The following is a 72,089-nucleotide window of genomic DNA, read 5'->3' on the forward strand; positions in this document are numbered from 1 at the left end:
TATTTACAAGATCCTTTAGCCTGTCAGCTACACAGCATGAGAAATATTTGCAAGCTGGAGTTATTCTTGCAAAGACACTCAGGACTGCTGAGAAGGCACCGTCTGGGTTTTGTTGAGTGTGTGTTATTCTGGGTGATGCTGGATTGGGTTTGCGTAAGATCATTGGCAAGAAGGAGGGAGAAAATGCAGGCAGAAAATAATCCATCAGTTCTATGATGGTTTTGAACTGAACCCAGAGTCAGACAATCAGAGATGGGAATGCCTTTCAAATATTTATGGTTATTGGTTTTTGCTAGTGTTATTGGTCCTAGACCACTCAGAAGTAAACCTAACAAATTTTCAGGGCAGCTCCCTGGGCCAGCCTCCTAGAGAGCCGTGCCAGGGGCTTCCCGAGCCTCTAGGATGGAGGATGAAGCCTGGGGAAAATGGACTGCATAGTTTTCCATCTGAACACCCTTCCCACACTCTTCATTCAATAATTCATAGACTGGGGTTGACAAGTAAAGTTGTCTGAAGAATGCAGTCAGATAGTCACAGAGGATCTGTCAAGGTAATGACTCCCTTAGTGTTTTTGGAGAAAGAATCTTTCCAACCTGACATTTAAAAACACTGCAGGTTTCAGCCTGTCTACCACCCCTACCCCTTGCTGTTGAAGAGGCCAGGATCCAAATGCTATGCCATATGCTAACATCCCACAGATACCAAAGAGAATTGAGATGCACCTGACATGGCTGGAGACCCTTCTCTTCAGATAGTCCTGGATGTCATAGGCATGAGAAAAGAAAAGAGCTCATTTTCTGTTAAATCAAGCATCCTCATCGATCCAGCTTGACTTACACCACTCAGCATGTTAGGAGTGATCGAACTTTCTACAGTAGTCAAAAGGTATTTAACTACCCAAAGAAAACTCACTGCTTGGTGTTGTCCTACCATTTAAAATCTTTCCATTTTATTTTGTCTTTAAATTAAAAAATTTTTTTTGTCTGCGCCATGGGGCATGTGGTATCTCAGTCCCCTGACCAGGGATCAAACCCATGCCCCCTGCATTGGCAGCATGGGGTATTAACCACTGGACCACCAGGGAAGTTCTAGTCTTTCCATTTTAAACATATCTTGAACCTGGCTATATTTGGATGCTGCCTTATAGTTAGAATATATATTTTAAAAATATACCTTTTCCCAAGCAAGAGTATTGGTTATCTTTGGAAAAGTAAATAAGTACATAATTCGTATAAAATGTGAAGCTATAAATGAAATGTGTTTCTTGGTTTTCATTCACCCTTAGTCTAGCTCACCATTAAGATAGAGTATTTTCTTTCTCTGTGCTCACTTCATCTCAAAAGGAAAATTCTGAAATTCAGCATCATAAAGATAGGTATCTCAGAGTCTCCAACATGGTCTTCTCCCTTTGCTTAATTTGTAGAGTTATAGCACCATCCTTGCTGAGATTTCCCTAACCCATTTTTCCATCTTGACCACCAAAGTCTTTATTCCCCAGTAGTAGATCCTGTAGATCCTGTAATCTTGTAACTTTCCCTGAATGTTTTTGACATACACTTTTTATATGACTTTGTTCAAGTTTCCATGAAATCATGAGTGGATTACTTAGCTGTGTTTTTTTAAATTTTTATTGAAATATAGTTGATTTACAATGTTGTGTTGGTTTCAGGTATATAGCAATATGATATGATATAGTTATATATATATATACACACATATATACATATATATACATATAACTAAATATTATTCAGTCATATATATATATACATATGTGTGTGTGTGTATTCTTTTTTACAGTCTCTTCCTTTACAAGTTATTACAAGATACTAATATGGCTCCCTGTGCTGTATAGTAGGTCCTTGTTGGTTTCTATTTTATGCACTGTTGCTGTTCAGTCACTAAGTCTTGTGTGACTCTTTGCAACCCCAAGAACTGCAACATGCCAGGTTCCCCTGTCCTTCACCATCTCCCTGAGTTTGCTCAAATTCATGTTCATTGAGTCAGTGATGCTATCTAACCATCTCATCCTCTGCCACACCCTTCTTCTTTTGCCTTCAATCTTTCCCAGAATCAGGGCCTTTTCCAATGAGTCAGCTCTTTGCACCAGGTGGCCAAAGTTTTGGAACTTCAGCTTTAGCATCAGTCCTTCCAATGAATATTCAGGGTTGATTTGCTTTAGGATTGACTGGTTTGGTCTCCCTGCAGTCCAAGGGCCTCTCAAGAGTTTTCTCTAGCAACACAACTTCAAAGTATCAATTCTTCATATAGTAGTGCATATATTTTAATCCCAAACTCCTAATTTATCCCTTTATCCCTCTCTCTTTGGTATCCATAAGTTTGTTTTCTATATCCGAGTTTATTTCTGTTTTGCAAAAAAGTTATTTGGACCACAATTTTTAGATCCCACATATGAATGATACTGTATTATATTTGTTTTGCTCTGTCTGACTTACTTAGTATGGTCATCTCGAGATCCATCCATGTTGCTGCAAATGGCAGTATTTCACTTTTCGTGGCTGAGTATATTGCCTATATTACTATATACCATATCTTCTTTATGCATTCCTCTGTTGATGGTCACTTAGGTTGCTTCGATATCTGTTGTGAATTGTGCTGCTATGAACAGGGGTGCGTGCATCTTTTCACATTATGGTTTTCTCCGGATATATGCCCAGGAGTGGGATTGCGAGATCATATGGTAGCTCTATTTTTAGTTTTTTAAGGAACATCCATACTACTCTCCATAGTGGCTGCACCATACAGGAGGGTTCCCACCAACCATACAGGAGGGTTCCCACCAACCATACAGGAGGGTTCCCTTTTCTCCACATCGTCTCCAGCATTTATTTTTTGTAGATTTTTTGATGATAGCCATTCTGACCAGTGTAAGGTGATACCTCATTGTGGTTTTGATTTGCGTTTCTCTCATAATTAGCAATACTGAGCACCTTTTCATGCACCTCTTGGTCATCTATGTCTTCTTTGGAGAAATATCTCTTTAGATCTTTTAACCCATTTTTAAATTTTTTAAAAATATATTGAGCTGTTTGTATGTTTTGGAGATCAATCCCTTGTCAGTCACTTGTAAATATCTTTTCCTATTCTCTGGATGTCTTTTTGTTTATAGTCGGCTGTTTTAAATGTATTTATGTTCACAGCTTTTACCTTTGATAGTCTATTTTTACTAGGTGCACAGCTTTTGTATTAATACATAGTGCTTGGCTATTGGACACTTGCCATTGTTTAGATCAAATGGAAATACCTATTTTCAGTCATCAAGTCATTTTAACTTACTGTTTCACTGTCTAGCTACATGTGTTAGCTTTCATATTGGCTGTCAGGATGTCCCCTTCAGCAAAGTCAACACCTGTGTTTTTTTCATGTGCCGCTTCTGCTGAAACCACACTCAGGTTTTCTCTTGTGCTTCAGAAAACCCAAGAACTATTATTGTTCTTTCATTTTTCTGTCTCTCATTCCCCTTTCTTCTCTTTCCAACCAGCTTACTCAGTGCATATTTACTGGTGGCACTTTACAAAGAAATAATTAAGAACAAGCTTGCAGTGGGTGACTGATGAAAGGTAACAAGAAACTTGTACACTGAAACATGTTTAGAGTACCTCTTGTCACAGAAAGTATGTGATCCTGCACTTGGATCCCCCCACGGCATGTGCCACTCTATGTGAATATCAATTTCCTAATTTGCAATTTCTCTTTTGTAGTTTCTCTTAAGACTTTGCATTCAAAACAATGTTCTCAATTCAAAGCTGTGCTATTACTACAGTGAATGACATAGTTTGAGGACACAGCACCATTTCCTTAATCATGTTTAGTGGGTGGGTGATTAAAGGAAGATTGTATTTTAGAGTAGAAGTTGAAGATCAGTATTTTATATAATATCCCAGGGTCAGTGAACAGAGAGAGGACCAGCTGAAACCTTGATGGGAGTAACTTTGAGTTGAGGGGTACATGTGTATTTGGAGATGGGGTTAAAATTCAACCAATACTCAGAGAGGTTATCCAGTCACATATGTAAAAAAAAAAACCAAAAAACCCTATACTTTTGAAGAGCATACATGAAAAACCCAGGAGGGAATACCCACCTCAAGGGGCTCAGAGGCGGCTTGGGAGGGAAACTTGTGCTGGGCTTATAGGGAGACTTGGTCAGAGGTTGGTGGTAGTTTCCACGAAGGGAGCAATCCCTACAAAGCAAACGTCAGTGACAAGTGGAGGGTTTTGGGGAATTGCATGATGCAGGTTGTCAGGAATGGCGATTTTAAGGAGGAAAGTTATTTGATCAGACTAGAGTTTCAGAAAAATCAACTTGGCAGGAAAGTAGACAGAATTAGTGAATCTCCAACTATGTACTTGAAGAACATAGTGTAATCAAAGCTGCTCAAATCAAGCAACAGCGGTTTAATTAGTAGGAAAATTGGTAATTTTCTTAACTATAAGATTTTTCTCCCATATTTTCTCTTCATTCAGAAAATGTCAATTTTTCTTGCTGACAAAACCACAGGTAATAAAAACAAATAAGACAAGTATTATTTTGGCAAAAATGAATAGTTATATTAAGTGAAGCATTTATACTTAGTTTTAGCTAAGATTTTGCAAACATACTGTCAGTGTTTTTTTTTTTTTAATTGAGGTATAATTGACATACAATATTATATTAGATTCAGGTGTACAACATAGTGGTTCAATATTTGTATCTATTGCAAAATGATCTGTGGGTGTATTTTCATATTTTATGATTTAAAATACTATACTTTTTATTATAAAAAATTCCCTAGTTTATGTGCTAAAATAAATCTGTTTCACTATATACATGAAACAAATAGCACCCAATTTTGTGTTAATTTCTGCTGTATAGCATAGTGAGTTTTATAAATAGACATATTCTTTTTTTATATATTCTTTTACAGTATGGTCTATCACAAGATATTGACTATAGCTCTAGATCTAGTAGACTATAGATCTAGTAGATGTTGGAGAAATCAAGCATGGAAAGAATACATTGAAGAATTTTACAAAACATATCTTAATGAATTAGATAACTATGATGATGTGGTCACTCACCCAGAGCCAGACATTCTGGAGTGTGAAGTCAAGTGGGCCTTAGGAAGCAAAGCTGTTAATAAAGCTAATGGATGTGATGGAATTCCGGTAGAACTATTCAAAACCCTAAAAGATGATGCTATCAAAGTGTGGCATGCAATATGTCAGCAAGTCTGGAAGACCCAACAGTGGCCACAGGACTGGAAAAGGTCAGTCCTCATCCCACTTCCCAAGAAGGATAGTACTAATGAATGTGCTAACCGTTGGACAATTGCACTCATCTCCCACACTAGTAAGGTTATGCTTAAAATCTTGCATTGTAGGCTTCATCATTACATGAGCTAAGAACTCCCAAATGTCCAAGCTATGTTTAGAAAAGACAGATGAACCAGAGATCAAATTGCCAACATTTGCTGGATCATAGAGAAAGCAAGGGAATTCCAGAAAAACATCTACCTCTGTTTCATCGACTATGCTAAAGCCTTTGACTGTGTGGATCATAGCAAACTGCGGAAAGCTCTTAAAGATATGGGAATACCAGACCATCTTACCTGTCTTTTGATAAACCTGCATGCAGGCCAAGAAGCAAAAGTTAGAACCGTGTATGGAGCAACTGATTGGCTCAGGATTGAGAAAGGAGTATGACAGGGCTGTCTGCTGTCAATCTGTTTATATGACCTATGCACTGAGCACATCGTGAGAAATGCCTGGCAGGACGAGTTAAAAGCTGGAATCAAGATAGGCAGGATAAACATCAAAAACCTTAGGTATGTAGGTGATACCACGCTAATGGCAGAAAGCAAAGAGGAACTAAAGAGCCTCTTGATGAGGGTGAAGGAGAAGAGTGAAAGAGCCGGCTTAAACTAAATATTAAGAAAACTAAGACCATGGTGTCTGGTCCCATTACTTCATGGCAGATAAAAGGGGAAATAGTGGAAGTAGTGACAGATTTCCTCTTCTTGGGTTCTAAAATCACTGCAGATGGTGACTGAAGCCATGAAATCAGAAGATGATTGCTTCTTGACAGGAAAGCCATGACAAACCTAGACAGTGCGTTGAAAACCCAAGACATTACTCTGCCAACAAAGGTCCATACAGTCAGGGCTATGGTCTTCCCAGTGGTCATGTACTGTTGTGAGAGCTGGACCATAAAGAAGGAAGAGCGCCAAAGAATTGATGCCTTCAAACTGTGGTGCTGGAGAAGACTCCTGAGTGTCCCTTGGACAGCAAGGAGATCAAACAAGTCAATCTTAAGGGAAGTCAACTCTGAATACTCATTGGAAGGTCTGATGCTGAAGTTGAAGCCCCAGTATTTTGGTGATCTGATGTGAAAAGCTGACTCATTGTAAAAGTCCATGATGAAAGATTGAGGGTAGAAGGAGAAAAGGGTATCAGAGGATGACATGGCTTGATGGCATCTCTGATGCAATGGACATGAACTTAAGCTAACTTTGGGAGATGGTGAGGGACAGGGATGCCTGGCATGCTGCAGTCCATGGCATCACAGAGTCGGACATGACTGGGCGACTGAACAGCAACAACATTCCTTTTTATATTCTTTTCCATTATGGTTTATCACAGGATATTGGATACAGTTCTCTGTGCGAGATAGTAGAACCTTGCTGTTTATCCATTGCGTATATAATAGTTTGCATCCGCTCATCCCAGATTCCCAGTCCACCCTCTCTTTCCTCTTGGCAACTACAAGTCTGTTTTCAATGTCTCTGAGTCTGTTTCTTTTTCTTAGATAGGATCTTCCATGTCATATTTTAGATTTCACATGCAAGTGATATCATATGATATTTGTCTTTCAACAAAATAAATTAACAAAAACAAGAAAGCAGCATACAGATACCCTCCATCCACCTAAGCTGTGACCTCCCTGGCCTTACATCATTTCCCTCACCTTGTTCTCAGTTCCAGTTCCAGGAGGCGGTGACTTCAAGTCCCAGGAGGTAGTGACCTCACCTCATAGATGTCTCAGCAGGAGGAGCACAGGGAACAGCTGGGCTCTTATGAGCCTGAGGGGTGGATGCTGAGGGGGCCAGGCAGGTTCTGTGGGTGCATCTAGTTCCCTGTTGTCAATGAACCCCTCTTGATAATTCTGTTTGGGTCTGTCCCTCCTGCCTTCACTCCTGCTTCCCAAGGAACTACCCGAACACAAATTTTGTCTCAGATGCCACCCCTGAGGGTAAACTTTCTCCCTTAAGGATCATTTCTCTCCTCCTCCTTGGGTATGAGAGCCATTTGAGGACGGAAACAGTCCCAGAAGGACACAGGGACTCTTGGGGAGGCTGTTGCCATGATCAGGACAGATGTGATGAGGATACTGGTCTTCCCTAATATAGCACCAGCTGGGAGGGAGCACATGTGCTGGTTATAGCAAGAACAATGATGTCATCTCAGTATAGCACTTTTTCACATTCAAATGTTGTGAATATTTTAGATTTTTGTTGTTTTAGAAATCTCTCTTTTTCTTCATTTATGATTCCATTTTTAAACTCTAAAACAGGTCAAAGTAAGTTCTGGTGTGGGTTAATGGTGAACAAGGACCTTCACATTCTGGTTAATGGTGACCTTTAGGGAGCAATGGGTGGTTTAATGATTGGGAGGAGGCATAATTCTAGTCTCATTTTAACACCTTCATACTTATGCAAAGTAGGGAAAGCAGGGATTATTTTCATATTAGATATGAGGAAACTTTTTTTAACCATACTGAAATATACAATTCAGTGGTATTAAGTACATTCACATTGTTGTACAACTCTCACCACCATCCATCTCCTGAATTTTTCATCTTCCTAAATTGAAACCCTGACCCTATTAAACACTAACTTCCCACTCTCCCTCCTCACCTGCTTCTCCACCCCCAGCCCTTGGCATCTACCAATATACTTTCTGACTTGGTAAATTTGACTATTCTAGGTACCACATATCAGTGGAACCAAACAGTATTTGTCTGTGCTGTGCTGTACTTAGTCACTTAGTTGTGACCCCATGGACTGTAGTCTCCCAGGCTCCTCTGTCCATGGGGATTCTCCAGGCAAGAATACTGGAATGGGTTGCTATACCCTCCTCCAGGAGATCTTCCCAACCTAGGGACAGAACCCAGGTCTCCTGCATTACAGGTGGATTCTTTACCATCTGAGCCACTAGGGAAGCCCAAGAATACTGGAATGGATAGACTGTCCCTTCTCCAGGAGATCTTCCCAAACGAAGAACTGAATCGGGGTTTCCTACATCATAGGTGGATTCTTTGCCAATTGAGATACCAGGGAAGCCCAGTATTTGCCTGTACCTAGTATTTGTTTTTACATACTATATATTGGAATACATTTTTAAGGACAACTTAATATATGTCCTACAAACAGCTGTGCTATACAGAGGGTTCTCGTTAGTTACTTGTTTCATATATAGTAGTATGAATATGTCAATTCCAATTTCCCAATTTATACCCCCACTTTGGTGTCTATTTTGTTGCTTAGTCCTAAGTCCTGTACGACTCTTTTGTGATACCACAGACTGTAGCCTGCCAGGATACTCTGGCTATGGGATTTTCCAAGCAAGAATACTGGAGTGGGTTGCCATTTCCTTCTCCAGGGGGTTGGGTCCACCCAACCCAGCAATGAAACCTATGTCTCCTGCGCAAGAGGAATACATTTGTTCTGTACATCTGTGTCTTTATTTCTGCTCTGCAAATAAGCTTATCTGTACAATTTGTGCCATTTGCAGAGACATGGATGGACCTGGAGACTGTCATACAGAGTAAAGGAAGTCAGAGAAAAATAAATATCATATATAATGTAAAAACTTGAAATCTATAATAGGCTTCCCAGGTGACACTAGTGGTAGAGAACCTGCCTGTCAGTGCAGGAGATTTAGAGATACACGTTTCATCCCTGGGTCAAGAAGATCTCCTGGAAGAGGGCACAGCAACCCACTCCAGTATTCTTCCCTGGAGAATCCCATGGACAGAGGAGCCTGGCAGGCTGCGGTTTATAGGGTTGCAAACAGTCAGACACGACTGAAGCAAGTTAGCATGAACATACGCCTAGGTGAATTTTTTTTTTCTTTTTTAAGGTCAAAGCAGGCAGGGGACAGACTTGACAAAGATTTTTCTGTAGACCCTAATAAAGAAATATATTTCTTTACTATAACCCACCAAAAATAAGCTACTTCCCAATTGGTTTGCTGAACTATGTGTGTCACAAACTTTGAAAGCGGTCAATAAATAATACCAGCTTCCCTACTGAAGTTCTAAATCACACATGAAATAGGTTAGAAAACTGGCAGATGCAAACCAAAATATCTCCACTATTTCTGATGAATCTGAAATTCCTCAATGTAGGCTTATTCATTTAACTCGAGAGCTAGAAAGACCTATTCACTTAATAGCTGGATGCCAGCTGGCCCCTCTGGAAAGGAAAGAGGAAGGGTCTCAGCATCACATGCCAAGATTCCCTTTCAAAGCTCAGTAATATGATTAAGGCAAAGCTTCTAGAGAGACACCAGGGGAAGGACACAAGAAACAGGGATTGGGAAACCCCCTAAATGATGTGATTGCTTAGGAGTTGATTCGCTAGCAAAGTACAGAGTGACCACAATATTTCAGGTACACAGGGAAATGTGATGAGCAAGGCAGGGTGCTCCCTGCCTTCTGCTGCTGGCTAGATTCTGAAAAAGTAAAGTATGTAAAAATCAATTATTTCCTCGTTTTTGATAAATCATAGTATAAGATGGTAAAATGTGAATTATTAATAGGAATGAATTGTAAACTTCAGGCACTGAGTTGCATGAAGATGTATATGTAACTGCTTTTTATTGCATTATGCTGTTAGAAGAGATAATCTAATATCAGACTCTAATATCAGTTAATCTAATATCTGTGTGATTTTTTTTTGTCTCAGAGAAATATGTATCTCCCAATTCAGACTTCTGCATCCCTACAATTCCTATTTCTAAGAGGAACAGATGCCTCTCTTACCTTAACCTGGTCTCATTCTCTTCCAGCAGTAGAAGACTTGTTCACCAATTTTTCCTTTTTGACAAAGAGACACATTTAAGCTTTCCCAAGAATATATACATAAATTATTGATCCAACATGTTTATCTATCCAAACTCTCTCATTTCCTTTGGGAAAACTTCTAAAAAACAGACTAGTTTAAAATCATACATTCCTACTTGACTTTTTTCACTACTCAATAGAACACAAATTATGTCCTAATCTAGGCTCAGCCTCTTTTCCTTGATGTTTCTTAGCTTTGTTGCACTGCCCTAAGCAACAGTTGGCTTCCCAGATGTTCATTGTTGGGTCATGCCTTTGTACATGCAGTCCTTCTCCATGAAAAACCCCAAACAACTTTTTCTCTACCTTGTAGAGAAGTAGTAGCAGTCCTCTTCTTGTAAAAGAGCCAGCCTAAGCTTCATATGCTGGTTTACTCTCCTTTCTTAGGTGAATAACTGACTTATATGAATGCCCTTTTAGAACTCTATGATTTCTATAGTTTTACATGTGTTAAATCTGCCTTGTTGAATGCTCCATGCAAACTTGAGAAAAATGTGTATTCTGCTGTCCTTGGATGAAGTAGTCTGTAAATGTCCATTATATCCAGTTGATTGATGGTACTGTTGAGTTCCATTACGTCCTCGCTGATTTTCTTTCTGCTGAATCAGTCCATTGCTGAGAAAGGGGTATTGAAAAGTTTCCAACTATTTAGTGGATTCATTGATTTCAACTTAACCTGTAATTCTAACAGGTTTTGTTGCATATATTTTGATGCTCTACTCTGAGGCATGTACATGTTAAGGTTTTTAATTTCATCTTGGAAAATTGACCCTTCATTATTATTTAATGCTATTCTTTATCCCTGACAACTTTCCTTGCTTTAAAGTCTCTTCTGTTTTTTTTTCCATAATATTAGAGTGTTCTGTTTTCCTCTATCCACTTTCAGTCTCTCTGTCTTTCTATGAAAATGAGCTTCTTGTAGCAACTCAGAGTTCGACTTACTTTTTTGACCTACCAAAATCTCTGTTTTTTAATTGATGCATTTAGATCATTGGCATTCAAAGTGATTATTGAAATAGTTGGATTAACATTTACCAAATTTATTACTGCTTTCTATTTGTTGTCCTTGTTATTTTCATCTATTTTTGTCTTACCTCTTTTTTCCCCACTTCTTGAGCATTTTATATGACTTCGTTTTCTCTTTCTTAGCTTACTCACCTATAGTTCTCTTTTAGCGGTTGCCTTAGAGTGCAATACACTTTGGTAACTAATCCAAGTCCACTTTTAAACAATACTGTACCAAGTGTTGCTATGAATAACAATATGCTAAGTGTGAGGACCTTATAATAACAAAATAATGCTGACTCTTCCCTCCCATCCCTTGCAACATTGCTGTCATCAGTCATCCATAAGTATACATAATTGAATATCTTGTTGCTAGTACTACTTTGAACAAATTATTGTTAGAAAAATTAAGAAAAATATGGTATATTGATGCATATAAATGGGATTTAGAAAAATGGTACTGATGAATCTATTTGTAGGGCAGGGATAGAAGTCCCAATGTAGAGAATGGACTTGTAGACACAAGGGGAGAAGGGGAGGATGGGATGAGTTGAGAGAGTAGTGTCGACTTAAATACATTACCATGTGTAAAATCACTAGTCAGACGCTGCTCTATAACACAGAGAGCTCAGTTTGGTGCTCTGCGATGACCCACAATGATGGAATGTGGGGATGTGAGGAAGGCCTAAGAAGGAGAGGATATATGTGTATGTATAGCTGATTCCCTGGTGGCTCACAGGTTAAAGCGTCTACCTGGAATGCGGGAGACCTGGGTTCGATCTCTGGGTTGGGAAGATTCCCCTGGAGAAGGACATGGCAACCCACTCCAGTACTCTTGCCTGGAGAATGCCAAGGAGGGAGGAGTCTGGTAGGCTGCAGTCCATGGGGTCACAAAGAGTCAGACACAACTGAGCAACTTCACTTTCACATAGTTGATTCACATTGTTGTACAGCAGAAACTAACGCAACATTGTAAAGCAGTTATACTCCAATTAAATAAAATACCATAAAACTTTAAGAAAAAAATTTTTTTCTTTCCCTTTCACTTGTTTCTTCTCAGATACTTTTCCTTTCTTCTTGCAGTGGTGAGTTTCTGACCTATTATTATTTTACTTCTCTCTGAAAAATTTCCTTTAACATTCTTTGCAAGGCAGATCTACTGGCAACAAATTGTCTCAATTTTTGTTTGTCAATTTTTATTTCTCCCTTCACTTTAAGTGAAGAAGATTACATGTTGATTACATTGGATGCAGAATTCTGAGTTTCTGGATGTTTCTCTGTGTTTTAAATATTTCACTCCACTCCCTCCTTGCTTGCACAGCTCCTAAGGAAAAGTTGGATGCAATTATTATCTTTGTTCCTCTATATGTAAAGTGTCACCCCACCCCTTCCCCTTGCCCCTGGTTTCTTTCAAGATTTTCTTTAGTTTTAATTCTCTGTAGTTTGAAAAATAAAAGTGGCATGTCCAGGTGTAGTTGTTTTTTGATATTTGTCTTGCTCAATAGTCTCTGAGCTTCCTGAATCTGTGGTCTGGTTGGTTGACTTTATTTGGGGGAAATTCTGTCATTATTTTTCAAACTGTTCTTTGATTCCTTTCTCCCATTTGGAGGATCCTTTATGCCTATGATAGACTTCTTGTAGTCATCCCATAGTTCTTGACAGTGTTTTTGATCTCCAACATTTCTTATTGCTTCCTTCTTTAGTGTTCCCATCTCTCTCCTGACATCGTTTATATTTTCTTGCACAATAATTTATCCATTAGAATCTTTAGATTTTTAATCACTGTTATTTTAAATACCTGGTCTGATAATTCCAAAATCCTTAGCATAGCTGAGTCTGGTTCTGATACTTACTCTGACTCTCCACATTATATACCCTTTTCATATGCCTTGTAATTTTTTCTTGATAGCAAGATGTAATGTACTCAGTAAACGAAACTTCTATAAATAGGCCTTTAGTATTGTTGGGGGTGAGGTGTGGAGAGAGTATATAGATTCAAAGTTAAAGCTCTTATTTCTTTCAAAAATGGATTAGAAAAAAAATAGAAAATTTGATGTATAGAAAGAAATATGGTTTAAGAGATAAAGACAATTGTAAAACAAAGAAGAAAAAGTCTTAGCATCCACTAAAATGATGAAATTCCTATAGAATGTTATGATTGGCATGTGGGAAAAAGAAGAAAACTAAACACATTGTTTCTAAAATAACTTAATCAATTTGATAAGCAAAACATTCTTCCTGCAATATAGTTAAGAATTATCTTCTAAAAATATTTTAAATATTTTTTTGAGAGGTGCTTTGCTATAGGGAAATAAACATATTTTTAAAAATTTATTTGTATTATAGTATAATTGCTTTTAAAAGCAAAAATAAACAAATGGGACCTAATTAAAATTAAAAGCTTCTGCACAGCAAAGGAAACTATAAGCAAGGTGAAAAGACAGTCTTCAGAATGTGAGAAAATAATAGCAAATGAAGCAACTGATAAAGGATTAAAGTATAATTGCTTTACAACATTGTATTGATTTTTGCTGTGCAATAAAGTGAATCAACCATATGTATACATACATCCCTCCCTCTTGGATGTCCATCCCACCCTTCTAGATCATCACAGAGCACCGGGCTGAGCTCTCTGTGCTTTACAGCAGATTCCTGCTAGCTATCTATTTTACACCCTGGCGTGCTGTGATTCATGGGGTCGCGGAGAGTCGGACACGACTGAGCGACTGAACTGAACTGAACTGAATGTATCTATGTCAATCCCATTCTCCCAATTCATCCCACCCTTCACTTTCCCTTCTGTGTCCACATGTTCATTCTCCACATCTGCGTCTCTATTCCTGCCCTAGGAATAGGTTCCTCTGTACCATTTTTAATGAAATTGAGTTATTTGTAGAGATGTAGATGGACCTAGCGGAGAAGGCAATGGCACCCCACTCCAGTACTCCTGCCTGGAAAATCCAACGGGCGGAGGAGCCTGGTAGGCTGCAGTCCACGGGGCTGCGAAGAGTCGGAAATGACTGAGCGACTTCACTTTCACTTTTCACTTTCATGCATTGGAGAAGGAAATGGCAACCCACTCCAGTGTTCTTGCCTGGAGAATCCCAGGGACTGGGGAGCCTGGTGGCTGCCGTCTATGGGGTCGCAAAGAGTCGGACACGACTGAAGCGACTTAGCAGCAGCAGCAGCAGCAGATGGACCTAGAGTCTGTCGTATAGAGTAAGTAAGAAAGAGAAACACAAATATATAAGAGTATGGATTTTTGATGAGACCTTTATTCTTATCTCAGACCCATAACTTGCTAATTGTATCACTTCAGGAAAACTATTTTTTTTCTCCCTAGACACTTCAAATGTTTAAGTTTAAGGAAAATAGTTCCTACCTTGCAAACTGATCTCTAGATGTATTAATATGTGTTAATTGATAATCAGTAAATTACTGTCACTATTTGAACATTGTATACTATATGTACTCATGATAGCACTAGTACACACTCACGCACGCACACACACACTTCTGATTCCAAGTTGGTCTTCTTCCTGAGGTCCAAGACCACAGTACCAATGATTCCAGTCATCAGGAAATGAGCATGCCTAGAAGCAAATTCCTGTTTCCCTTTGCAGTTTGAAGCATCAAGGTCATAGCAATGTATCCAACATTTTTATCAGCGAATTAGATCTGAGCATATGTGTTTAAGGCTAAACTCTAGAGTGAAATAGAGGACGAATATTGTGTGAACAATTATTAATGGAAATGTATGTTGAGCTGGACCCGGAGGTGTAGAATTCTAGCCTTGGATGAGTCAGAAGTGTTGACACATGAATGCGACATGTGCCTTGGCAAGTTAGCCCAAGCATAAGCAGGGGCAAGCCATAAGCTGAAGCCTGACTGTTACTGACCTACATTGCTATTTAAGCAAATTACTGTTTGCAGTGCTCTTTATTTAAGAACATTTTAATATGAGCTATTGTTTTGGACGTTAGTATAAAAGGAACATCTGGTTACCCTCTGAAAACCACTCTTGTCTGTGTCATTGCTGGCTAGGGCTTCAGTGCAGTGTGGACTGGGCGGTAATATTAGCATTTTTGTCCTACTTGTGATTCAAAAGGAAGTACTTCTAATATCACTGCATTTAGGAAATATTTATTGCAGTGATTTTTTAAATCTGTTTACAACCTTTATCAGGTCAACCATTATCTTTGTAGAAACTACTTATTTATCGAAAATTCACTTACCTACACTGGAAAAATTGTAGTAGATAAAGCAATTTATTTTTCAATAATATACGTTTCTTCAATAACAGAAAGTGGAACGAATATTTTGTGTTACTAAAACACTTATGTAATCATTGCCTAAGAGACGAAAATGAGATGAATTCATAATTCATCTGCAACACATAAACTAGCAAGAAAAATGGCTTTGGTTTAAAAAGGCTGAAAAATTTTGATGAAAAAAGGCATAAGCCCCTGAAATAAAATATTTTGCAATTCTAACTAGAGTCCTATCACAGCAAATCCTTTAGTTGCCGTTTTCATATTTGCATATATATTTCAGACTTACAAATATATTCAGAATAATCCCTCAAAGAATCCTACTTCCTCCAGTCTGAATAAGGCTTTCATATTTATGACCCCAAATTACTTAAATATTAGTTAACTCTAACATTAAATATATTAACAAAATAGGGTTATTACTGAGAAAAATCACTAAGTTCAGTTAAATCAAGTTTATATTGTCAATTCCTGTGTGAAATTTATACTCCCTCTTAGAAAAGCTTCTTATTGTACAAATATAATTTAGTATTTAAACTATTAAAGTTATTTAAATAACTAAAGTTGTTTAAAGTATGTGAAATCTACATTGATATTTAATATTATCACAAGAAAATTAAAACTAATGTATTCAGCAATGAGGAAATGCTACCTGAGGAAGTAAGTAGTTAAGACCTTTGATTTTACAGGTTTGGTTCTTGGCTCTGACACTTCTTTGCTCTGTCATTTTGGATACATTAACTGACCTCTTTGTAAACTTGAGCTAGACATGGAGATCTGGGGACTCCAGTCCCATCAGTGATGGCTGAAGTCATGGAAATGGATGAGATCTCTGCTGGAGTGAAAACTGGTGTTTGCCTATTTCTAAATATCATTTACTTGACTCACTGGAAAAGACTCTGATGCTGGGAAGGGTTGGGGGCGGGAGGAGAAGGGAACGACAGAGAATGAGATGGCTGGATGGTATCACCGACTCTGTGGACATGAGTTTGAGTGAACTCCGGGAGTTGGTGATAGACAGGGAAGCCTGACGTGCTGTGATTCATGGGGTCGTGGAGAGTCGGACATGACTGAGCGACTGAACTGAACTGAACTGAACTGAAATATCATTTGTGAGGACTTACAATGTCTGTATATTCCTTTAAGTTTGCTTCCCTATTTTGATGACTCACTCTTAGAGAATTGTTCAGAGTCAACTTGAAGTTGTTCTAAATCAAGTCTCAGAGTTTTCCACCACCCTGAATTTCTGGTGTGCATATGTTCTAGCTTAATTGTAAGGCAGTGGACTATTATTTAGTGATCTGGAAACTCTTCAGTTGTTTGTTCAACATTTGTCAGGCTTAAAATTAAAACTCATGTTTCAGGCTCAAAAAAATGGACCTCTTTGTGCTTCAGTTTTCTTTTCTGTGACATGGAGATATTAATAAAGCCCTACTCAAGGAGAAGTATTATGAGAATTTTAATGTTTTAATATAGTAAGAAGTCTTAGAAACATGCCAGACATTTGGTATCATTATGTACATTTTTTGACTCTCATAATTATCATCACCATTGCCATTTTGTGTTGAAATAGGTGATAGTTATGGTTTTCTAGTATCTCAGCTATAGTTTCTATTAAAGTTTTAATGAAACATCATATATGGTTGCTATAGAAACTACAATTTGAATTTGTTGCCTTCAGTAAGGAAAATTTCAGGCTGTATTCTTAATTATTATATTTAAAAATGAAACAAGGGAACCACATGGAATGAGAGTTTTCCTAAGATTACAGTGGTGTCTAGTGTCTTCAGAAGCCATGACTCTGTAAGCTACCTAAGGTGAGCACACTTACACTTGTGTTCATATACACTTCATGACTAGCAACACTATTATTTATCCTCTGCTAGTCTTCTAGTGGGGGAAATGCTCAAGTTCTCATTGCCATAACAACGGGTTAGTCTTCCTAAAACAAGATATACTCTGAGTCAAAGTAAAATTGTTTCCATGGTAACTGCTACATATCTAAGTGCAGCAGCCTGGTTTTTAATCAGTAAAATTGTCCTTTGTCAAAAAGCAAGCACATATTGTTGCTAAAAGAATTATGAATATTTTGAAAGTATGGTTAATGAATAAAGTAAACTAGATTGTCTCAAAGATAAAAACAAAATTGATTAAGCCTTTTTAACAGTTACAGTTTTTTGTTCATGAAATAAAAATCTCCACTGTATACACATGCCAAAACAGCATATCTATATATTGAATATAAAACGCTTCTATTTCTTCTATTCTGACTGCATTTAAATAAGGTAAAATCCTCATCACTGAAAATGAAACTGTCCATGATCCAAACCTGTTTCATCCTTTACTCCTCTTTCATAAGCAGCATGTCTAGCCATGTTAAATGTGCCTTAAGTATCATATTGATTTCTTTCTTCCCTTTTTGTTTCAGAGAATCTCTTGGTCAGCTAGGGGAAATATTACTTTCCCACCAAATAAAGAAGATTCACTGGTGATTCCCTTCATTTCCATGTACTTACTTACTCTTCTTTTTCTCTCTCCCACCTCCCTCTCTTCCTCCCCACTCCTTCTCTTTCTTCTTCTTCTTCACTTGCTTTCTGATGGTTTTTAATGTAGGAGTGGAAAGGGTGAAACTGTGGGTTACCTTCTGGGAACTGAGATTGGGGATGGTTACCATAGTTACATCGTCTGTCAGGTAGATAACAATGGAAGACAGTTTCATTTAAATGATATTCATTGTGGTGATGACCAGATACTTTGTATTTAGATAGACTGGGTCCAAATCCTACTCTGTGAATTTTTTCGCAGTGTGATGTTGGGCTTATATTTCCTCATTCATAAAATGGAGTTAAATTGCTTGCATTATGGGTTGTTGTGAGCATTAGATGAGACAATGCATGTGGAAGGCTTAGCTCATGCACTTTGCCTAGTACTAGAATGCACCTGATCAACTGCTAATAGCAGCTATATTTATTATCATTATCATCAATATGACTTAATACTAACAGAGTGTATGACAAAGTTACTGTCATTACCATATATACAGCTTCTCAACAATACATTTTGTTTCACTTTTTAGTGTTATTTTGAAAAATATAGATTAAGATTTATATAACATATATGATAACATAATAAAAGAACTTTTCAGCAGTTTGAGGTCAAAATTAAAATACTTCATGTAATTTAAGGTTATTTTAATGACTCATTGTTTTGTTCATTTTAAGACAAATTGAGTTCATGTTTTGATTTTCTCTCACAGTACCAAAGGCACCTAGCAGAACAGGCTTCATTGGACAGAAGTCTCAGATTTTCTAGGACACTCTTGAATTTAAATATCCTGTTTCATTGTTCCCATAGGTATAGCTGTGCCTGTCAGGAACTGTGCCCTGATTTGGGGGTAAAATATATTGTCAGTATAACTGTGAGATTTGAATTGTCCCTGACATTGGCAGGTAACTGCAGTCAAGATTCCAGGTCTCCAGAGCAGACGGCATCTCAGCAGGGCCACTGCACTGCCACAAAACAGGTTGGCAAAGTCCCACTCAGTCACCTACCTGACAAGAAGCTGCAGAGGACATCTGGTGGCTCTCTTCACCTTTTTGCTAGTTTTTATGAAAAGGGCAAAAAGGGCAGTCATCAACGACCTAAGTAATTGAAAGCCAATCTCAGTTATCGAATTCAATATTTTTTATTGAAGTGTCAATCCTAAAAGAAATCAACCCTGAATATTTATTGGAGGACTGATGCTGAAGCTGAAGCTCCAATAATTTGGCCACCTGATGCAAAGAACTGACCGATTGGAAAAGACCCTGATGCTGGGAAAGATTGAGGGCAGAAGGAGAAGGGGATGGCAGAGGGTGAGATGGTTTGATGGTATCACTGACTCAATAGACATGAGTTGAACAAACTCTGTGAGATGGTGAAGGACAGGGAAGCATGGTGTGCTGCAGTCCATGGGGTCGCAAAGAGTCTGACAAAACTGAATAACTGAACAACAACAAAGTATAGTCGATTTACAATGTTGCGTTAGTTTCAGATGTATGGCAAAATGATTCAAACACACACACACACACACACACACTCATATATATATGTGTGTATGTGTTTGCATTATAGGCTATAACAATGTATTGAATATAATTCCCTGTGCTATACAGAATGTCCTTGCTGGTGACCTATTTTATACATAATAGTGTGTGATTAACAGATACCCAAATTGTATATGGTTCAATTGTAACACCTTAGGTCTGGCATTGCAAATTATTTGAGTGATTACAGTATAAAATAGCATAAAGGAGGTCTTCTTTCTGTGATCAGCTGCCTGTCCTGAGAGAAGAATGAAAAATCAGAACAATCACTCCCTTGGGATCACCCATTTGAAATCCATATCTCTCATTCGACTGCCCACTTAAGAGATATGCCAAGTAGGGTTGAGACCACACTCCTCATTTTTATGGAATCCCAAGCCTTTAATTTTCAAGTAATCTTTCATTCCTTATCTTTTTTTCCAACTGTTATGATTTTGAAACATTATTTGAAATTTATCTTTACATCAAGGTTTTCATGAGGTTTGTTGGAAGATGAGGTGAAGATCGGATAAGATCAAAGGTGACTGATATTTTATTAGCATAGAAAAGGAAGGATTCAAACAGAGAGAGACTTTGTGAAATGGAAGGAAAAACAGAGTTCTTGCACAGGCATGCTTAGAGAGCAGGGTAGATTACAGGAGGACATGTGAAATAAATCTTCAGTCAGTAAAACCAGTTATCTGGTGTGTTAGTTTTCCAGAGCTGAAGTAACAAATTACCACAAATAGCAAGGCTTAAAACAATAGAAATCTATTGTCTCACTGTGCTGCACTAAAATCCTGAAATCCAAGTGTTAACAGGGCCATAGTCTCTCTGAAGCTCTTTGGGACGACTTGTCCTGACCTCCTCTCAGCTATGATGTTGATGGAGAGGCTGGGCATTCCTCAGCTCCAATCTCTACCTCTGTCATCATATGGACCTCACCGGCGTATCTGTGTATGTGCTTCTTTTTTTTCAGTTAGGGTACCAGTATGTTGGATTGCTGCTGCTGCTGCTAAGTCACTTCAGTCGTGTCCGACTCTGTGCGACCCCGTGAATGGCAGCCCACCAGGCTCCGCCATCCCTGGGATTCTCCAGGCAAGAACAGTGGAGTGGGTTGCCATTTCTCCCTCCAATGCATGAAAGTGAAAAGTGAAAGTGAAGTCGCTCAGTCATGTCCGACTCTTAGCGACCCCACGGACTGCAGCCCACCAGGCTCCTCTGTCCATGGGATTTTCCAGGCAAGAGTACTGGAGTGGGGTGCCATTGCCTTCTCCGAGTATGTTGGATTAGGGCCACCCTAATCCAGTCTGACTTCATGAGATTTTATCTTAATTAGTTACATCATCAAACAGCCCTATTTCCAAATGAGGCTGCATTCTGAGATTCTGGGAGGGTGATGAATTAGGATGAGTTGTGGGGAACTATCCACCTCAGTACATCTGACTTTCTTTTCCCTATCCACACATCTTAACACCTATGGTAAAATTTTGGAAAGAGCTGGGCATATTTGCAGAGAACAAGTCTAAGACCAGGGCTCAGAACTGAATCAGAGAGTGATGAGGAGAGAGAAGGATGCCATGAACAAATATAACCAGAGTGTGATCGTGCAACTGTGGACTGGCTGGAAGACTTGGAAGATGAACAGAAATGAAAGCAGTTTATTTCCTCTAACAAGCTTCATCCTATTTCACAAGACACAATGAATGGAAGCAACTCAGGCTTGAAGTAGAGACGTAATTTAGGATTCTGGTTGGCAGGTTGCTTGTCTAAGAGTTTTCATGGATCAATAAGGGTAAGATTTACCTCATTTAATTATGATGAATATAAAATAGATGAGATTCATGCAAGGCATCTACCAGACAACCCTCATAGTAGTTCTTTCCCTCTTCATTTTATAGGAGTTCATTGACACACTGGGGGAGGGGGGTCCAATATTAGTCTCTGCCTCTTGTTAAGTAAATGATTGAATAAAAGGGAAAGACTTAGTTGCTCAGTTGTTATCTGACTCTCTGCCATCCCATGGACCGAACCATCTGAGCCACCAGGGAAGCCCCTTGCATGTATTCAATTCATACTAGAAACAAGACCTGCCTCTTCTAGCCACATAGGAAGATTGGGAGAGAAAAATCCCTTATCTTATAATCTTTGATTCTCTTTTTCTTCATGGAAATAGATCATTTAGAAAAGAAAAATGTCTAAACTACTCTTTTAAGATTAATTGGGTCTCAAATGGCCTGATCAAACTAGAATCGAAAGGATCATGTCAACCAAATAGTAGTTCCTTGCCTTACAAGGATCTAAATAGTTCCTCTGCCGGATTAAGCAGCATGTTCTTTACCTCTGCTTGTGTATGAGCAGGTGTTTATGGTGAGGGTCTGCCCTAAACCTTAGAATTTAGCTAATTAAAGTGCAGCTTCTTCATCTATACTTTGTATCCTATTCCTCACACTGAATTGCAGAAGCCAAGCCTGGAACAGTTCTGCTATTATCAAGCTGCTGAGTGGGAAGCACAAACAGTACATGTAAGTGAATTTGGTAAACAGTGTTTAAAATTAGTATGTGACAACTACCATTTTTTTCTTTTTCATGGCTTCCTTTGGGCATTAATTAAATACAACATTTTCCAGCATTTTCTCTTGCAGAATCATTTCCTCCTCTGTTTTAAAATATTCAGACTGTGAATGCAACAGACAGCAATATTAAATTCTAATGACTATTTCTGAAATAGCAGGGAGTTGGGTCAAACACAGTTTGTAATAGACACCAGCAAAATTGAAATATTTTTCCATTAACACGCAGATGAATCAAGTTTGAGAATGATTTTATTTGTGGGAAAGTTTCTTTTTCCCAAAGGGGAGTTAAAATTGGAGTATTTGTTACTACCCCTGAGATTTCCTTCCCCCCACCCCTCTCTCTTGTCTCTCTCCTTCTAGCTCTCTCCTCTCTCCCTTCCTCCCTTCCCTCTTTCTTTCCCTCCTTCCTTCCTTTTCTTTCTCTTGCCTTTCCCTTTCTTTCTTTTTTATCTTCTCTTCTTTTCTCTGATCTCTTTCTCCCTTTCCTTCCTCCCTTCTTTTCTCTTTCTCTGTCTTGAATGTAGATAGTTCAATTCTGTAGCTATATTGATGATTTGTGCCTTATTCTTCTATCATGTATGGAATGAATAGCAATAACTAAAATAGTCTAATGCATATTAGACTTGGAAAGAAAAATTTGCATCTTTTTTGTTACTATAAACAACATTTTGTTTTATAAATAGACATTGCCACAATAGAAACATTGAAATATTTCTATATGTTGCTTTTAAATCTGTGCTTAAATATTGTTTAATTAATGTTTACTTCACAAATAACATATTTTTATGCAAGCAAATTTTATAGCCATCAGTCCTTGACCTAAAATTCCTTTTTTTCCCCCAAACTAACTTTTTCAAGTTTTTAATGCTTAAAAGCACACACACACAATTGATTTTGTCGTATCCAAAATATCTCTGAAACACCTTTGAATATAGAAATAATTACTAAATCATCAGTTTTATCTATTCACTAACTTATTCTTTTAGAAAACATTGTCTGACTGTCTGCTGCATGTGAAGCACTCTAACATAATACTTCATGATATAGAGGCTGCAAAGATATTTTCTTGTTTCCATGGATTTTAAATCTGCTAGGATGTAATGAGCTATCATATACTGTCTATAATTCAGGTGTGAAAGTATCCAAGATTAGAAGATGTGAACACATAAGAAGCTAAAAAAGTGCAAACGTTATTGCTAGAATATGGATATTTGGCACAAATTTTAGGAAAGACAGAATTTTTGAAAATAATCTATGAGACAAATTATAGATTGGTAGCAACAAAAGGGGATTTCCTGTTGGTTCAGAGGTAAAGAATTTGCCCGCAATGCAGGAGATCTGGTTCAATCCCTGGGTTGGGAAGATCCCCTGGAGAAGGAAATGGCAACCCACTCCAGTATTCTTGTCTGGAGAATGCCATGGCAGGCTATAGTCCATAGAATCAGAGAGTCAGACCCGAATGAAGCGACTAAGCAGCAACAGCAATAAAAAATGGCCATGAACCTATATGGTCTCAACATAAAGAAAAATTAGTAGATTGAGTTTCAATTAGTGGCTGGTTGAGTGTATTTTGATGAATGGTTGCTGTACCTCTGCATTGTTCTGGGGAATGGAACAAGTTCTGGGTTACTAAAGTATGTTCTTTTACACTGATTATGAATATATCTTTTGAAAAGCATTGTAGTGGGACTGACATTGAAATAGTGTTTATTCTGTCATAGTGGTTTAGACTGACACTCTAAAGAGATTTATCCATAGAATAATAACTCTCAAGAATCCATTTAACTAAGAAAATGAACCCTCTTTTCTGGTGTCATTCCTGTTGTAGGAAATCAGTTCTGGTAAGAAGAGTTGTCTTGTATAGCGAATGTTCTGAAAACCAGAAGGATGCTTTGACTGTCTTACGATCCATTAGTTCAGTTCAGTTCAATTCAGTCGCTCAGTTGTGTCTGACTCTTTGCGACCCCATGAATCACAGCACGCCAGGCTTCCCTGTCCATCACCAACTCCCGGAGTTCACTCACACTCACCCCCAAGTTGGTGATGCCATCCAGCCATCTCATCTCTGTCGTCTCCTTCTCCTCCCGCCCCCAATCCTTCCCAGCATCAGACTCTTTTCTAGTGAGTCAACTCGTTGCATGAGGTGGCCAAAGTATTGGAGTTTCAGCTTTATACCAGAGTACAATTCTAACAACTCTACATGGACCAAAATGAAATGACACCCCTCCTGAGTCAACACAGGCACACCAATTCTTAGAGTCACCAACAAATAAGGACTAGTAATTTTTTATTTTTTAATAATTTTAAGTGAAAAAAGATTAGTTACATTTCTAACTATTTTCTGTTACCATCCTCACAGAACTATTTCTTGAACCATATTTAGCCACCCAAGAGGAAACAATCACTTATGCCCATGTTTCATATGTTGACCATAATAAAACTGAAAGAATGAAATAATACCATTTGCAGCAATATGGATGCCTAGAGGTTATCATACTAAGTGAAATAAGCTAGACTGAGAAAGATAAATACCATGTGATATCACTTATATGTGAAATCTGAAAAATGATACAAATGAATGTATTTATAAAACAGAAATAGAGTCCCAGATATAGATAACAAATTTATGTTTACCAGGAGGAGGGGAAAAGGGATAAATTGGGAGATTGGGATTGATTTATACACACCACTAAGTATAAAACTGATAACTAATAATGGCCTATTGTGTAGCACAGGGAACTTAACTCAATGCTCTGTGGTGACCTGTATGGGAAAATAATCTGAAAAAGAGTAGATATATGTATTAATATGTGTATAACTGATTCTCTTTGATATATAGCAGAAACTAATATGACATTTTAAATCAACTATGCTCCAATAAAAATTAACTAAAACTCAAAAGACGCCAAAAATAAAATAACAATCCCTAGAGTGAGAATAAATTCTTAGTTTAGGCGTAGCTCAACCATGTTACCTTTAGTTACCATGCATAGGTAATGATGTAAGGTGATAATAGAGTCAATTTAAGTTTTAAGAATGGTTTACTATTTGTAGATATTTTCTTATTGAATTCTCTTAGCAATAAGATGTAGATAAGGCAGGGGGTTTTGTACTTAATTACCTATAAAGACAGGAAAACAAAATCTTCTATGAGCTGCCCAATCATCCAGCCAGTAACAGAATTGGATTTGAAGAAAGACCTTACCTCTCCAAGGACTAAACTTTCTTCATGACGTCACACTGCTAGGTATTATTTTCCTTTAACTCATAGCATATGGCAATTATATTTTTAAAATATTTTTTAATGTCCTGAGTCAATATGAGAATTAGGCCAATACAGATTAATAAAAAGTATTTTAGAGCTATGATTATCTCATTGGAAAAGTCACAATCTCCTTTTGTTTACAAGATAGTGATATTTCTGAAAGAGAAGGAAAAAATTTCCATAACTATTTCCTGATTGTCAGGCTATAGCTGGATACATGCAGTTCTTGCTGGATGCTCTGATCCTCTTTGAAGAAAGGGATTTTACATTATATACATTTTATATTCTTCACAGTACTTAAACAAGGGAATTCTTAAGTACACAATATAGTAATATACTTGTTAAATGAAGCTAAATGAAATGGGACCCATTTATTTATATGTTATGTGTGCTGAATAATCAGCATGGCTTCAATTTCCCTTATTTTCTCTGTCTCTTATTATTAGGCATAATTTTCACAACTTTGGATTCTTTTGAAGAAATAGTGATATTTCTGTTATTGATGAAAATCATATGGTTGTTTTATTTTTCATATTCTCAGCTTTCATTTCCAATAGTTAGGCCAGACTTAACATTTGCTTCTTCTGTACAACATACAGTTAAACAAACTATTCAATTTTACAATTATGTTCCAAAAATGCAGTTTGGGAAATTAACTAGTATTCGGTGTCTTGTCCAAGGTTATCCTGCAGGTAAAATAAGATTTTAAAAGCATTTGAGTTTCTACTATATTTCCAAAGTCCTTGAACCACATAACATTTCTCTGTTTAATTCTTTAACTGGTTGAAGACCTATACTTTCTGAATGAAAGATCCTGCTGTGTTGTGATGCTTGGCATTTGTAATTAATGCACATATTGTTGCCAGCATATATTCAGATAAAGGTTAGTTTAATTGGACCAAGGCAAATGATTACACCTTGATTTTGCTAAAGGCTGAGTATACATTGGATGCTTAAAAGTTAGTGTAAAAAGAATCACTAGTATTTGAGTTTCTAATTTTCTACATGCTTAGTTATAAGATTTTGAACTAAGGGACTAAGAAAAATATTTCATTGCAAACATTTCTTCTTCTTAATGAAGATAAGAAGGCAGATTGTATTCTTAATGAGGGCCAGTTAGGCTGATATGTTTGGATGACATTTACTAAACTAGATCATTTAGACAAATCTTTTTGCTTATGATCTGCTTAAACATTAGAAGGAATCTTTAGCTGTTACAGAACTCAATATGATAAACAGCATTCTGTTAAATATAAATACATTTGCTTGGATAGCACTAGGATTTATTTTACTTCAATTGAAAAGATATTTATAATTATTTGCTCTTTTGGTACAAGAGAAAAATGATTTTGGGGGATTCATTTTAAGCATAATACTATTATTGAATGTGTTCTTTACTAAAAGAAAATGTATATATGTAGTTTCATCTAACACATGAAAAATTTAATGTTTGACTGGTACATTTTCTTCCAAATATCAGTAAATATTTCTCAGGTATGCTGTGCTGTGCTTAGTCACTCAGTCATGTCTGACTGTTTGTGACCCCATGGGCAGCAGCCTGCCAAGGCGCCCTCTGTCCTTCGGGATTCTCCAAGCAAGAATAATGGGGTGGGTTGCCATGTCCTCCTCCAGGGGATCTTCCCAACTCAGGGATTGAACTCAGTTCTCCTGTGTTGCAGGCAGGTTCTTTACTGACTGAGCAACCAAGGAAGCCAAGAATACCAGAGTGGGTTGCCTATTCCTTCTTCAGGGGATCTTCCTCATCCAGGAATCGAATTGGGGTCTCTGGCATTGCAGGCAGATTCTTTATCAGCTGAGCTACCAGGGATATATCCAGGCGATAATCTCAGATATATTCAGGAAATAGTTAATCTGCATCATCCCACTTTCAGTGAATAATCAAGTAAAATATATTTTTAAACATAATGTCATGGGGGAAAAAAAGGAATGACTTATACTTGTAAATCATAACCTTATGACTCTTCCTGGAGGCATTCCTAGGGTATCTGGGTGGACCACACTGCTTTTTGTTTTAGATTCAGGGCACAGTCTTGGAGGAAGAAACTGAGTAAAAGCCAAGGAGTTAAGTCAGACCTACAGTGCAAAAGTGGAAATATATCATTGTTAAAAACCATGGTGACATCTCCTAGGATGAACAGCATAATAATCAAAATTATGAATCAAGATTCATTTACATTTTTATATTATATATATTTACCTATACAAGCTAAAGACCCACATTAGCATCAGAGAATAAAACAAATTCTTATATTAAATATAAGATCTATTACTGTGGAGGCCACTAGCTCCAGTTTGGTTTTAATTAAATATATACTTGCAATGGGCTTAACAACTCTTGGTGAATTTCCTGACCAATCCAATCAATACATTAAGCAAACACATAAGGAAAAAGCCAAATTTGTTCCTAGCATTACATGAAGAAGGATACAGGTGACTAAATTTCTCACACTTTAGTTGGTTACTTGCTTATAATCAGATGCCCTTTTCATGTCCTAAATTTTATTGTCAACCAGTAATAGACAAGCACATCTATAGCCTCTGACTCTGCACAGGACATCTTGGAGTGCATGGAAAAGGACTTTCTTTGTGTGTGTATATATAATCACTCATAAAAGAGGGACTCTGTTAGGAAATTATGGAATTTTCATTTCAAAGGAATCCTAAAATTCATCCACTTATTCACCATGTATTTACTGAGAACCTGCTACATGCAAGACATTGTGGTGGGCCCTGGGTCTATGGCAGTAGAAGAAACACATATAGTTTTTGCTTTTCAAGAGTTTTCCTTTTATTTAAAAGGATGAACAGTGAAGAAGTTTAGGAAACTCAGAATAACATGCTATGAGAGTATGTAGCAACTAGAAATAGACCTTATTCTTGGGAAATCAGGAAATAATTCTGCAAATTAACACTTGGAAGATGAGTAGGAAAATTACTATGGGTAATAAGGGCAAAGATTTCTGAGTAGAGAGAAAATCAAGGTGGAGAGTTTGGTGTGTATTACAAAAATTAAATGAGGTAAAGAGCTAAGATGTTTACAGAATTAAAAAAATATATAGTAAGAGAAAATGCTGTAACTGAAGTTTTTTATATATCAGGAATATGCAAATATAGATATACTTGTTGACTACAATGGCTATGCATTATTAATTTATTTGACAACTTGAAATATGAGACTGCTGCTGCTGCTGCTGCTAAGTCACTTCAGTCGTGTCCGACTCTGTGTGACCCCATAGATGGAAGCCCACCAGGCTCCCCCGTCCCTGGGATTCTCCAGGCAAGAACACTGGAGTGGGTTGCCATTTCCTTCTCCAATGTGTGAAAGTGAAAAGTGAAAGTGAAGTCGCTCAGTCGTGCTTAGCGACCCCACGGACTGCAGCCTACCGGGCTCCTCCATCCATGGGATTTTCTAGGCAATACTAGTAGCAACTTAATGTGTCAGATCTCAGATCTTCATGGTTTACATCCCTAGGCCCTACAACTGAAAGAAATCCTTTGAAAGTGAAAGTGTTAGCCACTCAGTCATGTCTGATTCTTTGCGACTCTGTAGAGTGTAGCCTTTGTACATGGAATTCTCCATGGCAAGAATACTGGAGTGGGTTGCCATTCTCTTCTCCAGGGGATCTTCGTGACCTAGGGATCTAACCTTGGTCTCCTGCATTGTGGGCAGATTCTAAACCATCTGAGCAACCAGGGATGCCCCTACTAAAAAGCATTTACTTTGATCATATTCTCTAACATCCTTCAAGTTATTTCCATTCAGTCAAAATTTCTGTTGAAGGTTTTGAAAGTGTAACTGAAAACTTCACCAAGCACCTAAATAAATATATAGTGATACAGTGAACGGGAGAGAAATAAGTCAAAGTCACTTCCACCCATTCAGTCACCTACTAGAAGATGAATTATAGGTACAAAATCAGAAGAAATATATGTTGCACCATTGGGTGATAAAAAAGGAATATGAAAGCAACAGAAAAACTGCTCTTAGGGCGCTTTTATAACGGCTCCTTTTCTTTTCCAATTTTTTCCCTTCATCCCATCAATCCTGCAGGGCAACTACATTATAGTCACAAATAAATATGTGCCCAAAGCCAGGCTAAGTAGAATTGCAGTTTAGATCAAAGAGTAACACATTGTGTAAGTTCTGGAAAGGCATTATGCCCCCTATTATGTCAATGGCAAACCTTTTTTTTTTTTTAATAATTATGTTAAATTTCATCATTGTGCTCACCGTTTGCCCAGCATGCTAAGGCAGAGTGCTGAGTGGAACCCTTTCTCTGTGGACCAGGGGAGGTCTGAATGTAAATGAAGCAAAAGAAGATGCCTTGGGAAGGAAGGGACCATGGGGATTAGAGCTGGGCATAAATCATAGCTCCGCGGTAAAGCAACACAGGGTTTTACTTTGGCACTTTTATCTCTGGGAGCCCCTGCGCTGGTGGACCTCAAACAATGGTGAAGAGATAGTTTTTAGAACTATTTTGTATGTATTCTGTGTGTGTGTGTTTCTTGCGAGATAATCCTCAGAGAATCTTTAAGTAGAACCTGTAAATTCTTTTTACTTTTAGTTGTCATTTTAAAAATAAAAGGAAATCAGTTGTGAATGGATAGAGAACAGTAGGAAGCAAAATCTTTTTTTACTCAAGTCGGGTGACAGATTTGGGAAAAGCTGCTAAATGTGAGACAAAGGAATTGTATTATTTATAAGTGCTTTGGAAATGAGCATTGGGCTGGCAATCACTGAGGAAAGTATTATAGTTATCTTTCCACGGTCTGTAACTGTAAAACTTGATAACATTTATGAAGCACCTCCTTTTAAGCAGTAGAAACTGGCAGCATAAGGATATGATTCTAGAGAGAAGGAAAATATTAGAAGTGCTTGCTCCATAGTCACCCCTGCTTTTTGCCTGGAGGAATTTTCAAAGCTTGACACAGGGAAGTGGAGCCCAAACAGAGAAACAGAGAAACTCTGATGTCAGAGTTGCTGAGGTGTCTGGATTTATGGGCAAGGTACCAAAGATGAGCTAACTCTGCAAAATAAAGCCCAGGAGTCTGCAAAGTGTTTCCTTGAGTTTTTGACTCAAGGACTACTATGCTGTGTATATGGAGAGTGAGACTCTATGAGGCCTGGAAGGAAGAAAACAAAAACTAAAACACCCACGAAAGCTCTTCAGAGGGTCCTGAGCTGAACAGAGAGTTCTCATGTCAAACAGTGCTGGAAAATGCTGGCCAGAATGGAGACGTCTTGGGGAAGATTTCAAATATTTCAATGAGAGTTTTTATGAGAACTTATCTTATAAGTAGGGCTACTTCAGTCTTAGAGTGTTTGTCCTTACAAAGCTTAAAACAAAACCTGTTTGTTTTAAAATTATCCGTAAGGTAATTTTGACAAAAAGTTATAAGTAGTATGAGTATTTTTCTCACTAGTTAAGTCACTTTATAGTTAGTTAATTAATGTAGATAGTCCCTTCCTGTATGATTTTACAAAAAAACAAACATCTTATTTTCTGTAGATAAAAGGCAATTATATCACACCAAAGACAGCCATTTTAGTAAAATGAAAATCAATTACATGTTGGTTGAGCTCTTCCATAGAATAATCTTTCAATCCTGATGAAATATGTACAATTTTTGAAGATTTCATATAAATTATGAAAAAGTCATGAGTAAGTTCATTAAATGCTTGAATAAAACTGAACTTTCTCTAAGGGGAGAAAATAGACTCTCAACAAAAGTAGCAGCCACAAGTCCATCATACAAAGAAAAATAGCAGACTTACAAAGAAATAAAAGATATGTGATCTATAAATAAAAGTATAGTTGATAGAAATAAACACAAAGATGGCAAAGATGTTGAAATACCTATTATAAAAATTTCACTAGAGGAGAAGATGTGCATAATGGACAAAGAAACAGAGATATCTTTAGAGATATAAACACAATAACAAAGAACCAAATGCGAATTCTAAAACTACAAAACATTGTATGAATTTAAAAGTTACTACATAGGCTTAACAGAAGTTTGGATTTGAAGAAAAGAGCAAGTAACTTGAAGACTGAATAATAGAAACTATTTAAACCGTAACACTGACTAAGAAAAAAGAAAAGCTTCAGTAACTCGTGAACAATGTCAAGTCATCCACCATAAAATAACTGGAATCCCAAAGGGAGATGAAAGAGAAGTTGGGAAACAAAAATTGTGAAGATATGATTTCCAAAATGTTTTCAAACTTAGTGGAAAATATGCTTAATATCCAATGAATAGGATTTTATTTTTTTAAAAAAAGAACATATCTACATCATAGTCAAATTGTTGGAAATCAAAAGCAAAAAAATTGCTTCAAAAATAGAATATCTTTGGAGAAGACAATGGCAAGCCACTCCAGTACTCTTGCCTAGAAAATCCCATGGATGCAGGAGCCTGGTAGGCTGCAGTCCCGTGGGGTCGCTATGGGCCGGACATGACTGAGCGACTTCACTTTCACTTTTCACTTTCACACATTGGAGAAGGAAATGGCAACCCATTCCAGTGTTCTTGCCTGGAGAATCCCAGGGACGGGGGAGCGTGGTGGGCTTCCGTCTATGGGGTCACACAGAGTCGGACACGACTGAAGTGACTTAGCAGCAACAATATATATAATCAAGGAAGTGAAAGATCTGTACACTGACAACAATAAAATGTTGATGAAACAGATTGAAGAGATGGAAATGGAATACAAATACAAAGAAATGGAAAGATATCTCATGTTTAAAAATTGGAAGAATTTATATTATTAAAATGTTTGTACTCCTGAAAGTGATCTATAGATTCAATGCAATCCCTGTCAAGATACCAATGACAATTTTCAAAGAAGTAAACAACCCCAAAATGCACATAAAACCACAAAAGACCCTGAAAAATTAATCTTGAGCAAAAGGCAAAAACCTGGAGGCATCATGTACAGATTTCAAATTATATTGCAAAGCAATAGTACTCAAGACAGTGTGGTACAGACATAAAAACAGACGCATAAAAATAGGTCAATAGAACAGAATAGAGAGCCCGGAAATGTACCCATATATATACATGGTCAATTAATTTACAAAGAGATGGTTAGACAGCATCACCAGTTCAATGGACATGAATTTGAGCAAACTTCAGGAGATAGTAGAGGACAGGAAAGATGGTCCGTGGAGTTGCAAACAGTTGGATGCAACTGAGCAACTGAACAGCAACAGCAATTTACAAGGAAGGAATCAAGAATATATAGTGGGGAAAAGACACACTCTTCAATAAAGGGCTATAGGAAAACTGGACAGCTACATTCAAATGGGTAAAACTGCACTACCATCTTACACCACACACACAACTAAACTCACAATGGATTAAAGACTTGAATATAAAACATGAAACTATAAAACTCCTAGAAGAAAAATCTTTCCATAGGAAAAATCTCCTTTACTTGGCAATTTTCTTTTCTTGATTGATAGCATAAGCAAAAGTAACAAAATCAAACATAGACAAATGGGACTACATCAAATTAAAAAGTCTCTGTAAAGGAAACCATCCACAAAATGCAAAGGCAACTTACAGAATGGGAGTCAACTTGCAAATTATATATCTGATTAGGGATTACTATCCAAAATATATAAACAATTCATACAGCTCGATAGCAAGGCACATAAGAACTTAATTTTAAAAATGGATAATGGACCTAAATAGACATTTTTCCAAATAAGACATACAAATTACTAACAGGTACATGAATGGGTGTTCAGAATCACTAATCATCAGGGAAATGTAAATCAAAACCACAATGAATTATCACTTCATATTTGTAATAATAGCTTTCATCCTAGAATCAAATGATGACAAGGATATGGGAAAAAAGGGAACTCTTACACTGTTGGAAATAATTGGTAAATTGGTGCAGCCACTATGGAAAACAATATGGAGTTTCCTCAAAAAGTCAAAAATGGAATTACTGTGTGGTCCAGCAATCTCACATCTGGGTACTTAGCCAAAGAAGTCAGATCTAGGTCTCAAAGGGTTAACTATATGCCAATGTTTATTGCAGCATTATTTATAATATCCAATAAATGAGAACAACCTAAGTAGTTATCATGAATGAAGAAAATGTGATATATGTATCAAATGGAAAACTATTTGGTCATAAAAAAGGTAATTTTGTCATTTACTATACATAGAACCTGGAGGGCATTGTGCTAAGTGAAATAAGCTAGAAAATAAAGGATGACTACTTCATGGTTTTAGTTGTATGTGGAATGTAAAAGAGTTGAACTTGTAGTAAGAAGAGGAAAATGGTGTTAAAAGGGGCTGAATCATAGGGAAAATGGGGAGATGTTGTCCAGAAAGTGCAAGCTTTCTGTTATAAGAGAAATTGTTCTGTTGACCCAATGTACAGATGATGGCTGGATTCAGCAATAATTTATTGTACACTTGAAATCTGATGAGAGTAGATCACATGCATTCTCACCAGACACACAAAGATAACTATGTGAGGTGATGAATATGTTAATTAAGTTGATTGTGATAATCATCTCACATTTTATACATGTACCAAAATATCACAATATATATGTTAAATATATACAAGTTTTCTTTGTCAATTATACTATAATAAAACTGGAAAAAATTACATATAAAGGAACTCAGATCAAAAATAAGATGGAAAATATACATATCATGTACCCTAATAATAAAACAACTGGAGTAACTACTTAGTATCAAATAAAATAAAATTCAAGAAAATAACTATTATCAGATACAAAGAGTGACATTTTACAGTGGTAAGGGCATGGCAACTCACCTCAGTATTTACTTGCCTGCAGAATCCCATGGACAGAGGAGCCTGGTACATTATAGTCCATAGGGTCACAGAGTCAAACAGGCCTGAATAGACTGAACATGCACAAGTTCAGTGAAACAGGAGAAAAATATACGATATTTTATTTGATTAACCTCAGTCATTTCTTAGATAACTGTGTATCAGTTTTAGTAGTTGCCATGACCTTCTTCTAGGATATTTATGATTATGGCAGCCATGTCTTCATAATAGCCATTTCCTGTTCTTCTTTGCTTCAGAACTCTGATTGTGGTTGCACGTAATATGGCTCATCCCAGAGATCAGATTATGGTTAGTTTATATCAATCAGAGCAATCTAGTTCCATTTTTCTTATGGTAGAAATAGATATGAGCCTGTGTTTAAGGTGATTAATGAAATCATCTCAGAGTCCATGTGCAATTCATAGTTTATTTTTATGAAGTAATCACAGGAAACAAAAGAGTTATAATTTGTAAGTAAGTAAGTTAAGTTAGCTATTTCAGCTAGTAATTTAAATGCTATAAAAGAGATGTGTGTGTGTGCGCATTATAGTAACGCTGAGGAGAGGTATCTGATTTAGTCTTTCTGAGACAGATGGAGAATGATTTAAAGCATTTTTTACAGTGACATTTTACCTCTATTTTGTAGAAAATTGTTTAGCAGAAAATGGCGAAAGTTCGCATCACTACACTACTGCCCCATAGCAGCGTGTCTGTGATGAAGATATTCTATATTTGTACATGTTAACAGCAAAACACCAGAAGAGGAAAAAAAGCATGAACAGGGACATGTAAGTTTAAGCTTTATTGCTGTAAGAGTATGCAATAAGACTCTTTGGGAAAAGAGGGTTATTCTTCAGGTTATACAGACTCATAAAGCAAGAGAGTCTGAAATTTCAAACTCTAAAGGCAGTGGGCTCATCAAAGTCTCTAAAGAAGGAAAAGCTAAAGACCAGTTTACATTTCAAAAACCATTATGACAGCAAAAATGAGAGGGATTGAAGGGGAAAAGCAGAGGCAATCACCACTTAGAAGATTGATCCATGAGATCCATGAGGAAGGTGGGGACCAAAGCAGAGGCAGAGAGAGAGATAGACAGACACACACTCACATACAGAAAGAGCAATAGCATATATTCAATTTCTACGTGGGAGGCAAAATTGATCAGAGTAGGGAATATATTGAATGTGAATATATGCAGGACAGTACTCAGGGTGACACAACATTGTCATGAGGAGTTTTCAGGGTGACACCAGTCTGGTTCAGAGGAGGAATGTGTTTAATTTTACATAATTAAGGTTGAGGTGGATCTGAACTTGGAAAGAGAGATAACCTCTTGTAACACTGATGAGTACATCCCAATCTTCTTGGTGGTTCTGAGAAGTGATGGAGTACCCCGCACTCAATCCCAATTTTCTCTCCCCACTATTCCAACCTGTTATCTCAGCTATCACATGACTTAATAGGCTGAAGATTCTCAATTACATGCCTCCATCCTGGTAACTCCACTGATCTTCAAACTCACATGGTTGCTGCCTACTTGACATTCTAACTGGATGTATAATATGCACTTTCTATTTAACATGGAAAAGATAAAATTGTTGATGACTACCACTCACCGTATTCTTCCAGGCAACAGCATTTCCCCAGGTCTTTAGACTTAAAACCTGGGAGTCATCCTTGATTCCTTCAATTTCTTAACCTCCTGTATCCAAGCTATTAGCAAGACATTTCAGCTCTGTTCAAAAGTAGATCGAGTGTCTGTTCATTTTTCTGTATCTTTACCATTATGTCCCAAGTCCAGGAAACATCAGTTATTTTATTTTTTCAACTTATTAAGTATAGTTGATTTATGATGCTGTTTTAATTTCTACTGTATACGACAGTGATTCAATTATACATATACACATTCTTTTTCATATTCTTTTCCATTATGGCTTATCACAGGATACTGAATATAGTTCCCTGTGCCTTACAATAGGACCTTATTGTTTATCCATTCTATATATAATAGTTTGCATCCTGCTATTTCTGAATTCCCAGTCAGTCCTTCCCTACCCCATCCCCTTCCTCCTTGGCAACTAGCAGTCTCTTTTCTATGTCTGTGAGTTTGTTTCTGTTTTGTAGATAAGTTCATTCTTTCTGTGTTTGAGTAATATTCCATTGTATGAAAGTGTAGCTTGCTGTCATGTCTGACTTTTTGTCACCCCATGAGCTGTAGCTTGCCAGGCTCCTCTGTCCATGGAATCCTCCAGGCAAGATTACTGGAGTGGGTTGCCATTCCCTCCTCCAGGGGATTGAACCTGGGTTGCAATCTCCTGCATTGCAGGAAGATTTTCTACTGTCTGAACCACTAGGAAAGCCCTTCCATTGTGTATTTATTTATTATTCAGCTGCTCAGTCATGTCTAACTCTTTGTGATCCCATGGACTTCAGCACACCAGGCTTCCCTGTCCTTCATTATCTCCTGAAATTTGCTCATACTTATGTCCATTGAGTCAGTGATGCCACCCAACCATTTCATCCTCTGTCACCTCCCTCCCCTCCCTCCCTCAGTCTCTCCCAGCACCAGGGTCTTTTCCTGTGAGTTGGCACTTCGCATCAAATGGCCAAAGTACTGGAGCTTCAGCTTCAGCATCAGACCTTCTGTTAGGTAGGCAGTTAGGCATGAGCAACAAGGGTGGTCTGGCTGAAAAGAATACAAGCTGATCTCTAAACTGAATCACAGACACATCCAGGAGAGCTCACAGATACGTTACAAAAATAACTACAAAGAATTTTTCAACTCCTGCCTCTGTGTGCTAGGCACTCAGAGGATACAAAGTAACCACAAGGGCTTCTCCAAGAAACATTAGGGAGTTAGGAGTCCATTGAGGGCTCATGAATATTCTATATCTAGTTATAACAGATTGAATTATGGGGAGACACACGGGATAGTATAAACAACACAGCCTGTTATATAACTTGCAATTGTCAATTGGCCTTGAGCATATGCCCATTTGCATTCCCTTTCATTGACTGGGGGTGGGTACAAGCCCTACTTTGCACAGGGCATAATCAAAAGAAGACAAGAAGTATAAAAAAGGGGGAGCCAAGAGGTATCGACAGGAAGGATAAGGAAGACTCTGTGGGAATTAGTCAGTTATGGGGTCGCACAGAGTCGGACACGACTGAAGCGACTTAGCAGCAGCAGCAGCAGCAGCAGCAGCATGTCTTGAGAATGTCTGTCTAATAAAAGATCTGTCTGCAAGAGCTGAACTGAGCTGTAACTTGCCTATTGTTCTACAACCTTTAGTCCATCACTCCAAATTTTTGTTGTGATGAAACAAAAACCTAGGACGAGAAGTAAACTCATGTGAAACTTCCAATGAATATTCAGGATTGATTTCCTTTAAGATTGACTTGTTTGGTCTCCTTGCTGTTCAAGGGACTCTCAAGAGTCTTCCCCAGCACCACAGTTCAAAAGCATTAATTCTTTGGTGCTCAGCCTTCTTTATGGTCCACCTCTCACATCCATACATGGCTACTGATAAAACCATAGCTTTGACTACATGGACCTTTGTTAGCAAAGTGATGTCTACTTTTTAATATGCTGTCTATGTTCATCATAGCTTTTCTACCAAGGAGTAAATGGTTTTTAATTTCAAGGCTGCAGTCACCGTCCGCAGTGATTTTGGAGTTGAAGAAAATAAAGCATGTCACCGTTTCCATTTTTTCCCCATCTATTTGCCAGGAAGTGATAGAACTGGATACCATGATCTTAGGCTTTTGAATGTTGAGTTTTAAGCCAGCTTTTTCACTCTTCTCTTTCACCTTCATCAAGAGGCTCTTTAGTTCCTCTTTATTCATTTATCTGTTGTTGTACATTTAGCTTTCATGTCTAGGCTCTTGTAAACAGCTCTGCAATGAACACATGGGTGCATGAATCCTTTTGAACCATGTGTTTTTCCAGATATATGCCCAGAAGTAGAATTACTGGATCATATGGTAGTTCAATTTTTATTTTTTTAAGGACCCTCCATACTGTTCTCCATAGTGGCTATATAAATTTTCTTCTTACAGTGTAAGAAGGTTCCCTTTTTTCCACACCCTCTCCAGGATCTATTGTTTGTTTTGATGATGGGGATTCTGATTGGTGTGAGGTGATACCTGACTATAATTTTTATTTGCAGCTCCCTAATAATTAGCAAGAAACATCAGTTCTTAATCATATCCTCCTTCATATCCATCATGTCCTCCTTCCTGAACTTCTGGTTTTTCTTCTTGCCTGTATACATTTTATTCTTCAGCAAGCAGGTTAGTCAAAACAAATCTAAGAACGAACATTTACCTGGACTCGAGTTTCAACTTCCTCCACTTCCCATTACACACTCAGAATGAGCTCCCTCTCTACATCGACATTGGTACAGAGGGAGCTATCCCTTTCTGGTACCTGAAAGATTCATATGTATTATCTTTCTGAGAGCCCAATTTGTTGGTATTTGGAAAACCATTATGGTAATTAGATTTTTAATGAATTTGGGATTAAAACAAATGAGGTCCAAAGTATTCAGTGTTATTTCATACAGATCGTAGTGATGAACATTCAAACACTCCACCTTATAAGAGAAAAGATAGCTCAGGTAATTTGTTCTCTTCTGTACCAAGATATTGCCTCTCTTTTCACCAGTCATGGCCAAAAATGGTAACTGTGTTTCTCTGGACTGCGCTCCCAACTTTTCTTCATCTTTCTTTTAACATTAAATTAGGTGATTGTGATCATTCAGGGCTTCCCAGGTGGCGCTAGTGGTAAAAAGCCCTCCTGCCAATACAGGAGACAGAAGAAATGATTGTTCAATCACTGGGTTGGGAAGATCCTCTGGAGAAAAGCATAGCAACCCACTCCAATATTTTTGCCTGGAGAATCCCATGGACAGAGAAGCCTGGCAAACTGCAGTTCATAAGGTCTCAAAGAGTCAGACACAACTGAAGCAACTTAGCACACATAGCCATTCAAGTACCTATTTTTCTGGTCCAGGAAATGACAAGTTTGTCCCAGTGTAAATTGATGCAACTAATTTAGCTCCCAGAGGGCAATCCTCTTTCCCTTGTTTTAAAGTCTGGAGAAGACTTTACTATTGACTCTATGAGCTGTAAATACTGATCTAGATGGCCTTTGAAGACACAGTTTTAAGAGTTCAGGACAGGGAAGTAATGAAAAGAAGGCTGTGGGAATTATTGATATACGTAGGCCACTTGATCCCAAACTAGTGCCATTACCAGAATCATTTGACTATAAATATATTTTTAATATAAAGATTCCAGAATCCTCTCACCAGACATTGTAATTCAGTGTATCTGGGTAAGGAACTGAGAATTTATATTTTTATGTTATAATAGGGGTTTCTAACAAAATAACATGGGTCTGAATAAGGACTGAATTCAGAATCCTATAGAATTCAAATATTAGGAAATGAATTAATGTTTCCCAACTGTGTAGACCTGGGTGTGAAGGAAGAGAGGGAAAATGGACAGTTGACAAAATACTCAAGATCCAGGGATAACTATTACTATTTAAAAGTGGAAGTGACGTATGTACATATTAAGGGAATCTGGGTTTTGGAGAGAGAAGGGGAGAGATGGGGAAAGAGATTCACTGTAGAGGAGAGAGAAGGAAAAATATATACCAAAAAGGTCTGAGGGTAGGTGAAGAAAGGGTATTAACTGAGGTTAAGGTATTATATATTTTAAAAATCCTTAAACAAATTGCCAATGTTCAAGCAACTAATTAATAGATAGGAATTAGATGTGGATTTGACTGACTTTTCCTTTCCTTGACTTTTCAATTCTGAACAATGTTTAGAATGAAGAGACATGGGAGAGCTTAAGAAATATGTGCAAAGAGGAACACTTCTTCAGAAACTCAAGAGAAAGATGAACACATGGGAATAAGGAAATACAGGGTAGGGTCAGGGGGTTGAGAATTTAAAGAAAATACCAAAACTTTTAAGTAGTATTCAGGGAGACATCAACTAGAGACTTGACTAAATATAAGTAAAGGCACATTTTGCTAGTATTCTGAGCCACATTTCCATGGGAAAAAATCCAAATTTTGAATACTTTTTCAAGTACTTCTGGAATTACATATGAATCAGTTCAGTCACTCAGACGTGTATGATTCTTTGCAACCCCATGGACTGCAGCACGCCAGGCTTCCTTGTCCATCACCAACCCCTGGAATTGCTCAAACTCATGTCCACTGAGTCGGTGATTCCATCCAACCATCTGGTCCTCTCTTGTCCCCTTCTCCTCCTGCCTTCAATCTTTCCCAGCATCAGGGTCTTTTCCAATGAGTCAATTCTTCACATCAGGTGGTCAAGGTATTGGAAATTCAGCATCAGTATCAGTCCTTCCAAAGATTATTCAGGACTGATTTCCTTTAGGATTGACAGGTTTGATCTCCTTGCAGTCCAAGGAACTCTCAAGAGTCTTCTCCAACACCACAGTTCAAAAGCATCAATTCTTTGGCGCTCAGTTTTCTTTATGTTCCAACTCTCATACATGACTCATCCATACATGGCTACTGGAAAAACCATAGCCTTGACTAGATGGACCTTTGTCAGCAAAGTAATGTCTCTGCTTTTCAATATGCGGTCTATGTTTTCATAGCTTTTCTTCCAAGGAGCAAGCGTCTTTTAATTTCATGGCTGCAGTCACCATCTGCAGTGATTTTGGAGCCCAAGAAAATAAAATCTCTCACTGTTTCCCCATCTATTTGCCATGAAGTGATGGGACCAGATGCCATAATCTTAATTTCTTGAATGTACTCCTTTCCCAATTAGGAACCAGTCCCAATTTGTCACCAGTATACACATATGAATACACTTTTCTATAAGCAATTAGTCCCAAATTTTCCATTATTTGAAAATACACTCCTTGAACAGTAAGCCCAAAGAGACATGCATCATCTTGAAAAGCAGTCTTGCCTTAAAGTGGAATAAATTAAATTTAAATAAGGCAAATTATACTATATAATCATTGGAGAAGCTGATTATGTAGCAATATTTTCTTGAACAGCCCTTTGTAAAGCTAAAGAAAAGAAATCTTATTATCTAAATAATCACCATTTAATGCATTTTTATAAATATGGATTTTTCATAGTGAGCATGTTTCTTTTTCTTAAGTAGGTCATACTTGCCATGGAAAATGTTACCTAAAAGGAACCTCTATAACCATAAATTTTTTAGTGTGTTTGTGTACTGATTTTCCATTCATATTTGTAGTATATAAAAGCAAGGAAAATAATATAAAATTACATACGTGTATATATTTGGTCTCTGAAATGTCATGAAAAATGGCATTTTGATAGGAAAATTATAGCACATATTTTTATATAATTTGCATTCAACCCACATGAAAGCTGTAGAAATCTATTCCATGTGAAAATTAATTATTCCTATCTTCAATATTGGCTTTGACAAGGTAAGAAACAGTTGGATTCTTTCTAATTTGCTTCAAGTAGTGGTAATTAGAGAGAGTGTGAGAGCAGCTCTCCACTCAATTCTCTCCAATTATTATAAGACACATAATAAACCTCTTAGAAAAGCAAATTCTCTGAGTTCATCACCCTCATCCCCCTCGGTATCTGTAATGTAACATATTTCTCTCTCTTTCAGTTTCACTTAAAAATAAATATATTACTGAGGAGCCATTACAGATTTTCATGGGAAGCCACTCTGAAGGTTTTTAATGTTAAAATGTGAAACCAAATAGAACTCTCTGAAGGTTTTCACAAGGTTTGCTATTATGTCATAAGTTCTACATCTTGTGTTATTAGAGTGTCATTCTGTATAAATATTCATTTACATTTAAAATTGAATAAATTATATTTTTATAATATACATATATTTATATATGAGAGGAATTTAATGTGGTTTCCATTCAGGGGCTGAGCCTATGAGTTGAGCTTGAGCTGGATTATTTTCCCATTACTTTGGAGCCCAATTTTGGGTCATGTGCAGATGTGAGGGTATATGTTGAATGCCTTGTTCTCGTCATCATGCCTGCCCAGGTGAAGTCCATGCTCTGTGATGCTTTACCTGAGATACCACATACTGACCAGGTGTCATCAACGAATCCTTTTTGAGTTTTAGTTCACCTTACAGTCATGTGACAGTTCATTATCTTATCCAAACGTATGTCTTGGGGGAGTCATAGCACGTTTCCACAGTCTTCTTGTGACTAATCCCTAGAACTGGCAAAAGTCCACAGGCAAGAACTGAAGAGGCAGAGAATACACGTGAGTTAAGGAAAGGCTGGGAATGAGGCTTCATACTCCAATACACATAATCTTACACAGCAGTGGAGCTTTGGAAGGGTTCTTAAATTCCTTCCTGCAATTAGGTAATGGTAGTTGGCAGAATAATGTTCCTTCAAAGATGTCTCTGGTACCTGGGAATATTTAAACCTGCATAGTCGAAAGGGCCTTTGAAGATGTAATCAGGGTCGTGTACCTTAAAACAGAGAAATTATCCTGGATTATTGGGGTGGGTTCAATCTTATCACAGGAGCCTTTAAAAGCTAAGGACACTCTTCAGCTGGCAGAAGGAGGCAGAGGAGAGGTACAGCGGAGGCGGATTCTGAGCACAAAAAGGAATTGGCACACTGTAGCTAGGCCACTTACAGGATAGGATCAGGGAGAGGCTTCTTCCAGGAGCCAAGGGTAGCCTCCAGCTCAAAGTCAGAATCTGGGAACTCAGTTCTACCACCACAAGAACTGGATTTCTGAAGAAGCTAGGGAATGGATTTTCCTGTGGTACCTCTCTGTAAGAATCCAGCTAGGAAACACTGTGATTCCAGCCTGGTGAACCCAAAGCAGGGGAAGCAACTGAACCAACCCAGACCCTGACCTACAGATTATGAGGAAAATCATGGGTGCTGTTTAAAGACATTTAATCTGTGTAATTTGTGCAGCAATAATAGAAAGTTGATAGCGTAATTAATATCCTTAAAATTTTGAAGTGAAGTTTCGTTGCTTTTATGTAAACAAAATGACAGTAATGTTTCCTTGAAGCAAAGTTTTTCCTTAGTCACATCAAAATTTGATTTTGATTTGATGATATGGGTTTGTTTAATCTAAATATTTACCTGTGATCAATCTTAAATATGGGCAACACATGCCAGTCTTCAGTTTTATGTGACACTGTTTCACTTATATTATCTCAAGTAGTTATAGAAATTGAGGGATAAAGGTGGGATACCTTGGTTTCTCATGATCATAACAGCTTTCATAAATAAATACCAATATGCAGTTAAATGTGTTCTCTGTTTAATGTCCAGACATCTGGGCTCTTCAGTGATTCACTCACATCAGCTAGTGTCCTTGAGTAAATTCCTTATCTCTTGGGATGTCAGTGACATTATCTCTGAAACAAGAGAATTTGTGAAAATGTTCTGTCTGACCTTTGCCAGCCCTGAGGGCCTGTGGTTCTTTCTGAGAACAGGACAATAAGGAAGAGATAGGGGTTGGTGATGGGAGATGGAAAAGGGGAGACTGTCCTGACTTCACCTTTCTCAGAGAGCTGTCAAAGGACAAAAACAATAGCAACAAAATGTTTTCCCTTTCTACCTTCCATCTGGGATAAGGTTTTAGTTCCCTTGAACTAGCCAGGTGCTCATTGACTATACAATTGTCTTTCCTGGACTCCTTGTTTTCTCCATATGCTGTTTATTCCACCTTTCTGTTTTGAAAAATGTTTAAAATTTGTTTAAAAGAACCAAAATAAATACAAGTTTTGATATTTCCTTCTGTTAGTCATCCATGAACATTTTACTCTATCCCTAAGTCGGTAAAATTCGTCTCTCTCTCTACACTGTTTTTAAAATCTTTGGGGACACATTTTTAAAAACTTTGTTTCACTCCGGTGATAACCTAGCTAAACCAGGCTCAGAAGTCAGTTTTTAAAATTGAATTATAGTTGATTGACAAGGTTTCAGGTGTACAGAAAACTGATTCAAATATGTGTGTGTGTGCTTTCCAGGTGACTCAGTGGTAAAGAATCTGCCTATAATACAGGAGACCCAAGTTTAATCCCTGGGGTTAGGAAGATCCCCTGGTGGAGGGCATGGTATTCTTGCCTGGAGAATCCCATGGACAGAGGAGCCTAGCAGGCTACAGTCCATAGGGTTGCAAGGAGTCAGACACAACTGAAGTGACTTAGCACACATACATGCATATTTGTGTGTATATATGTGTGTGTGTGTGTATTTATATATACTTTTCCCGATTCTTTTTCAAGTTCTTTTCCCTTATAAGTTTTACAAGATATTGACTATAGTTCCCTGTGCTATACAGTAGGTCCTTGTTAGTTATGTTTTATATATAGCAGTGTGTATATGTTAATTTAAATCTCCTATTTATGCATCTTCCCTGCTATACTCCTTGAAAACCACATGTTTGTTCTCTATATCTGTGAGTCTATTTCTATTTCATAGATAAGTTCATTTGTATCATGTTTTAGATTTCACACATAGGTGATATCGGGCGATATTTGTCTTTATCTGACTTGGTTCACTTATAATCTCTACGTTTCTCCATGTTCTTGCAAATAGCATTATTTCATTCTTTTTTTATGACTGAGTAATATTCCATTATGGGGCTTCCCAGGGGGCACAGTGGTAAAGAGTCCATCTGCCAAATCAGGAGATGTAGGAGACTCAAGTTCATTCCCTGGGTCTCTGGGTCAGGAAGATCCCCTGGAGAAGGGAATGGCAATGCACTCCAGTATTCTTGCCTGGAGAATCTCATGGACAGAGGAGCCTGGCAGGCTACAGTCCATAGGGTCACAAAGAGTAGTTGTACAAGACTGAAGCGACTCAGCACACACACGTAACTGCTTTATGATGTTGTGTTAGTTTCTGCTGTACAACAAAATGAATTAGCCATATGTATACATATATCCCATCCCTCTTGAGCCATCTCCCACCTCCCTGCCACCCCGCCACCGCCAGCACCATGGTATCCTCTAGGTTATCACAGAGCACTGGGTATAATTGTTTCTTGAGAATTATGTATGTTAAATTCAAATGGAATGTTCAGTGTGTTCCTCCCACACCCTGCTCTCTGTTGTGCTGTGGGATACATGGAGGATCTTCTCCGTGTTTCAGAAGGATCAGCTTATAGGACACCAGGCTGCAGTGAGGCTCCCAGGGCGGCGTACACCTCCTCACTCATTCCTGGCAGCTGACCTGAGCTTTTATTTGATATAACCTTCCTTAACTTCCTTAAGCAAACCTTGCATGAGCCCTAAAAACTCACGTCTGTATGAGGGAAGCATCCCTTCCACACACAGCAAATCCCCCAATAGTAATCTCAATAGTAATTGTCTGCCCTGTGCCCAGGTTTTCCATTCCCACCTCTCATCCAGATTTTTCTCAGACATTTAAACATGTTCAAAATGTTTCTTACATTTTGAGCAGTTCTCTGAGTTCAGCTATGTTCTATTTCCTCCTCATAACCCCAATTCCCCCGATCGTTCAGGGTGTACTATTTTTCTTTCCCCAAATCCTACCATCTCCTCGACCAACTTACTTATGATACCCACTTACTTTTAAGAGACTAGATTCAATTGAAAATTTCCAGAACTTATTTCATCTCACCCCTCATTGCCATAAGACATCTTGACTGCTCTTCCCCTATTAAAAATCTCTTCCTTTATTTCCAACACCATATTCTCTGATTTTTCTTCTATCCAAGGAGTGGTTTTGTCTCCTTTGGAAATATTTGGCAGTTGATGGCAATCTAATCTAGTAATCAAATGTTGGAATTTCTCAAATTCTAGGGTCTCTAATTTGTTTCTTTCTTCCCACCTGAGACTTCAGTGAAGTGTGCGAATCTCCAGATAAATGCGTTCGAGATATAACAGACTCAGTATGTGCACAACCAAATTCATTATCTTGCCTCCCACATCTGCTGCTTAACTGTGGTTTTCTACCTCAGATAATCGCAGTATAAGCCGTCCAGTTAGGTACACGAGAAACGGGAATTATTTTTGGTGGAAAAGCTCATATCTCATTTACATTTTTTTTAGAAGTTTCTTCACTCGAGGTGATGTCCTTGTTGACAAACTTGTAATTGATATGATAATACTTAACTTATATTAAACCTAGGTACAATGAAAATATTTTACTTAATATTAGGAGATCGATCCTGGGTGTTCATTGGAAGGACTGATGCTAAAGCTGAAACTCCAATACTTTGGTCACCTCATGCGAAGAGCTGACTCACTGGAAAAGATTCTGATGCTGGGAAGGATTGGGGGAGGGAGGAGAAGGGGACGACAGAGAATGAGATGGCTGGATGGTATCACCGACTCGATGGACATGAGTTTGAGTGAACTCCGGGAGTTGGTGATGGACAGGGAGGCCTGGTGTGCTGTGACTCATGGGATCACAAAGAGTCGGTCACGACTGAGCGACTGAACTGAACTGAACTTTGTCCCACCTCCTCATACCTGACCTGTGTCAAATCTATCACCAAATCCTGTGGGTTTTTCTCTCCTAAATATTTTTGAACCTGCCACCTTCTATATTCTTATGCCCTGCATCCTGGTCCAAGCTACATCTGCTAACTCCTAGACTGCTGGCACAGGTGCCCTTGCATCCCTCCTGCCCACCTCCAAATTCTTTTGCATATTTCTGCCAAGGGTACATTTTTGAAATACACATCTTTGCCACCTTGGATTGTAAAACCTTGAATTGCTCTTCAACCAGTCCATTCTAAAGGAGATCAGTCCTGGGTGTTCATTGGAGGGACTGATGCTGAAACTGAAACTCCAATACTTTGGCCACCTCATGTGAAGAGTTGACTCACTGGAAAAGACTCTGATGCTGGGAGTGATTGGGCACAGGAGGAGAAGGGGATGACAGAGGATGAGATGGCTGGATGGCATCACCGACTCTATGAACGTGAGTTTGAGTGAACTCCGGGAGTTGGTGATGGACAGGGAGGCCTGGTGTGCTGTGATTCATGGGGTTACAAAGAGTCAGACACAACTGAGCGACTGAACTGAACTGAACCGAAGGGTTAAAAATACAGTAATTTTAAATATGGTTTAAACAAAACATCTCTATATGACCTGGCCCTTGCTTACCGTTTAGGTCCTAGCTCATACAGTTCTCCTTATTTATTTTCTTGGCACAAGTTCTACTGTTTGTTATTTAATATCAGAAATGCAAAAAAAAAAAAAAAAAGAGAGAGAGAAAAAACAACCTTCCTCTATAATCTCAACAGTATTTATGACTGTGCTGTTTTCTCTGTCACATTTAGCGCCTACTTGTCCTTCGATTCTGGGGTTAAGGAATCTTCTTTATTATGCTTCCATAGCACAATATTTTTTGGTACCTTTGCATTTTTCCCCTCATTTTTTGTTAAGTCTATCTTAGCTTCTACTCATATTTTTATTAATTTGATGCTGAAATAACTTCTTTGTCCTACTGTTTGATAGGACCATAAATGTTGAAAATATATCAATTTTAACTTTTAACTGAATCTGTTGCTCAGTAAGCATTAGGGGCTCAGTAAGTATTTCTTTTCTATTGAGTAAATGAGTCTTGTTATCATTAAACTACAACCAAAATGCAAACTTCCCTATACCTGTGCTGGACTCTACATTTCTACACTTTCTTACTTATCATCTTTTCAGCACCAGCACCCTTCTTTTCCATTGTTTATTTCCTCTCATTATTCTGCATTTCTAATACATATTCCAATACTCAATCTCATCAAAACAAGTTAGTTTTACCTATTTGTGGGGTTGCTACTTCTCCTGTTTCTAGGACTGGCACCTGCTATGATAATTTTCATAGGGTTAAGGTAGTCAGTTCTAAAATATTGATTTCTAGTCCTCTAGAGTTCATGATCTTTTGATCAGTGATAACCAGCTCCATCACCTTCTCAGCATCTTCCAAAGAATTTGCATCCCATTAATGTATACATTCATTTAGAATAGTTAATGAGTTTTGAGAGTTCCATGGTTGTCCAGTGGTTAGGACTCTGTGCTTTCACTGCCCAGGCACTGAGTTCAATCCCTGCTCAGGGAACTAAGATCCCACAAGCCTAAAGCATGGCCAAAATAGATAAAGGGCTGAGGGGGGACACTATTCATGACACTGCAGCACGAGTTAATGAACAAAGCAAGAAGACAGTAACCTGTCTTCTAAAAAATGTTGTATCAATGGATAATCAGATTGAAATCTTAAAAATAATAGCATATGTCCATGGGGTTTATAATGAAATCTTTAAAAATTGCTAATATTGGAGATGATAACTAATAATTTCTTTGATATTTAGTTATATTAAGTAGCATCTGTTTTAAAAATAAAATAGTTAATGAGTTCTTACTATGCCTAGACTCTGACCGAGGGAGAGTCATCCTTTAGTTTCTTTGAGTGGTCTGGGGAAATGCTATGAAGAGGTGCCTGCCAACAGAATATCCTGGACTACAACAACCTTCAGAGTTGTTCAATGGAAGGAATTAGGTTAAAAACCTGAGTCTCCAGATACCTTGAAGGAGGACAAGCAGGGCTGCAATAGCTCGACACTCAGCTTCTGGTGTTACACTTTATCCTGCATTTCTTGTCTTTTCTCCTGCTCCCCAGCCACCACACAGAGACAAAACCAGACACTTTCATCCCTCACCTTATCTTTGCCTCTTTGAAATGATCTAACTTGGAGAAAGGAGTGGATCAGGAAGAAAGCTCAGATGCTAATTTATTCTAAACTACACAGCTCAGGACAGACTGGAGCAATGTGGGGTTCTGAAAACCTTTCCCTTTTGCATCATTTAGTATGTGAGTGTGCCTGTGTGTGTGTGTGTGTGTGTGTGTGTGTGTAAGAGAGACACAGTGAGAGAGGCCTGTGGTTCATTACTCCTTTGATTCTCTGACATCACTAGGGCTGAACACAGTTGAATCTACCAACTTGCATCTAGTTCATGTTTTAGTTGTGGAAAGAGTCTACTAGTTACCTAAATGCAAATGGATAAATCTCTCTTAGTTCAATAGAGGATGAGATGGTTGGATGGCATCATCCACTGAGTTTCTCCAAATCAGTGGACATGAGTTTGAGAAAACTCTAGGAGATAGTGAAGGACAGGGAAGCCGGCATGCTGCGGTCCATGGGGTCACAATGAGTTGGACTTGACTGAGTGACTGAAAACAACAGTTAGACTTTCACATGCCCTCTGCCTAAGGTTTGATGCACTGACCACTCAATCTATTACTTTCAAACTCCCCCTTTGTATAGATGCTAAAGCACCATTCTCCTCTGACTCACCTCTGATCAAGGGTCTTTTCTACATGTTTCAAGATAAAATTCAGTGTCTTAACTACAGTACACAAGACCCTACCTGCCCCTCTCCATCAGGGCAGACTTGCTGCTCCCGACTGCACTGGTGCCCATAGTGCAGCCCTTCCCAAGTCACCAGTTACCACAGTGTGGTGGTGCCACACTGTCTCATATCAATTTTTTTTTTTTATACATTTGCTGTTCACTCTGCTAGGACTATCCCTTTTCCCTACCTCCCTCTCCCTTTCCAATCTCCTTAGGAAATTCCTTTCTCTTCAAAAAAAAGAAAGAAAAATGAGAAAACAAAAAAACATTTGCACTTACTGGCCCCTCCAGCATGCTGGAACCACACACCCCCACCCCCCTGCCCCAGTACTGTGTTTGACCTCATCCTTTTTCATTTCGATGTTCAATTGCTAAGTCGTGACTTCATGGACTGCAGCACACCATGCTTCCCTGTCCTTCCCTTTCTCCCTGTGTTAGCTTAAACTCATGTCCACTGAGTCAGTGATGCCATCCAGCCATCTCATCCTCTGTCATTCTCTTCTCCTCCTGCCCTCAATCTTTCCCACCATCAGGGTCTTTTCCACTGAGTCAGCACTTTGCTTCAGATGGCCAAAGTATTGGAGCTTCAGCATCAGTCCTTCCAATGAATATTCAGGGTTGATTTCCTTTAGGATTGACTGGTTTGATCTCCTTGCTGTTCGAGGGACTCTCAGGAGCCTTCTCCAACATCACAGTTGAAAAGCATCAATTCTTCAGTGCTCAGCCTTCTTTATGGTCCAACTCTCACATCCATACGTGACTACTGGAAAAAGCATAGCTTTGACTATATGTACCTCTGTTGGCAAAGTGATGTCTTCGCTTTTTAGTGTCTAGGTTTCTTTTAGTTTTGTGTTCTAGAGGCTTTATTCCTTCAACAATGTGGGGTAGACACTAAAAATTAGTAAATATTTGTTACATTCCTAAAAGTTAAACACAGTAAATATTTGCAATAAGCAAGGTTCTCATAAAAATAAAGTGGTATATTGACAACATAATTTGCATAGAAAAATCAATGTAGTTCTTTTTTGTTGTTGTTGTTAAATTTCCACTTTGTAGGCAACAGTATTGCCAGCTTTCTACTTGATTGGAGCAGTAAGTTGGAATTTTCTGAGGCACAGATATTAATAGATCAAGACAATTATGTATTATTGCAGAGCACTTGTTTATTCTTATGAAAATTATTCACTACACACGGATTTTATTTTGTTATATTTTAGCTACTACTTAAGTAGTTTGAAAATAGATGAAGTTTGCACAAATTTGCATAGCTTGACAAAAGAGAAGAAACAAGAAAATGAACACATTTAAGTTTCACTTACCTCTTACCCTCTGTGAAATCTCAAAAGTCATTTAGAGGAAGATAATCAAGATGCCCAGGACACCCCAAAGGAGGTCACTCATTTCAACACAATGGAATTACTCTGCAAATGCTTTTGTGTTTGAAAAATAAAAATTGATGAAGAAAAAGTCTTTCCTGCAAGTAAACTATAAAACCAGAACAAGCCTTCTCCCACTTCCAAGGTTAATGAAATACTACTGCTGTAAGAGACTATAAAGAGGCTTAAAGTCAAAATAATCAAAAGAATCACTTATGATTAATTTAATTCCTTTCCCTGTATCTACTTGGCATAATGACATTTTTCACATTTTTATTAAAATGTATGAAATATTAATGCCTATAGTTTCATTCTAGGAGGCTCTGCACACTTTTTTTAAAAATAAGGAACAATTTCCTTTTAATTAGTACTAATAAGAATTACCTGCATTTTAGAATTGATTCGTGATGAATCAGTCATATTTTCTGAAGACATTTATTCTGATTAAAAGGTAAAAAAATAATATGAACTTGGGATAATTCTCACTTCATTTGATATGCACTCTCATTATGTCAGTGAACCTAGCTTCTGAATCCGTAAAACTATTCCTACTTCAGTTTCTATTATTTTTTTTGCATATTTGACAATTAATACTGCTACCTACTGCTGAAGTAATTTTCTTGCCATTATATTTGTCAGTTTCATTCTATTTTTATCCGACTGGGGAATGACTCATTGGTCTGCCATTTAACGAGCTTCATGTCCTTCAATGCAGTCTCAGAGTTGGCTATGTGAAGACTAATACAAAAGCAAACATTTTAAATCTGTATCCTGTTGCAAAGCAATGGTTATTTCTAGAAGTTTGAAAGTTTGATACTTTCAAATTCGTGCTCTGGTTGGATTTTGTATGACTAGGCATATTACTAAAATTGTAGTTATTGCATTAGAAATAAAGTCTCCATATTTGTCTATTTTATCTGTAGTGTTTTCCTGCTCAGCTTCAGTTAATATCATTCTATTCTTATATAATTATAATGCAAGCAATCTGACTACCAGAACTGAGACTGTGTCAGCATTTTCATTATAAACATTTAGTCTCAAAGGCACTGTAATAAACCAACCAAAAAATGATATTCAGTGGTAATACCTCAGAATGCAAATTCTCAGTACCAAAAGGAAGTTGCCTGGCTATTCTTATATAGAAATATAAGTATCCCTTTACTCTGGTTGCTTTAAATAACTCAAGGTAAGCTTGTGTTTGAGAAAGACAGTGGTTTTTATAATGAATGTTTCTCATGGGAGATTTTTCTGTTTTATTTCTAAAAGATATCATTGGTTATTTTTGCTATCATAATATACAATTTTCTCTTTTATGGGCACCCTAAGCCTCATTCATATTCTCCATATCTTTTCAATATAATTAATTTGCAAATATTTGGGGGGCATTTCTAATGTAATACAGGATAAAACAACTAACCTGTGCTGTAACCCCAAATTACAGGTTTGTTTTATGACTTGGTCTTCACGTCCCTTGCTATTAATTTTTAGTATAGTTGATTGATAATATTATAGCATTTTCAGTATTACAGGATAATGTATATAATTCTCTGTGTCATACAGTGTATCCTTCATTGCTTCTCTTCTGTGCATAATATGTGAAACTGTTAATCCCATACCCCTAATCTGTCCCTCCACACTTCCTTTTCCCCTTTGGTAGCCACAAGTTTGTTTCCTATATCTGTGTCTGTTTTTGTTTCGCTTTCATTTGTATTATTTTTTAGGTTTCACATGTAAGTGATAACACCCAGTGTTTATGTTTCTCTGTTTGCTTTCTTTCACCAAGCATAATACTCACTAGGCTGAGTAATATTCCATTGGCTTCCCGGAAGGTGCCAGTGGTAACGAACCCATTTGCCAATGCAGGAGATGTAAGAGATGTGGGTTCAATCCCTGGGTCAAGAAGATCCTCGAGAAGGGCGTGATAACACACTCCAGTATTCTTGCCTGGAGAATCCCATGGACAAAGGAGCCTAGTGGGCTATAGTACTTAGGGTCACAAAGAGTTGGACATTACTGAAGCAACTTAGCATGCAGGCACATGTACATGTCAGCTATCTGTATGTCTTTTTTGAGTAAATGTCTATTCAAATCTTCTACCTACTTTTTTTGACATTTTTAAAAATACTGAGTTGTATGAAAGTGAAAAAGTGAAAGTGTTAGTCACTCAGCCTTGTCCTACTCTTTGTGATCCCATAGACTGTAGCTTGCCTGATCCCTGGAGTGAATAGCCATAGCCATACCCTTCTCCAGGGTATCTTCTTGACCCATGGACCAAACCTGGGTCTTCTGCATTGCAGACATATTCTTTACCATCTAAGCCACCAGGGAAGCCCTGCCATTTATATATTTTGGATATTAACACCTTGTTGGCCACATCATTTGCCAATCTAAAGTAATCAAATCAGTATGATTCTGGCACAAAAACAGACACTTAAATCGAATAGTATAAACAGCCCAGAGGTAAACCCACACACCTATGGTCAATTAATCAAAAACAAAGGAGGAAAAAATATACAGTGGAAAAAAGACTGTCTCTTCAACAAGTGATGCTGGAAAAACTGGACAGCTGTATGTAAATCAATGAGATTAAAACATTACATCACACCACATACAAAAATAAACTCAAAATAGATTAGTGACTTAAATGTAAGACCTGAAACCATAAAATTCCTAGAAGAGAATATAGGCAGAATACACTTTGGCATAAATTGTAGAATATTTTTTGGATCTGACTCCAAAGGCAAAAATAATTAAAAGTTTTAAAAAATGAGACATAATTAAACTTAAAAGTGTCTGCACAGCAAAGGAAACCATTCACAAAGCAAAAAGACATTCAATAGAATGGGAGAAAATGCTTTCAAATTATTTTAAATTACTGTTATTTATCAGAGAACATAATCTGTATTTTCAGTAATTTTAATTTTAAATAATCTTATTGAAATGTTTTATGATCCAATATTGGTAAATATTTTATATAAATTTGAAAGAATATTTATCTTCCAAATTTTGGTTGTAATATTCTGAAACAGTAAATAAGGTCAACTTGGATTATAGTATTTAATACTTCTTTATCTTTACTACATTTTATCTGGGTATGATGTTACCTTCTGAGGGAGATATATGAAAATACTTTATTGTCAACATGGATTCTTTTAAAATTCTCCCTGAAGTTTTCTTGTTTTGCTTCATGTAAATGAAACTCTGTTGTTTGCTAGGTGCATATTTAATATTATTGTGTATATTTGATGAATGATATTTTTATGGTTATGAAACACCTTCCTTTATTTGTTTTAAATTTATTTTGCCTTATAATAATATGTGTGTTTTCTCAAACTGCTATGTCTTTTCCCGTATCTTTACTTTCAGCATGTCTGTCTCTTTTTGTAGTTGTTTAGTTGCTATGCCATGTCTGACTCTTTTGTGATCCTGTGGACTGCAGCCTGCCTGGCTCCTCTGTCCATGCAATTTCCTAGGCAAGTAAGTATACTGGAGTGGGTTTTAGTTCAAGATGGTGGAGTACAAGGTCATGCACTCATCTTCTCCTGCAAGAGCACCAAAATTGCAGCTAGCTGTTGAGCAACCATCAGCAGGAGGACATTGGAACCCATCAAACAAAAGATTCCCTGCATCCAAAGACAAAGAAGAAGCCACAGAGAGATGGTAGGAGGGGCACAATCATGATACAATCAAATCCCATATCCTCAGGGTGGGTGACCCCACAAACTGGAGAATAATAATACCACAGAAGTTCTCCCACTGTTGTGAAGTTTCTGAACCCCACGTCAGGCTTCCAAGTCTAGGGATCTGACAAAGGACTAGGAATCTCCAAGGAGTCTGACCTTGAAGTCCTGTGGGATTTGATTATGGGACTTCCACAGGACTGGGGGAAATGAGACTCCAGTCTTGAAGGACACAAAATCTCATGTGCACAAAGACCCAGAGGAAAGGAGCAGTGACCCCACAGGAGACTGAACCAAAACTACCCGTTAGTGTTGGAGGGTCTCCAGTGGAGGCATGGGTTAGCAGGGGCTCACCATGGGCACTGGCAGCAGCAGTCCTGGAATGTTCACCTTGTCATAAGCCCTCTTGGAGGTCACAGTTAACTCTACCATAGAGCCCATTGTCCCCCAGGCTGCGGTTGCTTCAAGCCAAACAACTAACCCTACCCATCAGCAGATAACTGGATTAAAACTTTTCTTAGCAAGGCGCTGCTCATCAGAGTTAAGATCTAGTTTTCCCCACTGCCAGTACTTTCCATCAGGAAGTTTATATGAACCTCTTAACCTTCTCCATCAGAGGGAAGATAGAAAAAGCAGAAAGAACCAGAATCCCACAGTGGCTACAACGAAAATCACATTCAGTTCAGTTCAGTTCAGTCCCTCAGTTGTGTCCGACTCTGCAACCCCATGAATCAGAGCACACCAGGCCTCCCTGTCCATCACCAACTCCCAGAGTTCACTCAAACTCATGTCCATTGAGTCGGTGATGCCATCCAGCCATCTCATTCTCTGTCGTCCCCTTCTCCTCCCGCCCCCAATCCTTCTCAGCATCAGAGTCTTTTCCAGTGAGTCAACTCTTCGCATGAGGTGGCCAAAGTATTGGAGTTTCAGCTTTAGCATCAGTCCTTCCAATGAACACCCAGGATTGATCTCCTTTAGAATGGACTGGTTGGATCTCCTTGCAGTCCAAGGGACTCTCACATTACAGAAAGTAAATCAGGATGAAAAAGCAGAAAGTTATGTCCCAGATGAAGGGAGAAGGTAAAACCCACAAAAACAACTAGATGAAGTAGTTGAAGGAGATAGACAACATTCTAGAAAAAGAATTCAGAATATTGATAGTGAAGATGATCCAGGATCTTGGGAAAACAATGGAGAAGATGCTAAAAATATTTACCAAAGACTTGGAATAACTAAAGAATAAATAAACAGATGAACACTATACTAGAAGGAATCAATAGCAGAATAACCGAGTCAGAAGAATAGATAAATGACCTGGAGGACAGAATGGTGGAAATCACTATCACATAACAGAATATAGAAAAAAGAATGAAAAGAAATGAAGACAGCCTATGAGACCTCTGGGACAACATCAGATGTGCCAACATTCACATTATAGGGGTCCCAGAAGGAGAAAAGAGAAAGTAGTAACCAAACTGACAAAAATTAAAGACAGAGGTAAAATATTAAAAGATACAAGGGAGCACCCAACAGGTTATCAGCTGATTTCTCAACAGAAACTCTACAAGCCAGAAGGGAATGGCATGACATACTTAAAACGATGAAAGGGAAAAATGTACAACCAAGAATATTCTACCTAGCAACACTCTCCTTCAGATTTGATAGAGAAATCAAAAGCTTTCCAGACTAGCAAAAGTCAAGAGAATTCAGCACCACCAAACCAGCTTTACAACAAATGCTAAAGAGACTAGGCAGGAAACAAAAGAGAAGGAAAAGATCTACAGAAAATAAACCCAAAACAATTAAGAAAATGGTAATAAGATCATACATATCTAAATTTACCTCAAATGTAAATGGATTAAATGCACCAATCAAAGATATAGACTGGCTGGGTGGATGGAAACATGTTCATATATACACTTCCACTAACCACATCACTCTGCTTGACCCCCCAAATTATTTGTACTTGTTTTATATTGTTGGGTTAGTCATGTTTCCATTATGACTTGCAACAATAATTATCTTTTATGTCTTGTCTGGCTACTGATTGTGAAAACTGATAAGCATCTTTTACTGTTGTGATTCTGTAACTATTACTCACTTAATACCATTATATCATGATTGGTCAACAGAAAATTAAAAATAGAATTCTATATCACTAAAACTACAGTTTAATAGAAAAACCTATAATCACTTTTTGAAACCCAGATGTATATTAGAATTATCTTAGAATTTTATGAAAGATATTAAATGCCCAGGTATTGCTTTTATTCTCCAAAGCTCCAGATACGTTTCTAATGAGTAGCCATGTTTAAAAACTACTGGACTATATAAGAATCTTTTTCTTTTATCTAGTTTGTTTCACATTTTTTATTTAATATTCAGTGTTCCCATTTCTTTTACTTTACTATATGTTTTCCAATTTATCCAACTCTTCTTATTTTGATGTTTTCTCAAGCCTTTACCAAGCATAGTAGAAAAACATTTGTATTCATATATATAAATAGTATGTATAATATATATATTTTTAGAAAATGTTTTTCCTAACTAAAAATTGGGACATTTTGATTCCAATTGTTAGATTTAGAATGACTAGAATGCTAGATTTCTAATTAAAAAAATAAATATGCAACAAGCATCAAAGATTTACTGTATAGAGGAGGGAATTATATAGTCAATATCTTGCAATAACCTATAAAGGAAAAATCTGAAAAATAATATATATGTATATGTATAACTGAATCACCTTGCTATGCACCTGAAACACTGTAAGTCAACCATACTTCAGTAAAGTATATATATTAAGAAATAAAATGATGCTGGAATGGGTTGCCATTTCCGTCTCCAGGGTATCTTCCCAACCCAAGAATTGAACCCACATCTGCACTGGCAGGCAAATTCTTTACCACTGAGCCACCAGGGAACCCTCTGTGACTTTTTAGTTAATACTTTTTACAAATAGCATATATTGGAATCGTGCTCTTTGGAGATCCAGTTTGATAATCTGTTTTTAAAGGGAATGATTAGTCCATTTATCTTTAATGTAATTTTTGATATGGTCAAATTTATTTTTCCCATCATGGTATTTGTTTAAAATTATTCCAATTTTTTCATGTTCCTTATTCCAATAAATTTTTTTTAAAAATTGAAAATATTTTATTTAATCTCTAATATTGGTGTTTTTTACTATGTCTGTTTGTATTAGGCAATGGCAAGCCACTCCAGTACTCTTGCCTGGAAAATCCCATGGATGGAGGAGCCTGGTAGGCTGCAGTCCGTGGGATCGCAAGGGGTCGGACACGACTGAGCGACTTCACTTTCACTTTTCACGTTCACACATTGGAGAAGGAAATGGCAACCCACTCCAGTGTTCTTGCCTGGAGAATCCCAGGGAAGGGGGAGCCTGGTGGGCTTCCGTCTATGGGGTCACACAGAGTCGGACACGACTGAAGTGACTTAGCAGCAGCAGTAGCAGCAGCAGCAGCAGCAGCAGCAGCAGTGATTGCACTAGAAGACAGTCTGAAAATTTTACATAATTTCATTTATTTCCCCAGCCTACAACCCCGTGTTAATGTTGGTATATAATTTACTTAATTTACTGCTCTATATGCTAAAACTGCATAATACATTATTTTTATTTTTGTTAGACTAGTCAATAGTCTTGACAGTTTTTAAAGACATATAAAATAAAATGTAAATATATATCATGTATACACATGTACACATATACATGATATATGTATATATAATTTATCAATATTTATACATATATTTATATATGTATATATTTTGCATTTACTCTATTTGATATAGCTTTCACAACTTTAATTGAATTTTGATAACTTTATTAGAATAGTAAACATTTGTGTAAAAGCTTTGAAGAGGAGATGTTTAACACTAAAACTGCTTGTAAAAAATTACAAATGATGGCCTCTTTATAAATAAACATATTTGTCCACATTTCCACTCTCATTTTTATTGTGTAATCATCTGTGAAACCACATGAGGTTCTGTCTGTCCTCTGCTTGGGAGGACGTTGTTGTTGGTTGTGTGTTTCAATATGCAACCCAAACCCCTTCAACCTAAGTCCCAAACCCCTTTCTTGCAGAGATCAGAAAGCTTAAAACTACATTTCTTAGGCCTCTTGTAGCTAGAATTTCTCCTGTGACTTAGATTCTGCTATTGTGATATATGCCTGGATTTAGAACTGACTCATGTCGGGAGAGGCAAGGGTCTAAAAATTATTTTGCTGCTGTGAAGCAGTAGAAGTGTTACTGTCCTGGAGTAGGCAAGTATAAAGTCAGTCCAAATTTAGCAGGCAGTTTCCTGATCCAGTGATTCTGAAGCCAATTGCTTCTTAACTCAATAGCTGTCACAGGTAGCTGCTTTCTTGGCAGCAAAGTTTGGCATTCCAAGTTATTCTTGATAACTCATTTTAGAGTCTGTATCTGTAGGCCCTCTAAAGAATCTATAACCATATACTATTTTAAAAGATAACTTGAGTGGATTCTATCCTATTTAGCAAAATTCTGACAATTCTAGGCAATTTAGAATTTCTTCTCTATGCAACCAGTTAGTAGTTAAACAATACTAACAAAATTATTCTGGACTTGAATGCTTTGGAGACATTTCTAGGATGCTGACCAGGAGAGGAATAAAAGTGAAAAAGAAAATGAAGGATTTTAAATTTTATGGAAATGATATGAATTCAACACATGGCTTTATATATCAATAGATTTATAAAGTATACTATAACAAAGGCACTAAAAATAGGAAAAATCAGGAAAGGTGAAACACTACCATTATTTTACTTGATGGAATATCTTCCTCTCATTGGGTATATGAAACAGTTCTTATATGCCTGAGAGACTAAATAACATATTTTACCTGCTAAAATGATTTGGAGTGAAAAAAGGAAGGGAGATGTTAAATGTTAAGGCCTTCAAATGCAGCTATGGGCCAGACAATTGTGAAAATCAGGCTTACTAAATGATTCTCCTGGGAACCTGATGTTTTCTTTAAACAACATTACTGTAAACCCCAGAAATATGGTACGGTTATTTTTCACTGGTTATTTGCTCAGTAGAAACCAGGTCACTAAAAAGCATGCAGATTTTTAGAAACTGGGAAGCCATTCCTCTGACTCTGTTTCTTGTTACTTTAAATAAAATTCTCTATGCCATGAACCATGTATGTTGGTCTCTTTTCACCATTCATGTTAGTCTCATTATGTCATCCCAAAAGATGAATATACTCTAAATGGGCAAACTATTATAATTCTTTTTCAGTTGTAATATAACCAATTTGATATTTCTCAAAATTTATTGATGTTCTCTGTGTACCATATTTTCTATATTATTAAATTCTATTAAATACTATCTTTCTATCTGCACTTTCTACTTTATTCTTTGAATAAATTTGTACTCAACCCAAATAATGTTTTGTTAGAGGTATTTAATATTTATGACTATCTTTAACATTTTAGATTTCTTTGGTCATAACTGGACATTGTATTATATGTTAGAAATTGCTTTCCCTTTATTTTACAGTTTTCATTATTCAGTTACATTCAATTTTTTTAAATCTATCTGTAAATCTAATACTTTTAGAGGCATGTTTCTCTGTTCTTATTGGATTTTATTATGTGAACCTCTTTAAAATTGTCTGTGGAAGAATTTCTCTTCCTTTAGGCTTTGAGTATCAGTGAAAATGGATACACAAGACTTGGCTCTGCCTGGAGAATCACACCAGCTTTGTTTAGATCGCCTATGTCTTCTTAGGGGGGGCTTCCGTGGTAACTCACGCGGTAAAGCTTCTGCCTGCAATGCAGGAGACCTGGGTTCTATCCCTGGGTCGGGAAGATCCCCTGGAGAAGGAAATGGCAACCCACTCCAGTATTCTTGCCTGGAGAATTCCATGGACAGAGGAGCCTAGTAGGCTACAGTCCCTGGGATCGCAAAGAGTCGGACACGACTGAGCAACTTCACTTCACTTCACTCCATGTCTTCTTAGATTCTATGATTTGAATGTTTGCGTGCCCCCAAAATTCATATGTTGAAACTTAGTTCCCATTATGATGGTGCATAGAGATGGAGACTTTGAGAGCTGAGTAGGGCATCACGGTAGAGTCCTACGATTGGAATCAGTGCTCCTAGTAAAAGACCGTCAAGAGTTTCCTAGCCACTTCATGTGAGGCTACAACTAAAAGATGTCACCTAAGAAAGAGATTCTCACCAAACACCAGTCTGTGGGCTCCATGACCTTGGACTTCTCAGTCTCCAGAAATGGGGAGTTAAATGCCTATGGTTTATTAGCTCCAATTAAGAATCCAGAGTCTGTGGGGAATATAATAGGAATTGAGTTATATTGATTCTTAAGGTGTACCACTTCAGCTGCACTATAGTTTATAAAATTTTTATGTTGATGGATGTTGATGCTTATTAATCATTTCAATGTTTATATTATATACCATTTAGTAGATTTTCAATAATATATTTTCCTATCCAAAGTTGGTATTTGCATTTCTTACTATGGTAAAAGCTTCAATAAAATTTTCTACATGTTTTGTAGACAATGTGAGCACTATTTTTCTCTTAGCAATAGACATAGAAGTAGAATTGCTAGAAGTAAAGTATATTCACCTTCACAGTTCTTCTACCACTTTAAATTCAAATAAGAGCCCATGTGTTTCTTATTTCCTTTGTCTCACTGATGTTTGGTATCAGGGTTTGCAATCTATAAAGTTTTCTCAATCTCACTATTGTTTTAGTTTATTTTTCTCCAATGCAGTTGATATCTGATCATCTCTATTGGCAATTTAGACTATTTCTATAACATATTTGCTCAAGTCATTTACCCCTTTTTTATTGTTCTTTTTTCTATATATATTTATATGTATTATTTGTATATCTTTTCGGGTGTGCGTGCTAAGTTGCTTCAATCATGTCTGACTCTGTATGACCTTATGGACTACAACCTGCCAGGCTCCTCTGTCCATGGGATTCTCCTGGGAAGAATACTGGAGTGGGAGTAGATTGCCATTCCCTCCTCCAGAGGATCTTTCCAAGACAGGGATCGAACCTGCATCTCTTATGTCTAACCTGCATTGGCAAATAGGTTCTTTAATACTAGCACTACCTGGGAAGCCCCATTATATATACATATATATCTTAAAATTCAGACTTAACTTGAAGAAAAATAGGGAAAACCACTAGCCATTAAGTTATGACCTGAATCAAATCCCGTATGATTAAACAGTAGAAATGACAAATAGATTCAAGGGATTAGATATGATAGAGTGCCTGAAGAACTATGGATGGAGGTTCATGACATTGTACAGGAGGCAGTTATCAAAACCATCCCCAGGAAAAAGAAATGCAAAAAGGTAGAATGCCTGTGTGAGGAGGCCTTACAAATAGCTGAGAAAAGAAGAGAAGAGAAAGGCAAAGGAGAAAAGGAAACAGATAGCCATCTGAATGCAGAGTTCCAAAGAATAGCAAGGAGGGATACTAAAGCCTCCTAAGTGAATAATGCAAAGGAATAGAGGAAAACGATAGAATGGGAACAACTAGTATCTCTTCAAGAAAATTAGAGCTACCAAGGGAATATTTCATGCAAAGATGGTCACAATAAAGGAAAGAAACAATATGGACCTACCAGAAGGAGAAGATATTAAAAAGAGGTAGCAAGAATACACAGAACTATACAAAAAAATCTTTGTGACCCATATAGCCACAATGGTGTGATCACTCACTTAGAGCCAGGCATCTTGGAGTGCAAATTCAAGTGGGTCTTAGGAAGAATCATTACAAATAAAGCTAGTGGAGGTGGTGGAATTCCAACTAAACTATTTCAAATCCTAAAAGATGATACTGTTAAAGTGCTGCATTCAATATGCCAGCAAATATGGAAAGCTCAGCAGTGGTCACAAGACTGGAAAAGTTCAGTTTTCATTCCAATCCCAAAGAAGGGTATTGCCAAAGATTATTCAGACTACTGCAAATTTGTACTGATTTCACATGGTAGGACAGTAGAGCTCAAAATTCTCCAAGTAAGGTTTCAGCAGTATGTGAATCAAGAAATTCCAGATGTTCAAGCTGGATTTAGAAAAGGCAGAGGAACCACAATTCAAATTGCCATCATCCTTTGGATCATAGAAAAAGCAAGAGAATTCCATAAAAACATCTACTTCCGCTTCATTGACTGCACTAAAGCCTTTGACTGGGTGGATCACAACAAATTGGAAAATTCTTAAAGAGAACATAATACCAGACCCCCTTACCTGCCTCCTGAGAAACGTGTATGCAGATCAAAAAACAACAGTTAGACCCAGACATGGAACAATAGACTGATCCCAAACTGGGAAAGAGTACATCAAGGCTGTGTATTGTCACCTTGCTTAGTTAACTCATATGTAAAGTACCTCATGAGAAATGCCAGGCTGGATGAAGCACAAGCTGGAGTCAAGATTGCCAGGAGAAATATCAATAACCTGAGATATGCAGATGACAACACCTTTATGGCAGAAAGCAAAGAAGAGCTAAAGAGCCTCTTGGTGAAAGTGAAAGAGAGTGAAAAAGCTGGCTTAAAACTCAACATTCAGAAAAATAAGATCACAACATCCGATCCCATCACTTTATGACAGTTAGATGGGGAAGCAATGAAAACAGTGAGAGACTATTCTTGGGCTCCAAAATCACTGCAGAGGGTGACTGCAGACATGAAATTAAATGACACTTGCTCCTCAGAAGAAGAACTATGACAAACCTAGACAGCATGTTAAAAAGCAGAGATATAACTTTGCCAGCAAAGGTCTGTCTAGTCAAACTATGGTTTTTCCAGTAGCCATGTGTGGATGTGAGAGCTGAACCATGAAGAAGGTTGAATGCTGAAGAAGTGATGTTTTTGAACTGTGATGTTGAAGACTCTAGAGAGTCCCTTGTACTGCAAGGAGATGAAACCAGTCAATCCTAAATATTCATTAGAAGGACTGATGCTGAAGCCATAACTCCAATACTTTGGCTACCTGATGCAAAGAGCCCACTCTTAGAAAAAACCCTGATAGTGGGTAAGATTGCAGGCAGGAGGAGAACTGGGATGACAGTGGATGAGATGGTTGGATGGCATCACTGACTCAATGGACATGAGTTTGAGCAAGCTCTGGGAGATGGCAAAGGACAGGGAAGCCTGGCGTGTTGCAATTCATGGGGTCACAAAGAGTTGGACAAGAATGAGCGATAGAACAACAAAATATTTTTATTTTAGACAGTATTTTCTTGTTATGTTTTTAATACTGCAAATATCATCTCCAAATCTGCAGCTTAACATTTGATATTGTATTTGATATTTTCTGTAATACAAACAGCTCTTACTACAAAAAAAATGTGGTTTGTGATTTCTGGATTATGTCTCAATAAAGAAATCATTTTATTTTCCAAATTTATACAGGTTTTTTTTTATTCCAAGTTTTTCAGTTTATATTGCAGATTTTAATCCACCTGGAAATTATTATGTTTGTTCATGCTTTGAGAAAATAATATTTTTACTTGACTTTAGGACAGACAATCACTTATCTCTGATCATTTATTTAATAACACCGCTTTTTCCTACTCATTTCAGTGCTGGTTCTGTTATATTCCAACTGTGAGTGTTCTTCATAAGTGCAAATATATCTTTTTTCAATTTGTTAATACTTTATTTAAGATATTTTCACATAAATTCATGTGAGATTACATGCAATTTTATTTATTCAAACTGTTTCTGTTTATTTTGTGCCATGATAGCTATAGATCTAGACATGACCTTGGATCACTGATACAAGGACCAGACTTTAGAGTTGGCAAATCCATGAGCAAAGGAGCCCTGTAGTCTTGAACTGCAAAACTTTTACATGAGAGCAGTAAAGTTCTCCTTTGCCTAAGGCCTGGCTGGAGAATCTTTTCTATTTCTAGCTAAAAATTTAATCTCAAGGGACATGTACATATGCTCTATATTTTCTTGAGCTGGCTGTTATATTTTGCATTCTTCTGTACAATCTATATTCATTTTAAAATTCCAATTCATTGTAGTAAGTTTATTCAGAATAATCCATGATCGTTAAGAATTCTCTATACTTATATGCCATTGTGCATACCCTATTTGTGACCATCTTTTTTACCTTAATCAGTTCTGTCTTTATATTTGCCTTTTAGTAAGCTTTATTGATCACTTCTATTGATACTTGTTACATAAGGGATTCTTGACCATCTGTATTCTCATGAATAGTCTCTATAGGAGAGGAAGCTTTGCTATTTTAGGTGTAAAACCACATAACCCACAATTCTTTTCAGAGGACAAGTCACTGACAACTTGTTTGATTTCTTTTGTAGTTATTAGACTTCAGTTTCCACAGCTTTGGCTTGAATAATTGAACAATTTTCAAAAAATGAATAGAATTTTACCTATTAACTAAAATTATAAACATTTCTTTTCTTTTAAAAATCCTCTGTATTGTTACAGTCCCATTTTCATTTCCAAATTTTTTTAATATTTTTATTGTGTGAGAGTGGTCTGTGATTCCGGTTTTCATAAATTAGCTCTAGTTTTTATTTGCACATTATATCATTTTCTAAATTTCATCTCAATAGCTTTTGAGTCCATTTACAGTCTTTTATTTATCTTTTATCTTGTTTGTTATTATTATCATTGTCATTATTATACAACCCCTTCAAAGACAAACATTTTCCTAGGTATTCAGATGATTAAAAGAGTAAACACTTTAGCAGAGGAATGGGGAGGACTTTTCTATGGATTTTCTCAGAAAGATAAGCTTTCATCATGTCCTTTTTTCTGTAACTGTTTGAATGGCTTTTGCAGAATGTTTGGGTGCTATTTCTGTAAACTACCCCCCGCATCCCTCATGTGTCTCTGATAAGATGAAAATCCTGTGATTTTACCAAAAGATCCTCTTGGGGGACAGATTGCCATCACAGTCAATTACTGATGAATGTATTAGATGCTTTGGGCTCCTGGCCTATGAGAGATGACAGAGAAACAGACTCTTGAAGGGAAATCCTGAGCATTTTTAGCACAGTTCCAAAGGTGATTTTCATATACAGCCATACATCCTTTCCACTGCCTTTAAACAGCAAACTGTTTTGTTCTAATAGGTAGACATTTATGTGGAATGAATGATGCTTAAGTACTTGCTGCTGCTGCTGCTGCTAAGTCACTTCAGTCGTGTCCGACTCTGTGTGACCCCATAGACGGAAGCCCACCAGGCTCCCCCATCCCTGGGATTCTCCAGGCAAGAACACTGGAGTGGGTTGCCATTTCCTTCTCCAATGTGTGAAAGTGAAAAGTGAAAGTGAAGTCGCTCAGTCGTGTCCGACCCTTAGCGACCCCACGGACTGCAGCCTACCAGGCTCCTCCATCCATGGGATTTTCTAGGCAATAGTACTGGAGTGGCTTGCCATTGCCTTCTCCGAAGTACTTGCTAGCCATATGCAAAACAAAGCTTTGAAAAAAGTTTCATTGCTAATCTAAGGCATTGGATGAAGCCCTAAAAGCTTCAGAGATTTGCTTCATTACATTGTCTGGTAATAAGTATCTGGTAAGTCTTTGTGTAATCACAGAAAGAAAAAAAACGGAGTTTGAGATTGACTATACATCATGCGAAGAGTTGACTCACTGGAAAAGACTCTGATGCTGGGAAAGATTGGGGGCAGGAGGAGAAGGGGACGACAGAGAATGAGATGGCTGGATGGCATCACTGACTCGATGGACATGAGTTTGAGTGAACTCCGGGAGTTGGTGATGGACATGGAGGCCTGGCGTGCTGTGATTCATGGGGTCGCAAAGAGTCGGACACGACTGAGCGACTGAACTGAACTGATACACACACTATATATAAAATAGATAAACAACAAGGACTTACTGTATAGCACAGGGAACTATGCTAAATATTCTGTGATAACCTATATAGTAAGAGAATCTTAAAAAGAATAGAAGTATATATGTATAACAAAATCATTTTGTTGTATACCTGAAACTAACATAACATTGTATATTTCACTATATAACTGTACTTCACTATAAAATGGGACTTTTCTGCTGGTTCAATGGTAAAGAATCTGCCTGCAATGCAGAAGACTCAGGGGACGCAGGATCAATTCCTGGATTCAGAAAATCCCTGGAGGAGAGCATGGCTAACCACACCAGTATTCCTGCCTGGAAAATCCCATGGACAGAGGAGCCTGCTGGGCTACTATTCACAGGATCACAAAGAGTCAGACACGATTGAAGTGGCTGAACACACACACCATAAAACAAATATCTTTTAAAATGCTGCAAGACAAACCTCTGTAACTAAGAAAAGTTACACTAATGAAAAATAAGTAAGAAAAAACAGGCTCTGAATATGTTAACATGAAAACAGAATACATTTAAAATTTGTAAATATAAAACTTTTAAAGTATATGTGTTGAATTTTAAAATCTTCACTTTAGATTTCCTTTTATTTTGGCTTTGTTAGCAGTGTGGCAATTATAACTATAGTAGTGTAAGATTTTAATGACATTTGAAAGAATCACTCATTTTCTGCCAAACTCTTAATAACTCATGCTAGTTTCAGTGGTCAGTGATCTCCACCTCAGAGTCTTAGGGAAGTGATGGATTTTTGAGAGATGAGTATCATTTTCTGTTTATCATACTGATGAGACGTACGTGGTCCCCAGCAGCCTTGCTCTTGTTGGCAGAGGTGGCTCTGCTGGTTAAATGGCCTTCAGGGGCATTTCATGAATTAACCCATATTCTGAGTTCACTGATCATTGCAATTCTCTTCTGTGATACTGGGGAATCAAACATTTTTTATTTTTCAACTTCCTTGATGCAGAGTTTGGGGAAGAGTATGGGAATCCTATATAACACACTTGAAATCATATTCATGCTTAAAAATTCCAGCTTGTCTCTGTGAGCTGGTGGGCATTTATCACGCGTGTGATGAGCTGGTATCTTTTGAACACTATTGCAATGGGACATCAGGAGTCCTGTGTTCCCAAGTTGAGAGCTAGGACACGGTCTCCCAGCCTTCCTGTGGTCAGCATGACCCAGGCTCTGCACATCTAAAGTGCTGTGAGACTTTAGATTTGGCACCAGTGCAGGAGATGTAAGAGATGCAGGTTCAATCCCTGGGTCGGGAAGATCTCCTGGAGAAGGGTATGACAACCCTCTCCAGTATTCTTGCCTGGAGAATCCCATTGACAGAGGAGCCTGGCAAGTTATAGTCCATGGGTTAGCACAGAGTCAGACAGGACTAAAGCGACTGAGCATCAGCACCAGCAGGGAAAGGTGGGTGCATACCGCATAGAATCCACCCTTTAGTGTGGGTGATAGTAGAGTTTGAGGAACACGGCATCCAGTCTCAAAGGCCTGAGCTGCGATGCTGTGCTCAGCAGCAGTGCAGGCGATGCTGTTTTCCCCAAACCAACCCTCATGAGGGTGGTTTGTTGGTCTGTGCAGCTGGGCCTGACTCTCACCTCCCTAGAGATCCCCTGAGCTTCCTGATAACCTTCAGTCACCTTAATAAGTGCTATTTAGAGTGTTTTTAGAGTGGTTTCTTGTCTCTGCAGCAAAGAACTCTGAATTTGTACTTTCTCTCACACTTGCTGACCAAATTTCAGATATTTAGTTTCTGTTTCTGTCTTTTCAGAAGACACAGTTTGGTTCCCACCTCAGGCTCTTCATTTATATTCCTCCCACTGCAGTGCGGATATTCTCAGAGCCAGCTCTTCTCCTCCTCAAGCTCTGCTCCAGCAGCAGCCTTTCAAAGATGCCATCCTCACTCTGTCTGTCTTCTCTTGGTCTGTGATCTGCATTGCTGCCCTTGTTTAGCTGGTAGGTTTGGGGATGCTTTTTCATGTCTTCCTCACAGCCTGAAAAGATCCTTTTTTTTTGTTTACAGAAATACTTTCAGAATCTGGAGGAGAACTCAAAGGAGGATTGAGCTGGAAGTAAAAAGAGAGAAAATGGAGAAAAGTGAGGATTTTTCAAATGGAGAAATGGTGACACAATGGAAAAAACCAAAATATAGTAATTTGAAGAAGTTGTCAAATATACATTCCTATTTGCTATGTACTCAGAGTCTCATAAGGAACTGAAAGGGATAATAAAAGACGATCTAAGAAATTTAAGATAGCCCGCCATTTTAATCTCTTGGAATATTTAAGGGAGGAGAAGGGTTTGTGGAAGAGGAAAATAGAGAATGATGTGAAATATGCAGTCTGGACATGATTGGAAACAAGTTTTCTTAAGAGCTTACATTGTTTTTAAGAAAACTTAAGAGTGAGAAATTTGAAGCTATTCTTGGAGGATAAAATCTTCACAAAATGGATAAATAGTTTGTTCAGGATTGTTTAAAATTTGTGTTCTGAAATTCGTACCTATGAAACAGGTGATGAAAATGGTTTTGGTGATGAAGCACTAATATTTTTGAAAGAATATTAGTCCCTATAAGCTTTCATATGTAACAGTGGAGTCCTAGTTAATTCTTGATACTGACAAACTTGCAAATTATACCTCTTCAATCACTTTTCTAATTAGTGGATAGACATCAGGCAGCACATGATCATTCAGATTTTAATTGTCAGGCAACGCTGTCTACGGTTACTCCATATGTTTTAACTGAAAAAAAGTGAACAATTATGCCAAGATAGCAACTATAGTTTTGACGATTGTGGCTAATTGGGTAACTGGCATGTTTCAGTTCTATTGCTTATCCAGTTGGAACATAATTAGGATCACATTTTCCACTACCCCATAAGCATATTTATTTCCTTTCTCTCCAAAATTTTTAGTGTATAATGTAAATAAGCAAACAAAAAATAAGTAAATAAAGTTTGTCTCCCTAGGGAAAGCACAGATTACATTTTAATTCACTTAAAAGACAGAAACTATTGCCACATGCTGAGTGAATATTGCACTCACATACATATGTAATAGAATTTATACAGGATCTCATAATAATAACAAGCTCTCACAATAATACTGAGTTTGTATTTCTCTCAAGGAACTCTTACCAGGGGGTATGAATACAATATACTGTATTACAATATATTACATACAATACAATACATATATGAATACAATCTTCATAATTATCTTATGAGAATAGCTTACATATTATCACCACATTACTTTTGAGAAAAGTAATCTTTTAGAAGGTCAAATGAGGTGCTTAAGTTTGAACACTGAATGGATGGCAGGGCCAAGTTTTCACCAGAAAAAACTGCCACTGGGTCTGTGTCATTAACCACCAGGGGATACTACCTTGACAGTGGGAAACACTGTGGATTTTGAGTCAGTCCCACTCAAATTTGGGACTTGGAAAATATTCCTCAACCTCTTAAACTTAAAATCTTCATCCATAATAATTAAGTAAATAAATGACTGTCACCAAACCAGTCCTTAGTAATACCCACTGAAAAGAGTCTTCATGTTTTAGTAGTTTAACACGTCAAGCATCCTGCCCTCTGGTCAGGCCCACTGTACCCCTGGTCATCAGCCCTTGCTGATCTTCCTGGGTTAGAAAATGTTATCCCTAAACCAGGGATCCTTTGTCTTGAAGTTTTATGTGTTTTGCAACTTGGATGGGAGAGGCCACTGTGCGGCAGATTCTGCCCTCCCCCTGATCCCACCCTCCTGCCCCAAAAAACAGCAAAGAGAAAGTGATCCTTGGCCAGCCTGTGCAGTGGGAATTATTTCTTATTCTAAAAGTCTTCTTGGTCTCACTGCCACTGTTGTAATTGACCTCTGCTACTCTGACTGTTTCCTTCTTTTCCCTTTGGCTGATTTTTAAAAGTTCCAGTTCAGTTCAGTTCAGTTGCTCAGTCGTGTCCGACTCTCCGCGACCCCATGAATCACAGCACGCCAGGCCTCCCTGTCCATCACCAACTCCCGGAGTTCACTCAAACTCATGTCCACAGAGTCGGTGATGCCATCCAGCCATCTCCTTCTCTGTCGTCCGCTTCTCCTCCCGCCCCCAACCTTTCCCAGCATCAGAGTCTTTTCCAGTGAGTCAACTCGTCACATGAGGTGGCCAAAGTATTGCAGTTTCAGCTTTAGCATCAGTCCCTCCAATGAACATCCAGGATTGATCTCCTTTAGAATGGACTGGTTGGATCTCCTTGCAGAATAAGGGACTCTCAAGAGTCTTCTCCAACACCACAGTTCAAAAGCATTGATTCTTCGGCGATCAGCTTTCTTCACAGTCCAACTCTCACATCCATACATGACCACGGGAAAAACCATAGCCTTGACTAGACGGACCTTGGTTGGCAAAGTAATGTCTCTGCTTTTTAATATACTATCAAGGTAATATTTACCAAAAAAAAAAAAAAGAACACCCACTTCCTGCCTGGTGTATCTGCTTCTTAATGTTATTGGATGAAATTACCTGACTCCAAAAAGCCACGTTTGGGTTTTTCCTTCTTTCTCTCTTTTCCTCCCCTCTACCCTCCCACCTCCTTTTCTTCCTTTCTTCCTTCTCTGTTTTCTCTTTATTTCTTCTTGGTGCACAATTTTAATTTATCAGTTTCCAGCTTCTAGGGGATGGTAATGCATTTCAAGTACAAAAGCAGGCTTCTTAAAATACTATCACTTTATCATTTTCAGAAATACACAAAAAGCCTTTCCTTGATGATTCTTTTACTTTAGGAAGTAAAATCATTTGAAACCTCCCCACAGGGATGTTTTCCCTCTCTGATTTATGTTCTTGGAAGTAATCTGCAGAACTGAAACTGTTTCCCCAAGTCAGGAGTCATAATATTCTGAGAAATGACTCTGAAACCTTCAATTAGAAAACCCCTTAGTCTTGGATCATCTTCCTTCCTTCTCTGTGATGAGTTACTACTGATTGATGTGACTTACTCCCATTTTTAATACTCAAGTTTAGATCATGTAATTAAAAACAGTTTAATAGCTGACCACACCAAGTTACTGAGGAGACCAGAAACTAAGGACTTTAACATAAGTCTAACCCTGATAAAGACAGGCCTGTATAGGTTCTGTTTGGAGGTAAAGTTATGTGTTTCCTACTTCCTATCATTTCTGGTGAGATACCTGAGGCCTGAATTGTCTAGAAAGAGCAACCTCTTTGTATACAAATGTAGCCAGGGTCTCCTACACAGTGTAACCTCAGGAGGGAGGAGAAACAATTCATTTTCTTTTCTTCTGTTGCTTATATTCCCTTTATCCCATTTCCTTAACCAACATGGAAAAATGTATTTGTGTTAACAAATAAGCTGTCGATCTTCAAATAGGATTAAATAAGTTACTAGTCAAAGATGGCATGTTACGAGTTATTTTGTTGAGAAAAAAAAAAAAATCTTGATCCATAACTGATAATGCATACTCTAGTAAAAAAGGGGAGAGTTAAAAGAGAGTGGAGATTTTGGAGCCAAGGTACTACTTTGTGAAAAGAGATGGTCAAAACAGAAGAGTAAAGAAGATATTCAGGTACTAAAGAGATAGTGGGGCAACAAA

Source organism: Moschus berezovskii, chromosome 19, assembly GCF_049115385.1.
Source record: "Moschus berezovskii isolate FMDL1 chromosome 19, NW_MosBer_1.0, whole genome shotgun sequence".
In the NCBI taxonomy this organism is placed as follows: Eukaryota; Metazoa; Chordata; class Mammalia; order Artiodactyla; family Moschidae; genus Moschus; species Moschus berezovskii.